General features: G+C 37.8%; 1 protein-coding gene across 2 annotated transcripts; it reads right to left on the minus strand.

Moving 5' to 3' along the window:
- Nucleotides 1-11016: 11016 nt before the first annotated feature.
- On the minus strand, nucleotides 11017-40305 carry LOC126691621 (adenine DNA glycosylase). 2 transcript variants are annotated; one of them, XM_050386668.1, is made up of 7 exons: nucleotides 39707-40305; nucleotides 39430-39489; nucleotides 36333-36452; nucleotides 36140-36267; nucleotides 19730-20322; nucleotides 18856-18962; nucleotides 11017-11323 (listed from the first exon to the last, which is right to left on the minus strand). In XM_050386668.1, the coding sequence occupies exons 1-7, from the start codon at nucleotides 40208-40210 to the stop codon at nucleotides 11231-11233; spliced, it is 1605 nt and encodes a 534-aa protein (XP_050242625.1). In that variant the 5' UTR covers nucleotides 40211-40305; the 3' UTR covers nucleotides 11017-11230. The 2 variants fall into 2 exon arrangements, with proteins under 2 accessions (XP_050242625.1, XP_050242634.1); XM_050386677.1 differs by having other exon boundaries at nucleotides 36170-36267; nucleotides 39707-40304.
- Nucleotides 40306-52090: the final 11785 nt, after the last annotated feature.

The raw sequence follows: 52090 nt of genomic DNA on the forward strand, positions 1-52090 counted from the left end.
CTCTAACTGTGGGTAGGCTTCCTAAGGCTAAAGAGATAGATAAGTAGGTCACTCATAACTTGGTGGGCTATGATTCCAACCGATGGTCTAAGTAGACCCCATAGTGGATTGGAAGCAAACCTTTAACATACTCAAAACCCATTATATGCGATGGCACCGATTGTGAGTTGGTGGGATGAGCTCCGGAAGATTTAGGCCCAAATGGAGCCTTCCATCTTCCCACTCATCACCAATCGAGGTTAAGGGACAAAAGAAACCAAGTGATGTGTGTGCAAAAAAGCATTGAAATAGTTTTTATCAAAGTTAAGGAATAAGACACATAGGAATTAAACTCACTATCCCTAGTGGAGTTGCCACTGTGGACACAACGGAAAGTGTGTTAGAGTCGCCACCTAGTTTTTGCAATGGTCTAGGAGCTATATATATAGCGCCCTCTCGAGGAAGGACCATTGATCTTACTACCAGAGATATGGGTTTGGAGTATAGGTACGTTCTTGGAAAGGTGTTAGGCACCCAAAACTACCCCAACCCTAAGGTTGGCCTCCCATCATTATGTCTTATGTCTTAACCTTGATAAATTCATGTTCAACACTTATATTCTAACTCACACACACACTAGCATACATTTAAGCATACAGCATGGCATCATTTATCTCAAAACATATACATATCCATCCATAAAGCATAAGGAACCCTACCACACACATATACAAACGCTAGCATTCATCTAGCACATGAAAACCCTATCATATCATACATCTAAAACGAGGCAGCAACTTAATCATGGCAGCAAGGTATCATGGCAATCATAAAATTATTTAAAGCATGTAATTGGAATTAAAAGACATAAAACAAATATTCAAACAATATACATCATCAAATGCATGTTCATACCAATGCATGACTTACCTTTACTTACCTTTCAACAACACAACACCTATGGCATCATGTATGAGCATGTGAATGCATGTACATGTTATCAAAACAAGGAAAATAATAAACAAACCCTAACTCTAACATGTGATAGCAAATCAAGTAAATAAACATTTGAAGCATAGGCATTAGAAGCATGGGAGCATGGAAAAGAAACTAAACAAACAAACATATGAAAGTAGAAGCCAAAAGAAAGGAAAAAAAATTAGGGTTTCTAGGCAGCGATTTGCGCACGCAAGAATAAGCCTGTGTGCGCAAGCAAGATTATGTGTACGCAAGTTCTTGCCCAGAAAACCTAAAAACAAAAAATAGGGCAGAACCTCAAAACTAGAATTCTAACAACCTAAGATGCATTTTAAACATACAAACCTAAACTAAAAAACCATAAAACATATTATTCAAACAAAATAAAGCAAATAGAAAGATTTAAAAGTAAAAAATGAAAGAAAGGAAAAAGAAAAGTTTAGACTAGATATCTCACACAAAAGCTTTCCAAGTTTGATTTTGACCATTCCCCTCAATCAAATCTATTCACAAACCAATAAGAAAGTGATTAGCAACGTTAAACTAAAAGGATTGGGTGCAAAAAAGGTCTCAATCAAACAAAATTGATTTGAGAGTGTTTTGTGAAAAACTCCCATTTGATTCACTATTTTCTAGTGAATCTTGTATTTTTTTCCGTGGAATTTCTGTGTGTTTTGAAAATGTACCATGTAAGGCTTTATATAGTGGGAAAAAATGGGGTTTGGAACAGCTCCCAGACGATGTGGGATTTGTTCTAAACCTCAGCCATTATTGTAGAAAACTTGCATTTTTTATGAAACCCTAGCTGCGTACGCATGCTTTGATCCACGTACGCAGGCTACTGCTCACATACATGGGCCGAGGGCCACTTTAGTCATTTTATTTCCAAAAATAGATTTTTGCTCATTTAAAATATTATATTTTCCATTTAACACTCCTTAAGTCAATTTGATATTTGATTGGGCTCTAAACTAGCCTTGGGTCTTTATAGTTCAGGCATCATTGGGGAATGGGGGCCCGAGTCGTAAGGGGTACAAAATGCGATGTCTACACTATCAATCAAGCATTTTATCTTATAACTTGGCTTTTAAATTAACTTTCTTAGAATTAAATAGTTACTAAGCATATATCACTCATGCTAAATTAATTTAACCTTACATTACTAGGGTAAGTTAGCTTAACTTAAGGTATTAAATGGTGTGGGGTATCACATAGGCTAACATTTTCTACACTTAATATTTAAATAGAACTGAAACTACAAAATGAGACCACCACATTAGGCTAACATTTTCTACAATTAATATTTAAAGTGCACTGAAGCTACAAAATGAGACCACCAAACAAATTTAGAGTTGCCACACATATAATGGCAATGTCATTCCCCCCCCCCCCCCCCCCCCAAAAAAAAAAAAAAAAAACTCTCCTAGAAGTTCGTTTTTCATCCTTAAGCTTTTAGAAAATTGTTTTCTGTCCTTAAACTTTGCAAACCATTCTACTCTAGGACCTTCTGTCAAAGTCCATCAGTTTATCTCCTACATGGCTTAACAAGATGCTAACATGGTATCTAACTTGGACCAAACCACCTTATTTTAAAATTATGAACATATGGCACTGTTGATTAAAAAATTTGGTGAGACTAAATTACCCCACTCCTAAACCCAATCATGCCGCGTTAACTCAAAATCCCCCCCCCCCCCCCCCAAAAAAAAAACATTTTCATTTTTTTTTGAAGAAAAATAATAAACTCTTTATAGCTTTCCTGTATGGAATGAGCAATATTGCTTGTCATCCCTATTGTTGGTAACATACAATTTTTTGGATGGCATAGTCCTTTAAAGGAATCTTTTGTGATCCATCATCTAAATATTAATATTCTCCTGTGCAGCTTACGATAATTTGATGGTGAGAAACAGAATGTTAAGGGATAAGTAGTGATAAGGGTATTTTTGGCCTATGAAAATTTCTTTGGCACTTTGACCCGTTGGGATAAAACACTTCACTTAGGGTCCAGCGAGTTGATGGCTCACCTAATATCCATGAAACGTAAAGACCCATCAGGATGAATATCTCATGTAATCCCCTTAGGACCCAACGGTACAAGTAAAAGACCCTTCCTGGGACCCGTCGACCTCCCTTAGACTCGTCGGATAGCAGGCATTTGAGCCCGACAGTGGCTCTATTTGAGCCCAGCGTGTGAGCCTGATGGGAGCTCAATTGGACCCCTCTCAGATGATTTGCATATTGACGGTTGAGTACACTAGGTCCCACAAACTTTCACATGTTCTCAACTCATGTATCCCTATATGGAAATAACTTGCACACCACGTCCAAACACCCTACTACACGTTCGTATCTTCCCCATATGGGAAGAGAAGCCCTAAGATCTCGGTGCCTTAACTCCAAATCTTCTCTACAAGGAAAGCTCCTTCATTCAAGGGATCTTGGTCAGCTTTACACTACTATATAAGAACCAAGCCTCATCTTCCTTAAGACAGGTGAAATTTCCTAAATCTTACACTATTGAGTTCTTGGAGATTCTTCTATCACTAACTTAACTTTTGGAGGGTCTTTGGCCGGCACCCCACCGGTGCTCTCTGTTGGTTCTTTGTCTCTTATTCTTTAGATGCCATAATTGGAGCATATGTGGACGATCAGCTCACTGATGATTTTGTACATCATCAAGTAGATTGCTGCTGAAACTATATTTAGAATCTGGTTATCAACTTTGTTAGATCCATGTTCTATTGTCCGATGAAGCTGCAAGTAAATGGCTGTAATATACTCTATACTTTATTGTCATGTTTCTTTATATTCAAGTTTTAATGCTGTAGTTTTAGCTGATTTTAGCTGTTCTTGCTTAATAAAAGTTATAGGCTTATAGCTTTTTTCTTTAAAAAAAGAAAAAGAAAAAGAAAAAAGTTTTATTGCTTTCGTGTTCTGCTCTATAGGTTGGAGATTGCATAATTAATTACTTATCTAACTACAAAATAGCTATAAGTCAATGAGTTCTAACTCATGACATATAATCATTACATGAAAAATACGGTGGAATGTAAAGTTGTGGGCTTTGTGACTTGTTACCACTAGAAAGTGGAAACTCAATGTTAGAATAAGTATTATAAGGAATACAAAAAATTGTAATGAAATAAGTAATAATTATTCTTGTAAGGGTGGCATTTTGGTTCTTGAGCCCAAAGGATAGAAGGATTTAGGCCCAAAGAGCCCAACATAATAAATTTGTAGAGTATGGGCTTAAAAGCTAGGTTTCAATGGATCATGTAACATGCATAGTGGGTTAAAGATATTAAGAAAGCAAAGAAAGACAAGTTCTAAGTAAGGAAATCCTTTCTCGGCGAAGTCCAAGGAGAATGATTCTTGAATATATTTCTTTTAGACTTGGATACAATTTTAGTTTTTGTTGCTATAGTGTGTTCTCCACAAATTTTCCGATCCCCTCTTCTTGGAGGGTCTCTTACATTATATAGCTCCCTTTAGATGATCATGACCCTCCATTTGTTGATCGTTCAGGCCACCTTCCCAAGCCCCTTGTGAGTTAGGGCAGTTAAGGCAGCACTATTCGGAGGTATTCTCCACATAAATGCAGCTAGGAGGTTTGGTGGGATGCATTAAATGTGGTGGCAGCCACCATCCCTTCAATCATGTCAGGGCTATCCCCCTCCCCGAAACTCTTTCTCTACAGTATGACCTCCTTTAGTAACGTACCACTGACGTGGCCTTACTGTTCAAGTGTGTGACTTCCTTGGCATGATAATGGCCCCCTTGGCCATGGGTATGACACGTGGCATAAATACCTTAATTAAATTCTTGTACCCCACAATTCTTATGCATCTATTTGGTTATAGCACATGAATAGAACAATAAATTTGTATTTCATAGAACAATAAATTCTTAGATGCCTTTTATTTTTAAAGTATGTAGCAAAACATCTCTCTTTCTAAAGTATCTAGTAAAATAGCTCTATTTTAGAACTCAATTTTAATAAAATCGAGTTGTGTAAAACTCAATATCCTAAAAATCGAGTTCTATGTGTATTTCAAAAACATTTAAGTGGCAAAATACACATAGAACTCAAAATTGCTAATGTCAAGTTGCACTTGAAACTCAATTTTGTTAAAATTGAGTTTCAAAAACAAGGAAATTTTGCTAGATACTTTGGAAAGATGAGTGTTTTGCTATATACTTCAAAAAGAAAGGATATTTTGCCTTGATTTGAGAATAGAATATGATGTCTAGCTTAACATTCAGTTATTTATAAATTAAAAATTTGTATAATTGGTTTTTTTAAAATAAATTTATATTCAATATCATTGTCCTTTATTAAAAATTGCTAAATGTTAAAAAAATTAAACATGGAAAAAAAACTGACAATATTTCTCACAAATATTAAATTCTAATAAATGTCAAATTCACTTTTTTGAATAAAATGATATATAAAATAAATTTGATTTGATATATATATGTGTGTATTAAATTTCATACCATAATAGTCTTAGAACATTAGTATCAATTGTGCTAAATTTTTAGCATTTTAACACACCAAACATCTAAAAACAACCAATATCAAAAGAGCCAAATCTCAAAAAAAAAAAAAAAAAAAAAGCAAAGCACAGAGCTATAATAATATTTTAAAAATAAGACGATATGACATAAGTGCTAAAAACAATTTTTTTTTTTATCTCTCTCTCTCTCCATAGGCTTTCAATGGCGGTGTTTATCTTGAGTTGCAATTGCTCTCACCCCTCTCTAGCCATGGGTTTTTAGTGATAGTGCTTGTTTGTTCATTTAGACCCCTTAAACAGATTGTTTATCATAATTTATTAACCAAGTGATTACTTAGATTAATTTTTAGATCTAGGTTAAATACAAATAAATCATATCATGCAACGATGCGGAAAAGTAAATAACACCACGATATGATAACCCAAGAAAACCAATGAAACGAACTATTTCAAGGTAAAAACCTGGAGATGATTTAACCTAATTATCCTCAAGGTAAAACAAATCCACTATAAGAGAATTGAAATTTTTACAATCAGATTTAACCCTAAATCTATTGCTATCTCATGTAGTAACTTACTGACACGACCACGTACAAGTTCCGAATCTAGAGACTCCTTTTCATCTTGGATTTATAGCAACACAAGCCGCCATGCTTGTGACTTTGAGATCCTACTCAAAGGTTTCAGATCACCTTTAGTAATGATCTTGATGCAGCAACTATGTTCTACCAAATGCTTGATTGTAGTTTTTGCTCCGGTAGATTCTTGTATAGTTAGAAGGTACAAAACCTCTCAGATCTCATAAAGAGTAACACATAAGTCTTCTTCCACTCACCAAACATGGCTAGGGTTTTTCCTTTTATATGTGGAGAAGTTTAGATGAAACCCTAAATGTTTTCGCGGGCTTGGGCCTGTTTAAAAATCTGCAGAAAAATTGTGCCTGCGATTCTCGATCGATCGAGCCTAATTCTCGATCAGTCGAGCAAGGAAGAATCACACTCCCTTTTTCTGAACTCAGCTGGACTTGAACCTTGAAACACCCACATTTAAGCATTGCCTAAAACCTAGTCTAGACATGTTTTGTTCTCGATTTGCCAACACAATACAAATTTGATTCTAAATATTCAAATCTAAATCTTTAAAACCTAACAATGTCCAGTCTTGAGTTTCGGTTAGTTTTGGGTATGAGTTTATTTGGTTGTAGTTGTTGGTGGTTGTAGTTTTGGTTGGTTTTGGGTGTTTCGATGGGTGATGATTTTTTCAGATTAGTTTCAGGTGTTATGTTGGTTGTAGTTTTAGTGCTGATGTTGTTTTTAGTTTTTGATGTTTTTATTTTTAAATTAAAGGTTAGATTTTTTTTAAAAGTTATTTTAATGGGTGATGTGTTAAAATAAGATATGTGATGCAAGGTGTATTAAAAAGTGGTATGTTAAAATAGTTATAGCAGTTTTTCCTTCTTTGTTTTTTTGGAGAAAGCTTATCATAGTTTTTCCTTGTATCAAAATGACATTTTTTTAGTACAACTGATGCAAATGTTGTTATACATTGGTTTTTGTGGAATTTTTAGTCTTTGTTTTTTTGAGTTATTACGAGATTTAATGAATAACTATCACACACTTTTTGTAAAGAATCATCATCTATAAATACTATATAATTGAAGCCTGTCGACTTTTTGTTGACCTTTTAAGGGTGTGCCACCTCCACTTTGCAGCCTCCAAAATTTTACACCTCATTTTAATTTTTTTTTTTTTTTTTTTTTTACAACTTAATAGAATAATTGAATAACCCATCCCGACAAAGACCATGACTTCTATTTCACAACCCTTACCCAACCCGTGGAAGACTCTCTTCAACTATACAATTAAAGAGCTAAACACAGAGATGATCTCCTTAGGTTCAGTAGTCCTTGCTTCACTAGTAATAACATTGTTTGCATCTGTTTTCTTCGGTTCTTTTCACAGTGTGTCGTTCATAGCTTTAGCAGAAGGTTTTTTTTTTTTTTTTTTTAAAGAGTTGTCCAAGGTTTTCCGTGGTTTTAGTAGGGTTCAAGGTCGAGAAAGTAATAAGTATCAAACTCTCTCAGGTTTTCGTTGATAGATTAACTTCAAAGTATAATGGGTACGACCTGGATACAGTTGCGACACGGTCATGACACACTAGTACATCCCAGACACGGCAATATTGCAGATTTCGATGGATTTTGGTGCTATACTCATTTTAGACCGGTACAAAATAAATTAGGTTTTTTTTTTTTTTAATTTGTGGTTCTTACCGTAGGACATCGCCACTTTCACCTTTCTTTTCAACTCATCGGAGACTCAGACTCTTACAGAATACATATTCTCGCCGGATTGAGCTTCTCTTATTCGTGTGTAACAAAACTAAAAAGACTTTGGTTTTAACTTTTGCAACAAAGTGAGGTGTTTTGTATGTTTGAAATGGTTCTTTAAATTTGGATTGTTTTTTCCAATAAGTCAGATGATGGGCTATGTGCCTCATCAATTTGTTGACATGTTTGCTTGGTATTAATTGTGTTAGGTGACCACCGCATACCTTTGGTGCAATGGTCACTCCACAAGTATAAGTATTTGTGGGGTGTGAGGGGCAATGATCAGGGTTCAAGTCTCCGAGAGACAGCTTCACGCATATATACGCTTAGATTAAACTATAGTAGAATTTCTATCTTGTATAAAATAAATAAAAATTGTGTTAGTTGAACATCTTTTGAGTTTTGGCCGTTTATATGTACTCTTCTCTTATGTGCTTTTATATATATATATATATATTGATTAGAATATTAGTAATAATAATATTCAAAGAAAAAATGAATATTGGTAGTGATATAGAACCATGGTATTGGACCAAATTAATTGGGTTATAATATAATTAAACTTTAAATGGGAAATATGGGTTCTAACTTTAACAAAATTATAAGTTTACGAATAAAAAAATGAAGTATATATTTGTATATATTAAATTTAATGGTAAATTACAAAGTTGGTCCCTATTCTTTACACTATATCTCAATTTGGTCTCTAACCTTTCAAATGTGTCAATTTGGTTCCCAACTTTTTCAGTGTTATATCAATTTAGTCCCTACTGTTATCTATTGGATGGAAAAAGCTAACGTGTCAAATGAAACAATAAAAAATTATTTTTCATGACATATCATCTCCCAATTGTACCACCATATCAGGTATTTAAAAAAAAAATTTAAATTAAAACTTAGACACATACACAACAAAATTCATAAAATCATTTACTCATCTTCATCTCCATCTTTTCTCCCCCTCACTCTCGTTAGCCACCACCGGAAAACATATTCCTTGCCACAACAGAGCAAACACCCATAGCCCAAAAAATAAAAAACTCTCTCTTGAACCACCACCACCACAACACCTCCATCGTTGCTTAGATCATTCTCGACACCGTCGCTAAGCTCAATCACGAAACCTTCGCTTTCCTCAGCCTTGGAGTGTGAATCAGAGCTCTGCCCAACAAATGGGTCTTCCTCAACCCATGTGAATGAAATATGGGTTTGACATTGGATTTAAGTGATTGATATGGTTGTGTTTGGGTGTTTTTGGAGTGGTTGTGTTTGGGTTTTATTGTCTTTGGTGGTGTCATTGTGGTGGTTTAATCGAGTTTTTTTTTTGGTTCGACTAAATGGTGGTTGGCTGGGTATTTGGTGGTGCTGTCGTGACATGATGTGGGATTCTTGGAGGTTTTGGGTCTTTGTTGGTGGTACAACACAGAGAGAGAGAGAGAGAGAGAATTAAATAAGCTTATCAGAATTGGTTCTTCTTTTAATATTCTTCTTGGTTGGTTTTCTAAATGCTTATGAGAATTGGCCATTTTTCCTAGTTAATTGGAGTCCCAATTATGAGATTGAAGTGGATTTATGGAGTAGGTGCACCTGTGAATTCTCTAGCTATAGGACGTGCTGTTAATCTAGTACAAGAAGATTACGCTCCTTTCTTAAAAACAATGAAGGAAGAGGCTACTCTTAGCATGGTTGTTGTTGGGGTAGTAAGGTTCCTTGTCAGGAGAAAGATCTTCCACCACCAGAGAGAGAGAGAGAGAGATGAGTTAATGATTTTAGGGATTTTGGTGATGACATCTCTAGATTTTAAATTTAGTTTTTTAACCCCCAAAAAAACAAAAACAAATTGACATGGAGGTATAATTAGCAAATGATGTGGCATGGAAAATAATTTTTTATTGTTTTGTTTGACATATCAACTTTTTCTATCGAAGAGATAACGGTAGAAACTAAATTGACACAACCCTGAAAAGGTTGGAGACTAAATTGACACAATTGAAATGTTAAGGACTAAATTGAGATATGGTATAAAGGATAAAGACCAACTTTGTAATTTATTCTAAATTTAAAAATATACCTAAATATAAATATTAATTAATTAATTGTCGTACCCCTAATGAGTCATACCGTTATTTTTCAAAAATTGTTGTACTCCCGTGTCCCAATCCGTGTCGTACTCGTATCCGTGTGGGTATTTGTGCAACTAAGAAGCTAATTGATTGACAAATTTTTGATGACTTAAATTAGCGTATAATTTCATGATTTTAGAGCATGATTTGTCCTCTACATAAAACATGAACTCAATGATTGACTTCCTGCATTTCTTGGTTGAACCTAAAGTCAAATAAAACTTACTCCTTCAGAGAGAGAGAGAGAGAGAGAGAGAGAGAGAGAGAGAGAGAGAGAGAGAGAGAGAGAGAGAGAGAGAGAGAGAGAGAGAGAGAGTTTCAAGTTGAGTAAGTTATGCTTAGAACATATAACACTAAGTTATGCTTGAATTATTTGCAGAGCCTCCACTCTATCCAATTTGGGCATGTTTGGAGTGGACAAATTTGATGCATTCTTCCTTTAGATTAGGTTGGTGATTGATAATAATGACTAGGCTCTTTTGTTTTGTTCTTTCCCTTATAAAATGTGTGAAGTAGTATTTGAATAGCAAAATATGACAAAATCCTGAGTTTTGTGGTCAAAGAAGGGTAGTTAACGTGTTACCTAATAGTTTGGGTTTACAATAGATCAATTGGTATAATTTGGTGTTATACTCAATACAAATTTGGTGAAAAATTAAGTAGCTTGAAGAGCCTAATAAAGGAAATAGATTCTTGAAAAGTATTGTATAAAGCTTGAAGATGTAAGCAAAATTGTATATTTATTTTGTTTACTAATTCTTTTGTAGTACAATTTTGTAGTACTATGACAAAATTGTTTACTAATTCTCATTTTTAAGGATCTTATGTGTACAATTTTGGAAAGTTCTTTATAGGGAAATTTTAAATTATAGCTTTTATCTTATTTTGGAGCCAGTTCATTTTTTAAATAATAGAAATTAGAAAAATATTTAGACATGTACATGTTAATAAATAGTCTAAAAGTTTTCTGTGTATCGCACGGATTGGCGACTAGCTTTATATATATATATATATATATATATATATATATATATATATGTATAAAAATTATTTCCTATAATAAAAACGCAATCAAATAAAAACACTAAATGATAAAGGAATAGTAACTTCATTCCTCAACCTGCATATCCTATTTTGAAATGAAAAAATATAAAGAGGACATACAAAAGCTAGAAGGACCAGCTGTCACAGAATCTGCAGCGTTGCATGGCCAATGCGCACATTTTTGGAAGATAAATGCAAAAACAACAATCTTAAAAGTTTTTCTTGAGTTAATGCAAAAGGCTCAGTTCAGGGATTTATTATTTTTTCCGAGTTGTTCTACTTCTCTTTTTTGATGGGGTAAAACTAAAGGACAACTTTTCCTGCTTAAGTTTCTGAACCATAGTGTATACCTGCATTGAGATAAAGATTTAAGAGCAACTAATTGAAAATGCAAATATGAATGACATATTATGAGTTCACCAATCCAAATACGAATAAAAAGAAAAGAAAATGCCTTCCTAAGAATTAAATCCATTACTCACCTCCTAATTAAAAACGCATAATTTTGAACTGAAGCTCCAATTTTGCAACTAATGGGTTTAAAATTCACATAATTTGCTTTGTTTCATTCTAACTAAAGCTTATTAGAATACAAAACTCAAAATTCATTCATAAAAGTAGATCTGACACCTTTACATATCAGCCATAATGCATCTACTAGCCTCATCACACACGTTTCGCGAGTGCAATGAGGCTTTTTTTTTTAGTGTCATAATTTTTCATTCATTCTAATTTGAGATTTGCACATTTTCTCATTAATATTATGTATTTAGAACAACTAATATAACCAAGAGTGTCATGAGGCTCTTCAAAAAATGAACAAATATTACACGTTTATTTTGTAGCCAAAAAAAAAAAAAAAACTTGTAAATTTATGTTTTATATATAATTTTTATTTTGAGAATCTATTTTTTTTTTTTTTTTTTTTTTGATAAGTAAGAGAATTATATTAAAACCTCAGGGAAACAAAAGGACAAACAGAGAATACAGAGGAGGAAACAAAAGAAAAGAAAAGTAGAAAACAAGAAAACAAGCAAAGCCAACAAAGAACTAATTACAAAGAAGAGAACTAAGAAACATAGGGATAGAATCACTAGAGGTGAGTCCCCAAGCCCTAGACCAATCAAAAAGCGAGCTACTAAAGTAAGCGAGCAGTTGGTCATCAGTCTTGTCCCTGTCCTCAAAAGTACGCCAGTTTCGCTCCCTCCAAATGCACCACATTAGGCACAACGGAGCTAGATTCCAAACTCTAGAAGAGTGCTTTCCGAGCCAGTTCCACCAGCCGAAAAGCGTATCTGCAATCGATTTTGGCAAGACCCAAGAAATCCCAAAAGATCTATACACCAGGCTCCACAACTGAAAAGCTTTTCCACAATGAAGAAGCAAGTGATTCGCCGTCTCCCCATTACTACGGCACAAAATACACCAATCAACAAAATCGAAGCCTCTACACCGCAGAATGTCCCCTGTAAGAATCTTTTCCCAAGCTGCAGACCATACAAAGAAGGAGACGTGCGTAGGAGCCTTAACCTTCCAAACACCTTTCCAAGGAAAGATAATAGGCAAGGGACATCGAAGCTTATCATAGAACGATCGAACATCAAAAACCCCCTTCTTTGACAGATTCCAAATCATACGGTCTCTTTGCTCAGAAAGAGGTAAATTAGAATCCAGGGAATGAAGGAAATCATCCACAACACCCGACTCCCAATCATTCGGATTTCTAAGAAGGAGAACCTTCCAACTTCTCCGGGCCTCGATTCCCAGACGCTCGAGAGACGAGGCTACAGAAGCCTCCTTATTAACAGCAATCCCATACACTACCGGGAAGGATAGATGGAGAGGTAAGTCCCCACACCAATGATCCGTCCAAAACTTCACCCTATCCCCCACCCCTACCTCGAATCGGATGTGTTTGGAAAACACCTCCCAACCTTTCCGGATACTTCTCCATAAACCACTCCCATGAACACCCCTGCCTAACTTGGACGACCAACCCCCCCACTCTTCCCCAAACTTCAAAGCTATAACCCTCCGCCAAAGACGAGTCTCCTCAACCCCAAACCGCCATAGCCATTTTCCTAGTAACGCTTTATTAAACGTAGTTAACTTCCTAATACCCAAACCACCGTTAACCTTAGGAGCACACACCTTATCCCACCCCACCAAATGAATCTTCGAATCCCCCCACAAAAAGTCCCTCTGAATCTTCTCAATCTTATTAGCCACATGCGAGGGAATGGTAAAAAGGGATAAAAAGTAAGTAGGAAGGCTAGAAAGCGTACTCTTAAGCAGCGTCAACCTACCACCTTTAGATAAATACAACTTCTTCCATCCGGCCAATTTCCTCTGAAATTTCTCCAAGATAGGATTCCATATAGAAGGGGACTTATGGGAAGCCCCCAGCGGCATACCAAGATAGGTCATAGGCAAAGACCCAATCCGACAACCCAGAATCTCTGCCAAGGCATGAACGTTATTAACCTCCCCTATAGGAACCAACTCGCTCTTCGAGACATTAACCTTCAAACCAGTCACAGCCTGGAAACAAAGGAGAAGCATCCGCACATGAAGGATCTGCTCCACATCCGCATCACAGAATAGAATAGTATCGTCCGCAAACAAAAGATGCGAGACACATTCCCCTACACCCCGACTACCAACAGCTTGGAAACCTTTGATCAAGCCAGCACCTTCTACTCTTTTCAACATCCTACTCAAAACCTCCATCATAACCAAAAACAGCATTGGAGATAGCGGGTCCCCTTGTGTTAGACCCCTCGTGCTCCCAAAAAAATCAGCTGGCGACCCATTAATCAAAATAGAAAACTGGACAGTAGAGATACAAGTGCGAATCCATCTACACCATCTTTCCCCAAAGCCCATTCTCTTCAAAAGATCTAGAAGAGCCTCCCAATTCACATGATCGTAAGCTTTCTCAATGTCAAGCTTACAAATAACCCCCGGAATCCTGCTCTTAACACGACTATCAACACACTCATTAGCAATAAGAACTGAGTCAAGAATCTATCTACCTCCCACAAAACTATTTTGAGACTCAGAGATCAGTTGATCTAATACCTGTTTCAACCTATTTGCCAAAACCTTCGACAAAATCTTGTACAAGCTCCCCACCAAGCTGATAGGCCTGAAGTCTCGAATATTAGAAGCATCATTTTTCTTAGGAATAAGAGCTATAAAGGTCGCATTCAGAGATTTCTCAAACTTACTATGATGATAGAACTCCTCAAAAACTGCTAGAACATCTCTTTCCACCACTCTCCAGCAGTGGTGGAAAAAAGCCATAGAGAAACCATCTGGACCAGGAGCTTTATCTCCCCCCAACTCATTAAGAGCTAGAAGAATCTCCTCCTTCTCGAACCTCCTTTCAAGCCAACCCCTCTCCGACCCATCTATCTGATCAAACTCCAGACCTTCCACAAAGGGCCTCCACTCTTCTGACTCCTGGTACAAATTTTTATAAAAATGCACAACCTGAGCAGCCATCTCAGATTCCTCCTCATAGATCACCCCATCCACCTCCAAGAAACTCAGGTGATTAAACCTTCTCCGGGAATTAGCCATCTTATGGAAGAATTTAGTGTTGTTATCTCCTTCCTTAATCCAAAGCATCCTGGATTTCTGTCTCCAAGAGATTTCTTCCAAGGAGAGAAGATTCTCGACTTCAGATCTTGCCACCGCTCTCTCACAAGACTCTGCATCAGAGAGACCAAACTCCCCTTCCTTGGCATCTAAAGAATACAAAGTCTCTAATAATTGAGACTTTTTGCGACCAACATGACCAAACTCCAAACGATTCCACCGAACGATGTCCTCTTTCAAGGCCTTCAATTTTTTGGCAAAAACAAAACTAGGAGTGCCAGAGAAAGAATGACGATTCCACCAAGACTCAACTCTATCAATAAAGCCTTCCGTCTTGAGCCACATATTCTCAAACCTAAACAGACTTTTCCCCCTCGCTATTCCCCCCACCTCCACAAGAATAGGGAAATGGTTAGAAACAAGGCGAGGTAAAATCCGTTGGATCACATCCGGATAATGCTCCTCCCACTCCTGAGACACCAAAACTCTGTCTATCCTAGACATCGAAGGCCGAACTGACCCTCTAGACCAGGTATAACTCCCACCCTCCAAAGGCAAATCAATCAAATTAAGGTCCTCGACGAACTCCGAAAAAAGTTCCATTGCCGGAGTGAGACGTGAATTACCTAAACGTTCACTAGGGAAGCGGACAATATTGAAATCCCCAATACAACACCAAGGGACATTCCAATATTGCTGAACACCAACCAACTCATCCCACATCAATCCCCTCGCATTGTTATCAATAGGGCCATAAACCCCCGAACAAGCCCAACTGAAACCGTCTCCCACCCCTTGCCACCGAACAGACACAGAGAAAGAACCCACCAAAACTTCCGACCTTTCTAAAACCCTCTTATCCCACATCAGCAGAATCCCACCGGCTGTTTGGACGGCATCCAAAGCCACCCAATCCACAAAGGGGCAGCTCCACAAATTCCCCACCATCTGTCTGTCCATACCAGTAAGTTTAGTTTCTTGAAAGCAAATTACATCACACTTCCAATCCCGCAGTAAATTTTTAACAATAGAACGTTTCCGACGGTCATTCAGACCCCTAACATTCCAAGAGAGAATTTTTAAATTCATAAACAACAGAAAACCCAACTGAATATTAGCTCAACAGCCAACACACTACCTGCTGTCATAATTAACCGAAGATTGCAGGTTCCTCAACTCTCTCTTCCCTTTATCCTTAAAGATAACAACTTTTCTAGAGAGAGTAACATTCCTATTCACCGCTTTAGCAGTCTCCGTCTCCTTCTCAATTTTTTGTAACAATGCGATGCAAAGCTTCTCATGACGGTTCAAAGGCAACCCCACCAGTTTACTGAAACCAGGGAGTCTATTCTTCACCCATCTAGACGTATCTAATATATTTTCACACCCCACTGCCTCATTACCACAATTCAGTTCAGCTGACAAGTGTATCCCAGAGGGAGTAATTGACATCAGAGGGACAGGTGAGCTATCCTCTCCACCCAAACCCTTATCTGAAAGATTCCAACCTTCGTCCACTAAAACACTCGCCCCAGGGACAGCACACAAAGTCTTTGTGGGTAACTCCACTAACCTGGGTTGCTCAGGTTCAAGGGCAGCAAATGGCGTGAGGCTGACCAAGCCACCAACATCCCTTTCTTGATCCCCCAAAACCACAAGCCCAGCCCTCAAAAAACTCAGAAACAAACCAGAAAGGAAATACTCAACCAAAGGCCTCGAAATCGCCATTTCTGCCTTACCCGGAGACACCGTGAGCTCACCGGAGTTAGATCCAACGGAGGAGAGCTCGTCGGACCTTCCCGGAGAGAACGGCGACTCGTCGGACCTTCCCGGTGAGAACGGCGGCTCGTCGGAGCTGGTTCCGGCGTCGCCGGCCTTACCCAGATCCAACGAGAGCTCGTCGGAGCTGGTTCCGGCGTCGCCGGCCTTACCCAGATCCAACGAGAGCTCGTCGGAGCTTCCGGCGAGAGAAGAACCGACGGCCTCCGGTGGCGACGGTGGCTCGCCAGAGCTGCAGCCGACGACGAGCTCGCCAGAGCTACTGGCGAGAGAGGAACCATCCACCAAGAAATTATCGCGCCAGGCCGGAACTCTAATCTTAGAAACATCCATCAGCAGGGCCTGGGCTGAGCCTCCACCACCAGCCAAAGAGCCCTCACCCACTTCAAAAGTGCTTGGGCCAGAAAACACAGGTTTAATGAAACCCACACCTGGGTCAGCCAGCTCTGGGCTTGTTCCAAGGCCCAAATATGGCTTAACAGCAGCCCGTTTGAAGCCCTTGGGAACCCATTTAAGAGAGTTAGAAACATCCGTGACACTCTCCCTTCCAACTGCCCGAGGAAGAAGTCTGCTCTTCGTACCACCCCCTCTCTTTCTCTCCCAGAAAACCCGCCTCCTACCTATAACCTATCACATCAACTTCCACGACAAGACTTCTCCTTGACCAGCCAGCACTCTTCTTCCTTCTGTCAAAAACTTTTGAATTCAAACTACTGCTAGGTACACTGATCCTAGGGTCTGCCAAAGTTTGCTCACCGCCTTCTGCCTCCTCAAGAATGCAGCTCTCCCTCCTAACCCCTCCCACCCCTTCCATCTTATCAGATAACTTCACCGGAAAATCCCCTACCTTTGCACCTGTGATTCTCAGAATCTCCCCCATCTTCTTCACTCCTTTATGTGGTATCTTCCCCTTGACTGAGACACCTGGTTGCATAGGCTTCTCTCTATCCTCTACTCTTCCATGAAAGCCTTGTACAACTTCAGCAAAAGTTCTAGAATGAGCCTCCAGGTTGAACCTCCACACATGAGGAATGAATTTGGGACCACTCTCTCCCACTGCATAATGAGAAGGATTCAACACTTTTCTAAGTTCAAGGCCAAAAGCCCTCCAGCCATATCTCTCTTTACCTTCCGGTATGATAACCGACCTCCTAGACCCACCTGTTTTGAGCTCAGTCAACAGCAAGAACTGGCCAAAGGAGTTGGAACTCCATTGGAGAGTAAAAGCTGTGTCTCCTTCTCTAAAAGTAAAGAACTGTTTGGGGCTCACCCCAACAACAATGTGTTCTATGTTTAACATCAACCAATGTGCTGCGTTCTTGCCCAAGAAAACTGATCTCATAAAGAATTTGCCTCTCTCAAAAATCTGTAGCTTAAAATAACGACCCCCTTCCTCTAACACTAACTGAAAATATTTGGACTCAAGGAAGAAACTACGGACCCCCCCCCCCCATGTGTACAACACAGTGAAAGCTTTCTTTGAGAATCTAATTTATAAATAGATAAAGCAATTTAAAAATTAACAGGAGAGTGGCTTTATTTGTTAGGCAATGTTTTAGTGGGAGTGAGAGCTGTATTTTTACCAGATTGTTTTTTAGTTTTATCTTTACTTAAATATAGGAATGTAGAGACATTTTTGAACCAAAAAAATAAAGATCTCGAACAGAGGAATCCCCTTAAATAGTAGTATAGATGTTGGTGGCTTCTGCCATTCCAACCAACATATCATCTGCTTCATAGATTATCATATTGGTTTGATAAAGTTCCCATTGCAGCATTATCAATCTTGCAAACTAGAGAGATGTTTCACCAGACTCTTTTACCCTTTTTCCCCCTTTTTTTTAAATTTTTTATTCAATTTTTATTTTAGCATTTTAGCTACTTCCAAAGTTCTTAAGGTGTAGAACCATTTTCTAACCTATTGGAAATTGAAATGGATACTCAAGATAATAGAAAAAAAAAACAGTAAGCAAGAATTTTAGATCCAACTCCTTACATTGATTGAGCTAGAATCACAACCAAATCCTGTCATCTCCACAACTAATCATACTGACTGAAGTATCTTAAACTTTCTACCATATCTGACATCAGCAAATCAATTTGCCTACATCTATTTCAGATACTGAATGCGTATTTTCACAGGGAGAGGCTAAAATCCCGGAGTGAGAGTAGGGTTTTTTTTTTTTTTTTTTTTTTTTCATTGTTTTGGGTGGGAGGGTTGTGAGAGGAAACGTTAAGGGTAGCAGAAATGATTGATTCATTACTTTTACATTAGCATATTATTAGCAATGAATTTATAGAAGGAAACAAGGGGGAAAAGATGGATTTTTTTTTTGCACATCCAAAATGGCCTAAATGGTAAATTTCAAAAAGGAAGTGGGTTAGCAAAAACTATGCATGTTTAGACACATAATTAGCACTATTTTTACATCCTATAGCAATCACTTTATAATTAGACATCGTCTTATCATGGAAACTTGAGGTGCAAGATTAAGACTACCTTTCTCACAGAAGATGTCAATCCCATGCTCGAAAGGGCCTCGCCATCCACATACTTCCAAGTCATAGTTTCTTTGTCTTGTATCCCAGACAAGTGATTCCCCCCACCTTCATGCCAAGAGAAAGCAATCATGGATCATGCATTGCAAAGTCATGAATGTGCGGAGAAAGCTCAAAGAGCCCCCACTTCACTAATGGAATAAAAATAAAAAAAGTCTGACAAGTACACCCTTGACAATAAAAAGATATGCAGCTAAATTTAATGATATTTCCATTAAAGCAATATACTGCGTTACAATTTGTATCATTTTCTAAATATAAGCAAGGTATAAATTTCACTTTGGCCCACCAACAAAAGTAAGATCTTCAAAATAAAACAATGGAGACAGAATAAAACCTCAGCAATGCATGGAAATGTCAGGAAAAGTATAGTGAAAAAATGAGCTTTCCAGGTCTCTAATTCAGTGTGCAAAAGGCCCAAGTGTCCAGGAGCCGAGCATATCCAAAGTCCAAGCACACCAAAATTCCAAATGATTTCATTCCAATTTATATGCTTCTAAACACAAGGCAAAATTTTGATTTTTGCTACTCATATCAGGTTTAGATGAAACCATGGTTTTGTGCATTCCAATTGACATGATAAAATTTACCTTAATTATGATAATATGGTTTTATAAATCACCTATAATAATTTTATAATAAATATGATACTATCCATCATTAAGTGCCAATAATTCTGACTACTTGAATTTATTGCAAATAATGCTTCATATTTAAGAGTATAACTTGATACCCAAAGAACAGCAACATTCAAATCTATTTATTTCATAAAAGCACACCCCTGTTACAAAATCTAAGAGAGAGCAAGCACAAACCTTTTAGATGTAATACCAACAGTTCCACATATATTTTTAGACGAATGTGAGAGAAAATATGGACAAACTCTCCAACATTTTTCCTGAAAGCTATGTCGCAGGTCTGTTTGGTATCAAGTCCGAAATTGTTTTTCAAAAAGTGATCAATTACTTCTCTCCTAGTGGCCAAATCAGCTTCTCCATCCAGCAAGACAGACGGGAATTCCCAGAGGCCAGCAAGCAAACCATCATCAGGCCTTTTTACAAGAAGAAATCTATTGTTAGTTTGTCTTCCCTCTAATTTTTCCAGACCTCCCAGTACCTCTCTACTGTCAATTTGGCTTCCTTCTGATGCTCTCTGACCTCCCAGTAACTCCACAACACATACAGCAGAAAAATCTTGTCTCTGTTTGACCCTTACCCCCTTAAGTGGGAAATCTGTAACCAATACCAAGCTATCATGTCTAAAGATTGAGAGTGCACGACAGTGTCCAGATGCAGGACATGAAGAGCAGCTTGGGTTCAGTGAAGTGCATACAGTTGCACCAAGCTCCATGAGGGCCTGATTGAAGTCTCCAGGTCGGGTGGGATCAACTAGCTGAGCTGCTAGTTTCCTATCACCACACCACATAAAACCAGAAAAAGATTAAAACATCAAACACGGACATGCATTAAATACACAAACTTCAGGAAAGACAAGCAAATTATCATCCTGTCATCACTTTGATCAAATCACAAAGGCTGCCATAAATGTGCTTAGTATGATCCGTGAATATATATTATCAGATAAGCAGTGCATTTTCACACAATTTCCATAGTTCAAAAAAACAATAATGAAAAACAAAAACAAACAAAAGAAAAGAAAAGAAAGAGGTCCAAGAATATCAACTTTATTGAAGAGAGGAATCACAAAAATTCTTGTGATCTTAGGCGCATGCCACTTGAATGCTTTAAACCCATGGGATTTACTCAAGTACGGTCTTACAATAAAATAAAATAAAAAAATGTTTAAAGTTATTTTTGCAATTTTTGAAATATGTGAGGTACTTTTGTAATATAGGACTTCTATAAAGGATAGATGCATTGTCAGCAACTTGTCATCATGTTGTTATTTAGCCTCCAAGTGCTTCACCATGAAGCAATCAGCTAGCTTACTTAGTTCTTGTAACATTTCATTTTGGAAATGAACTTGTAGTTGAATCCTGGGTAGCCTTTAATATTTCTGTGGGGTTACATGCTATACGCCCCTTTGTGATCAAATGCAGCAAGACACTTACTACTTGGATCAAGATGACGATTATTCTCATGCCCTGTTAGCTACCCTAAATCCTTGTACAATTGCCCTACCTTGTAGCTTAGTGGCATAGTCTACCCTCCTTTATTAGAAGAACCAAGGTTGGAATCCCCCTTCCCCCACTGTTGTAACTATCAGAGAGAGAGAGAATCAATCTTTTAGCATCAATAAGTAGCTTTCTCCTAAACTAGGAAGTAAAGATATTCCCACATATCTTATTGAAAACAAATAGCAAATATTACGATTAAAGAGAAAAAATTACCTGAAGTTCGGATTCTAGAAAATCAAGGATAATGCCTAGAATTATCCCTTTTATTCCTTCTCCATCAATGCTAAGAATGGTGATTAGGTCTTCATATTCTTGAGTATTAATTTGAAAGAGTGGTTTTGTATGATCCATTAAGACAATGTAACGAAAATCAAGGTATCAAAGGTTGTGTATATGAGTATCGATTGTAAAGTGTGTAACTACATGCTTGATGGTAACCCTATATATAGTAGCCTTTTGGTCAAAACAAAATCCTAGTCGTAGTTGGTAATAATTGTAAGTTCTAGTAAGTAATAAATATAAATATGCCTATGACAATATACAACCGGTTACAATGCTTGTTGTAATATTGTCACATGCATATCAAAATTACATCAACATGTATTGTTGTCATATTAAAATCTAAATATATATATATATATATATATATATATTAAGCTAAGAAAAAGAGAGAGTGAAGATGCTATAATTTTAAATATCTCCTATCTTAAAATCTAATCAGAAAGATTTTCCTACTTTGACAAAATTAGATAAAAAATCCCTATTTGAATTTATAGCATCACTTTCTCTTTTCTTTAACTTAATATTCAACATTTTTTTCCCTTTTTCTTTTTCAGATATGCATATGACAACATTACAACCAAATGTAATATTAATATGTGACAATATTACAACAAGCATTGCAACAAGTTGTAATATTGTCATAGGCATATCTAGACTTACAATTATTACCAACTAAGACTTTGTTTTGACCAAAATGCTACTATATATAGGATTACCATCAAGCATGTACTTGCACCAAGTATATTTTACAGTCATACACACACAGCCTTTGAAACCTATATTTTCGTTGCATTGTCTTAATGGATTAGAAAAAACTACTTTTTCAAATTCATCCTCAAGAATATGGATACCTAATCACCATTCTTAGCATTGATGGAGGAGGAATTAGAGGGATATTACAAACTTCAGGTAATTTATGTCTCTTTTAATCATATAATAGTTTAACTAATCAACCTTGAAATTTTAAGACTAAGGCTAGAATCCAAACTTCCAAGTAATTTATGTCTCTTTTAATGATATAATAGTTTAACAAATAGCAAATAGTACTTTCTTGTACATTCAAATTTTACTAACAAATAACTTATAATAGGTATTGTAGAGACTCAAAAAATAAATGTCCAAGCCCACTTAGATTAGTAGTACACAAGCCCAAACAATAGAATTTTTAAGAGAGTGGGTAACTAACTCAAGTGCAATACAAGGTTAAGTCCAAGTCTAGGACCGAAGAATCCTAAGTAGTAGATAAGCGCAAATGGAAAATCAATTAAGGATAATATTCTCCTCAGGTGGATCCGAGGATCAACTTCTTGTGTATAAATTTAGTTCTGGTTCTTTACAAGTAATCTTGAATTCTCCTCATTGTATTCTTGTTACTTAGAAATTGTTCATCCCCTTTTTCTGGGGGGTTACCTTCCTTTTATAGTCCTTTCCCTTACATCCTAGCCCTCCACCTGTATGTCACAGGGCATTTCTTTGAATACTTGTCCCATCAGAACCCTTTGGGAGGTGGTAGAAGGACTTGGTAGCTGTGAAGTTACTGTTCAGGAGTCATTTCCACGTTAATGCAACTGATAAGGCTGGTGCTAAGCATTCAATGTAGAGGTGGGAGGTGTCTCCTTCAGGAAACTTCCTCCCAACAACCTTGTTTCAGTTGTTGTCTCTTCTCCTATCCTTGGGCTTCTAAGGGGTATCAGTTGTCCTGATTCTCTTGCTCTCCTTGGGTAGGCGGAATCCTCGAAGTTTGCTTACCTGTCTTGGTCTAGTTTGGGCAAATTAATCCTTGGCTGGGATTCCTCGGTCCTCGGACCCCCCACAATATCCCCCTAAAACCTTGCTCTCAGGAGACACTTTGAGGGGGAGGTTTTAGTAGTATTGGGAGAGCTGGTATGTGCTAAACGCATTCCCACATGGGGACATCGTTTCACTTGTCTTGTGAATGCTCTTGATGCTTCAGTATCCATGTCGCTACAGTTATTGCATCAAGTAGCTGTTTGTCCCCCTATGTTCTACGTTGCGATGCTAATCCAACGGCCCAAATATCTTGGGATTAATGAGAGGGAAATTTGCCATTCATTTCCCATCCCTATATAAAAGGGGAGTGGGAGTAATTTTTCCCATTTACACACTCTCTACAATTTTCCTTCGAAGCAGTAGTTCGAGGAGATCTTCTTTCAGCACTCGTAAGTGCCTTTAGCCTCTCACCCATTTATAAAAGAAACTCCTTTATAAAAGAAACTCCTTTTCTTTCTTCCCTTCTTATTTTGCCTGATAGGAATACATGGGTAGGTTTGCTAAGTTAGTTGATACTCCCAAGGGCATGGCCGCTTTTAGGGCAAAGTATAGAATCCCTAAAAACGTAGAACTTCAACACTATAAGCTAGGAGAGTGGCTTGTGAATAAACCACCTGAGTCCGTAGTTATTCCCATGATTGCCTTTATTGAAGGCGAAATGGAGATTTCCATGGGTAGAGTGACTAGGGACTTCCTTATTAACTTTAGGCTTTCCCCTATCCAGTGCTCTCCTAGCCTTTTTAAGGTCCTCGGTAGTGTAGATATGCTAAACTGAAAAATGGGGATCAACCTCACATGACGTGAATTAGGTTTACAATTGTCAAAAGGGAAAAGAAACAAGTTACTATTTTAGGTGTAGAGTTCCCGTTGTTAGATTGATTTCCTGTATTTCCGATTCCATAAAGGGTATGGATGAAGACTTCCTCATCGTTTCGAGTGAATGACACGATGATTTGCATTGCCCTACCCAAGATGAGGAACCCAGTGGGGTGCTTGAGGACTTAGAATAACTTAGAGTACCCTCTCTCCTCATTTCACATTGCTCCAAATCGCAACTTGGTGAACTTTGCAAATCTTAACAGGATTTTACAATCCAAGATCTTTCTCCATCAAGATAGGCAACTTCGGGCGGTTCACGTGATCCTTGGGTTTAAGCCCATCTCCAAACGCTTCTAACCCCCCAAACACGTGATTAAAGCCAAAGATCCAAGGCTCGCACAAATTGACATAGCCGTCCCTGGATTTTTTACTGAACCTCTTCCTCCTGGTCCTCAAGACACTGGGCTACTTGCTCAACTTGTTGCCAAGCTTCTCTACTCACACGAGCAGCCAACCCCTTCCAACTAGGAACGGGAAGAACCAACCTCCGAGCCCACCCAAGCTGATATAGAGGACTTTGAGGTATTCTACCGGGCTGATTTCGAGGACACCCCCGAGCCCAGTCATCGTCCTTGTGTCATTGCTCAGGTCAGCACCAGCTAAGAAGCCGCTGATATTCCTTAAGCCATGGTGCTTAAGGAGAAGACGCCCGATCTTCTGGCGCTACTTACTGCCCATGTGGGGGGGAATGCTCCCGTGGTACTGGTTATATCTCGGCCATCTACTCTTGCCCCACCTCATCCTTCTGCCTCGAAGGTGGCTAAAAAGAAGAGGAAACGAGGAAAGCCATTCGGGAAGGATGGCTCTGAGGAAGGGGAGATACCCCCGACTACCCAACAACCACGCTCCAAGGAGCCTAGGATTATGAGGGCACAACAGAAGAAAGGCCCTTTTGAAGGGGCCAAGAAAAGCGCTAAAAGGGAACAACGCACCAAGGCCACCATTTGGAACCCGGCCTTCGTGCTTAGCACAAGTGACCCTCTTACATTTGAGACCACTTTGACGGATGCCCAAAAGGGCCGGTTCGAGTTAGTGTTCGAGTGCCTTGAACAGGCCATGCTCCTTCCCCGAGATATGCAGGAGCTAAAGGACATGAGGAAACGTGAAGTGTTCGTCTCCCTAAAGAGGGACCTTGCCAAGATTTGCTCACTACACTAGAATTCCCATATGATTTATTCATATCCATTGTATTAAGTCTTCAACATGTGTATTTTTTTACAGGCTGTACAAGCATCCTTTGTGACCGAGGAATGGGTCGACCACAATCTCTCAAAGTCCTAAGAAGTAGAAAATAAACTGGCAAATTCAGATAGGGCCTTGGCCGAGGTACAGAAAAAGTATAAAGACTCTCTCTTCCACCTAACCAAGGTAGAGAGGGGCCGCAAGAGCGCTAAAGCTGCCTTAGGGGGGGCAGAAAAGCAAGCCGAAGAGATGCGGGTTTCTCTGAAGAAAACTAAAACGCAGCTAGCTTCAGCCAAAAAGCAGATCAAGCTTCAAGTGAAAGAGCTTGGTAATAAAGATGCTGAGAGGGAGAAGGCGGAGCAAGCCACTTATGATGCGATCATGGCCAAAACTGCCCAGAGCTTAACCGCCCAACTTAGAGATGTTGTTCGGACCTTCTACCTTGGGGTATGGGGTGAAGCCCTTAATGCTGTTGGAGTTGGTGCTAATTCTGACCTCAGGGGGCCCAGCAAAGTTTACTACCCCTTGCCCTTCGCATCACTCCCAGTTCTGCTCTTCCCATGCCAAATCCAAATTCTGCCTCCTCGGCGCCTAAGTCCTCGAAACTTCCAACTTCTAAATCTTCTACTAAGAAGGAGAAGCAGGTTCCAACCTCAATGAACTGGAATCAGAAGAGGTTAAAGAAGTTGAACAACTGAAGAAGAAGAGCAAAGAAAAAGAGAAAGAAGCAGCAAAATAGCTCCGTTAGGTTGATACATAGGCAGATTTTTGTAACGGGCTAGGCGCAGTAGTTGTTCTTTTCTTCTTTTTCTTTTGTTCTGCCCTATCTGTAAACATTTTTCCGAGCTTGAATGAATAGATCCAAGTTTTATAACATTCTTGTTTTGTTTAAGTACTTACTTTTTACTTTAAGCTTTTTCTTAACACTCTCCTGACCAAAATGTATGACCCAAAGCATGTTAAGTCACCACAAACCTGATTTAAATCTGACAGTATGATTTGAGAAATTGAACATAACTATGGTTATGTTTCTGGATTGAGCCATATTCACATAAAAGTTAATTTACCCGTGGCATGTGATCCAAGGAGTCAAATATGGCTGAGGTCGTGTTTAACACTTAGACAATTTCACATAAGAGTTAATTTACCCAAGGTTTGTAACTTGAGGAGTCGAATATGGCCGAGGTTCTGTTTAACACGCCAATTTCACACGAGTTAATTTACCCAAGGCCTGTGACCCGAGAAGTCGAACATGGCCGAAGTTTTGTTTAACACGCCAATTTCACACGAGTTAATTTATCCAAGGCCTATGACCCAAGAAGTCGAACATGGCTGAGGTTTTGTTTAACACTTAGCCAATTTCACACAATAGTTAATTTACCCAAAGCCTGTGACACGAGGAGTCAAACATGGCCGAGGTTCTATTGAACACTTAGCCAATTTCACATAAGACAAGATGTAATGAATAACTTAGGAAAATCAGGCACTAAATAACAAGCATAGAATTGGATGGGATCCAAAGTGTTATTAATGATAATATCTACACAAATATTTTACATTCTAAAGACATGGAACAACATTATCGTCCAAATCTTCTAGGTAATAAGCCCCAATCCCAGCTACTGATGTGATACGATATGGACCCTCCTAATTTGGTCCCAATTTACCCCATGATGGGTTCTTGGCAGTTCCTACTACTTTTCTTAAGACCAGATCGCCAAGAGCCAACAGCCTTGCCTTAACTCCTTTGTTGTATCCTTGCCTGAGCTTCTGTTGATAATGTGTCATTTGGACCAAGGTCACTTCCCTTCTTTCGTCAACTAAATCTAGATTCGCCGAGAGCAAACTTTCGTTTTCTTCAATACTGAATTGGCTAGTCCTCAATGTCGAGAACCTTGTCTCAAGAGAGATGACCACTTCAGATCCATAGGTCATTGAGAATGGAGTTTCCCCAGTTGATCTTCAGGGTGTAGTATGGTATGTCCATAGTATGTGTGGCAACTCATCCATCCATTTCTCTTTCGCTTCATCTAGTCTCTTCTTTAATCCATTAACTATGACTTTATTGACAACTTCGGCTTGTTCATTCCTCTGCGGGTAGGCTGAAGTGGAATATCTGTTTTTAATACCCAGCTCTCCACAATATTTTTTAAAAGCCTTGCTATCAAATTGGAGTCCGTTGTCCAAGATCAATGTATGAGGAATTCCAAATTTGGTGACAATATTCTTCCAAATGAACTTTTTTGCATCTACGTCCCTAATGTTAGACAGTGGTTCAGCTTCGACCCACTTTGTGAACTAGTCGGTCCCGACGAGAAGCCATCTTCGGTTCCCTGCTGCTCCTAGGAATGGTCCAACTATGTCTAATCCCCACTAAGCAAATGGCCAAGGATTGGAGAATGGATTCAAGACTCCTCTAGGTTAGTAGATATTTGGAGCGTATCTCTGACATTGGGATAACATAGTCTTGAGCAGCCCTTTGCAAGCTAGGCCACCAATACCCTTGGGTGAGAGCTCTATGTAATAAGGACCTCCCCCTAGTATGACTACCACAAATTCCCTCATGCACTCCTCCAATAAGGGCTCCACAATCTCAAGATGGACACATAGTAAATATAGTCCCGAATAGGAGCATTTATACAGCTTCTGCTCCACGAAAAGCCAATATTGCAAAGCTTTTCTTCAAATCTTCTCGGCCTCACCTTTGTCTTTGGGAAGTATCCCATCCCTTAAGAACGAAACTAATGAGTCCATCCAACTCAGACCGACTTGTATGCTATGTATTCCAATCGGGGTTTGGTCACTATGTCCAGGAACCAACAGATCCTCAACGATTATAACTCGAGGGAGGCCTGATCCCGAAGAGGTGGCAAACATAGCCAACAAATCAGCGTGAGAGTTCTGGCTTCTTGGGATCTGCTTTATGTAGAAAGCTTCAAAGTTGGACTGAGCTTGCCTAACCTTGATAAGATATCCTTGCATTCGTTGGTCCCTGGCCTCAAATTCTCCATTGATTTGCCCAACCACTAGTCTTGAGTCCGAAAAGACATTTATGGCCTTTCCTCCTAGCCTGCTAACCATCGCCATCCCAGCCAATAGGGCTTCATACTCTGCTTCATTATTTGTAGCTAGAAAACCTAACCTTAAAGATTTTTCCACAGTTATCTTCTCGAGGGATACTAGGACAACTCCCACATCAGATCCTTTTTGATTAGCTGCATCGTCAATATAAACTTCCTAAACTGGAGGACATGGTGTAGAGACTACAGAGATCTCAGGACTCGGCATCTCGCCTTCCTCGGCACCCTTGGTAAACTCAGCAACAAGGTCTGCCAACACTTGTCCCTTTATAGTAGTACGGGGTATATATTTAATATCAAAAGCCCCAAGCATTGTCCCCCACTTGGCAATCCTTCTTGTGTAGTCAGATTTCTGAAGTAGCGCCTACAGAAGGAGTTAGGTGAGAACCACAACGTTATGTGCTCGGAAGTAATTAGGAAGTTTCCTTGTTGCATGTATGATGACCAAAATTGCCTTCTCCAAGGGTAAGTAATGAGTTTTTGCTTCTTGTAAGGATTTGCTAACATAGTACACAAGCCTCTACACCCCAACATCTATTATGACTAGGACCAGGCTTACTACATGATCAGTGACTGTTATATAAGCATACAAAGCCTCCTTCTCGGGTCGGGAGAGAATAGGAGGGTGTGATAAATACCACTTCAACTCATCAAAAGCGACAATACATTCCTTGGTCCACTCAAAGTTTTTCCACTTGTGGAGGAGCTAGAAGAATGGCTGACATCAGTCTGCCGACCGAGAGATGAACCTATTCAGGGCGGCCGTTATTCCTGTCAACTTTTGCACTTTCTTTGGGATTCCAAGGTGGGTGCAAGTCATTAATGGCTTTGATTTTATTGGGATTAACCTCTATTTCTCGATGAGTGATCATGTAACCCAAAAACTTGCCCAAACTGACACCAAAGGAGCATTTAGAAGCATTAAGACGCAACTTGGGCTTCCTGAGAACTGAGAGCACACTTCCCAAGTCATTCAGATGCTCTGAACTTTACTCTTTACAACCATGTCGTCAATATATGCCTCAACATTCTGCCCAATTTGAGACTTAAAACATCCGAGTCACCATCCTTTTATACGTAGATCCAGCATTTTTTAGGCCAAAAGGCATCACACGATAGTGATAATTCCCAATGGGGGTTAAGAAAGCTTCCTTCTCTTGGAAGGCATCTAGAAAACTCATTTGAGAATGTCCAACCGTCGCATCCACTAGCTGATCAATCTGAGGAATGAGGAAAGGGTCCTTTGGACATGCTTTGTTCAAATCCGTGAAATCAACACATACTCACCACTTCCCGTTCTTTTTCACTACCACAATATTAGCTAGCCATTCGAGGTAAAAATCTTCCTTGATTGCCCCTGATTGCTTGAGCTTATTCACCTCTTCCTTTACCGCCTCGGCATGCTCCTTTAAAGAGCACTAATATGATTGCCTTTTTGGTACAGCCATAGGATTTACATTCAAATGATGGCATATAAAGTCTAGGTCAATTCCTAGTACCTCATAAGCACTCCACGCAAAAACATCTATGTTATTCTTCAAAAAACCTATACGTTCCTCCTTTTCAATGGGGGGTAGTTGAGCCCCCACCTGAAAATACCTATCCCCATCTAATCCGATCACCACTTTTTTAACTCCTCACAAAGCAAACCCTGCAATTCAGTCTCGAGTTCGCCCTCGAGGTTAGCTTATTGCTACGAGGCCTCTTCTAATGTAGAAGAAGCCTTATCCAATGATTGTTGTCTGATTGCAGCCACTAGGCACTGTCTAGCCATTGTATGACTTCCGACAAGCTCTCCAACTCACCCCACGGTGGGATATTTGACTTTCGAATGCAGGGTAGATGACACCGCTCCCATGGCATGAAACCAGGGCCTTGCTAAAATAGCCGTATAGAGAGAATAAACTTCAACCACAATAAAGTTCACTTGCACCACTACATTCCCTGCTTGCACTGGTAACTTAATCATCCTTCTGGGAATCACGGTTCTCACATCAAACCCAACCAAAGAGAGTCATACTTGCTTAAATCCTCAGGCTTGAGTCTGGGTACATAATTTCAGCTCCACTTTCTTGGTCTACTAGGACTCTCTTTACATCATACCCCCAACACAAAGGGTCACAACCAGGGCATCATCATGGGGTTGAAAAGTCCTAACTTTATCTTCCTCCGAGAAGCCTAAAGTCAGCAATGTTTCAAGCCTAACCCTCTTAGATTCTCGGACTTGCTCCTTAAGCACTGGTTTCGAAGCTACAAACATAATGCCTAAACATGAACCAGCATCGCGGCTAGGAGTGGCAAAAATCACATTGATTGTTCCCAAGGATGGCCGAGTAGCAATTTCCCTTTGGTACCCTGCTCCAGTTTGACTTGCTTGCCCTGAAAGCTGGTGTATGAACTGCTTCAGTTTCCCATCTTTCACCAATTGGTCCAGATGATCACGCAAGGTTCTACAGTCTTTAGTTGTGTGTCCTCTATCTTGATGATACTGGTAGTAAAGATTTTGATTTCGTTTGGATGGGTCTCCTTCCATCTTATTGGGCCACTTGAAATAAGGTTCGTTCTTTATCTTCTCGAGGATCTAATACATCGGCTCCTTAAATACCGAGTTGACTACTTGGGCATTAGCCCTTGATGATTGGTTAGCAAACTCTCCTGGGTCGACTGTGATTATTCCCTTCAGGCTGAGGATCTCTCCTTTCAGGGGGGAAGATTTTGGTTTTTCCCTTTCCTTGGGTTTGATCCTCTTCGACCCACTTATGCTTATCAATACGGTCCATAAGCTAACGCATACTTTAGGCAGGTTTCATAGTCAAGGACTTTCTCAAATCGTGTTCTATTGGGAGCTCAACCTTGCAAGTCCTTATGGCCACATCTTTGAAATCCCCGTCAATTTCATTAAATGTTTCCCGATACCTGTCAGAGTAGGTTTGAGCATCTCCCCTTCTCTCATCACCATGGACAACAAAGAGTCCAAAGGTCTGGGAACCCTGATGCACGTCACGAATCTCGCTCCGAAAGCCCTAGTCAGCTCTTCATAAAGCTTATTGATCCCTTTTCCAACCTGTCAAACCATCTCTTGGCAATAGGCTCGAGGCTAGAAGGAAAAACCTTACACATAAGGGCCTCATTCCTCAAGTGAATGACCATCCTTTGGTTAAAGTGACTCATGTTCCACGGGGTCAATTCTTCCATTGTAAATAGTAAAAGTAGGTTGAGTAAAACTATGGGGAAGCTTGGCCCTATCAATTCTTCGCGTGATGGGTGACTTAGAGATTTGGCGTAGAGTTTTACTCATTGCATCGTTTCCCATGCTCCTAGGAAATGAGCTCTCACCTCGCCTTTTACTATGTTTCTCCACCCTATCTAAGTGTGAAGATGTAGAGAAAGACTCACTAGGGGGAGTCCTTAACTTCGGTCTATAGTTACAGTCTCCCTCATCTTCAGATCCTGAGCTTGATGGGGGTGCTTGATCTCCCCTAACATGCGCCCTATGGTGAAGTTTTTTATGCAAATGATCAATCTCCAACTTGAGATTTCGGGTCTCTTGCTCATGGGACACGACTTCCAGTTCTTGATTGGCTCCTATTAGTATGTTTTGTATGTTGTAATTCCACCCTAACGCTTAAGGGTTCGATTATGCTCTCGATCTCTCCTCCGCTCTAGATTGACAAAGTGATCCACACGCTGCAAGCCAACAGATTCCTCTTTATCCTATCTGGAGTTAGCCATAGCTTGGATGAAGAAGATTGTAGATGGTTTCCCATAGACGGCGCCAATTGTAGAGACTCTAAAAATAAAGGCCCAAGCCCACTTAGATTAGTGGTACCTTATCCCTCAAATCAAACCGAAACAATAGAATTTTTAAAAGAGTGGGTAACTAACTCAAGTGCAATACAAGGTTAAGTCCAAGTCTAGGACTGAAGAATCCTACATAGTAGATAAGCGCAAATGGAAAATCAATTAAGGATAATATTCTCCTTGGGTGGATCCGAGGATCAACTTCTTGTGTATAAATTTAGTTCTAGTTCTTTACAAGGTAATATTGAATTCTCCTCATTGTTCTCTTGTTACTTAGAAATTGTCCATCCCCTTTTTCTAGGGGGTTACCTTCCTTTTATAGTCCCTTCCCTTGCATCCCAGCCCTCCACTTGTACGTCCCAGGGCATTTCTTTAGATACTTCTCACATCAAGACCCTTCTAGAGGTGGTAGGAGTTGCTAGCTGTGAAGTTACTGTTCAAGGGTCATTTCCACATTAATATAGTTAATAAGGTTGGTGTTGGGCATTCAATGCGAAGGTGGGAGGAGTCTCCTTCAAGAAACTTCCTCCCACCAACCTTGTTTCAACTACTGTCTCTTCTCCTATCCTTGGGCTTCTAAGGGGTATTAGTTGTTCTAATTCTCTTACTCTCCTTGGATAGGCGGAATCCTCGGAGTTTGCTTACCCATCTTGGTCTGGTTTGGGCAAATTAATCCTCGGCCGGGATTCCTCAGTCGTCGGAACCCCATAGGTATTTTACAACCACACAATGTTCTTGATGCAATTCTCCACTTCATCACCCTACTCTTATCATATGATTCACATCATATTCAAACTCTCCATATTTTTGAATTATTGATCCAACATATCGAAAACTTTCGCTCTTTGGTATCTCTAGACCATCAAGTCTTAAAGCCCCTTCATATTTATTTCTACTTTTACTAAATTTGCATTCCATGTGCTCCATTTTAGTCCTACTTAAATGAAAGCCTATATTGTAAATAATCCTGCCAAATTTCTAACAGTCAAATTTCTAACAATCGAAAAAATGATGCAAGTGCATAATGCATATGGTATTAATCGTCATGTTCACGATGATGAATAGAATGTACTAGAAACAAATTCAAACAAATCAAACATAGATAGAATGCACGAAATCAAAAATGGAAATACATTGTGTAAAACCCCAAGTACAAAACCACCCAAACAATGTCCCAACTAACAAAAACTTCAAAAAATCCGCAGATTTCTCAACGTCCTCAAAAGTGCGGGTATTTCGTTCTCTCCAAATTAGCCACATCAAACAAGCTGGAACCATATTCCAGACCGAAAAAGAGTGTAACCCCAAATAATTCTCCCATGCAAAAAGAAGAGAAACAACCGTCCTTGGCATCACCCACTACAAACCAAACATCAAAAATAGTTCACTCCATAAGGCGTGTGCGAACTTGCAATGAAGTAAAAGATGATCCACTATTTCTCCATCGCAACGGCACAAGCTACACCAATTAACCAAAGACAAGTTCCTTTTTACAAGGTTGTCAATAGTAAGAATACTTTCTCGAGTTGCAGTCCATAAAAAGAAAGACACTCTTTTAGGTACCTTATTACTCCAAATACATTTCCACGGGAAAGGAAAGGTAGGAGGAGCAGATAATGAATTATAGAAAGAGAGCACATCAAAAACACCATTTGGGGTTAACTTCCAAAACAAACTATCAGTCCCCTCACCCCTAGGCATTTTGGAATAAATAAGCTTGTAAAAAACAAACACTCTCTCCTCCTCCCAATCATCAAGAGCCCTATGGAATTGAATATCCCAACTCTTACTACCATCATCTAGTGAAATACTAATCAACTCAGAAATCCAAGCTTCTTTACCTATAGCACAAGAGAAAAGATAAGGGTAAAGATCCTTTAAGGGAATGTGCCCACACCAAAGATCATACCAGAATTGAATACGAAAACCCTCTTCCGCCACATAAAACACATGACCAAAGAAATTCTCAGCACCTTTCCTAATATTCTTCCACATTCCACATCCCTAAGCACCTCTACTAACTCTGGTGCACCAACCTTCACTAGACTCTCCATACTTGGTAGCTATAACCTGACGCAATAAATGATTGGTTTCACTTCCAAAACGCCATAGCCATTTTCCAAACAGGGCTTGATTAAACAACCCAAACCTCCTGTTTCAATTGGCCAACACACCTTATTCCAAGCAATAAGTGGATATTTGAAAGCTTCCTCAGAACTCCCCCACAGGAAATTTCTTTGGATTCTTTCTAATCTATCCACCACAGCTGGAGGGATAGTAAACAAGGATAAAAAAAAGGTGGAAAGGCTTGAAAAGATACTTTTCAATAAAGTTAATCTACCCCCTTTCGACAAATATAAACGTTTCCAATCAGAAAACTTCTTCTCCATTTTTTCTATAATAGGATTCCAAATTGATGGATCCTTAAAATGAGCTCCACGACACATACCCAAGTAAATCATGGGCAGCCTACCAGCATTGCAACCTAAGACACTAGCCAAAGTATCCAAACTCCCTACCACCCCCACTGGAACAATCTCACTCTTACCAATATTAACTTTCAAGCCTGTGATAGCCTCAAAGAATATCATCACCATCCAAATATATAAAAGTTGTTCCCTAGTTGCATTACAAAAAAGGATAGCGTCATCAGCGAAAAGAAGATGAGAAATATGCAAATCTCCTTGTGAACGGGAATTCGCTTGAAAACCCCTAAAAAAGCCTCCCTATTTTGTTCTTTTCAACAGCATAATCAAAACTTCCATCACCAATAGGAAAAAGAGTCCCCTTGGCGAAGGCCCCAAGTACTACCAAAAAAACCCACTAGATAGCCATTAACAAGAACTAAAAATCGACTGTAGAAACACAAAACTTCATCCACCTCCCTCACTTCTCTCCAAAACCCATCATCTCCATGAGATAAAACAAAGCATCCCAATTCACATGATCATAAGCCTTCTCAATATCCAACTTAACAATCACACCTGGAATACCACTCTTCATTCTACTATCCAGACATTCATTAGCAATGAGAATGTAATCAAGAATCTGTCTCCCCCCACCAAGAGTTCTGAGAATTAGATATAAGTTTATCCAAAACACAACAAAGCATATGTGCCAACACTTCTGATAGTAGCTTGTACAAACTACCCACAAGGCTAATAGGACGAAAGTCCTTAATGTTAATAGCATTGGTCTTCTTAGGAATCAGACATAAGAAAGTGGCATTAAGGGATTTTTCAAAGATGCAAGTTCTATGAAAATCCCCAAAAAAAAGCCATAACATCTTCTTCTACCACACTCCAACACTTTTGGAAAAAAACCCATAGTAAAACCATCTAGCCCAAGTGCCTTATCACCTTCAACCTCCTTTAAAACTGCAAGAATCTCCTCCTTATCAAACTCCCTCTCTAAAGATAGTCTCTCAGATTCATCCAAGCAAGCAAATTCCAAGCCATCAATAGTAGGTCTCTAAGATTCAGGCTCTTGATATAGATTCTTATAAAATTCTACCACCTGAGCCTGAACTTCCCTGTCATCCATAAAGCACACCTTCAACCTCCACTCCCCTAATTTGATTGGTTCACCTGTGTGAGTTAGCCAACCTATGGAAAAACCGAGAATTATTATCCCCCTCTTTTATGAACAAGACCTTGGATTTTTGCCTCCAAGAAATTTCCTCCAAAGAAGCTAAATGCTCTATATCAGCTCTGATCACAGTTCTTCTAGATCTATCTACTAGAGACAAAACTTGCAGCTTTTCTCTCATATCAAGCTCCAACAACTAAGTCAAAAGACATTTCATCCTAAAAGCCACATCCCCAAACACATGCTTATTCCAATGCTTCAAATCACCTTTCAAAGCCTTCAGTTTACAAGCTAAAACATAACTTGCTGAAAGTTTAATCAAATTGTTGTAGAGACAAACTAATAATATGTTTGTTTCTTAAACAATAGAAAACAATAAGTCCAATGACAAAATATTATAGATTGGACAAATGAAAAACGTAAGTAAAATAGTATCTAAAACAATTACAATAAATCTAGTTCCATAATAAAATATAAAAACTAACAGAAAAGTTGTTGGAGTCATGACAGCCCACCATAATTTCTTGACAGTAACGGAGTCTTTTGGATTTGCAGAAATAGCCCTTAGTCTAGCAATCACCCGTATCACATTCCCATCAACCACAGGTACCACCTGATATAGTATTCCTTGAAAAATGCTTCATGTTGATTAAACAAAATATTCCAGAAGCTACTCACCTCCTTAAATGCTATTGAAGCAATAGCTCCAGCAGTATAGTCTCCAATTCCTTGAATCTTTTTCAGTGCAGAAACTGTTTTAGGAAATCCACTTCCTTTTGCAACAATCATCCTAGCTCCCTAACAACAAAAACAAAATGGACGGAGCGCATTAGGACACAGTTTACTATCAAGATAAGTATGTGACTCTCTTCTTCCTCTTCTTCTTTTTTTATCCTTTTGAGATATAGGAGACTTCAACTTTCTTGTCAGTGAGATGAAATACAGAACCTTTCATTGACATTTTCAAGTGTCCAAAGGCCTTCACCACAAAACCTAAATTCTTAAGGAGAACATGAGTATTGTGTCAGCCCACTGGGAAGGTATTCCAGTCACTTTGTGATGTCTAAGAGACACAATGTACTAGATAACAGAAGATAGTCAAAGGCACCATATGTCATTCAATTCATATCAGTTGAGAGATGAATCTGATTAGTTATCTACTGATTTTGGCACCTGCCTTATTTGAGTTGCAAGTTTTGCAAGTGGCTAGGAAAAAGAGCTCAGGAACTAAATTCAGGGGGAAAAGTTGAGGTTTTGAAGATCTAAAGTAACAGGACTTAGGCGAAAACAGCAACATGATGCTTCTAGGGTTGTGACTTAGGACAAGGGAGAACAAAGAAAAATTACATTTAAAATTTCTAGGTCAGATCTTGGCAGTGATAGGACAGCTGAATTTTGAGGAATTAGTGTTTGGTTTTTTTTTTGGTAGGAAAGAGGTTGGAAAATAATAAGGATTATAGAGTTTCCAATGGAGGGAAGGAATAGTAGGATTTGAGGATGAAACAAAGGAGAAATCCAAAATTTATGTTGCTATTCCAGTGATGTGAACAGTATCAGGCTGTTTCAGAGTTATGTGGGGCTATTTGATGGATGGAAGGGTTCTTTTAGTTTTAGGCATCTAGACTTCCTAAGTATCACACCTGGGGACACCTCAAAGAAGGATGTGCATCACACAAACTGTAACAAGCTTCATAGCTTCTCTAGAAATCTGAAATTTTATTATTCTCTTCAATAGAAACTAGAAAGTATTAAACCCTTCAAACAGAAGACTAATACCTATTCCTAGTGGATATAGGACTTTATTTAAACTCCTAATAAGACTTGGAGTTGTACTCCTTGGGCTTTATTACTAAACCCAAACTAAATAACTAAACTTAAATAGAACCCAAATATGAACTAATGGACCATTGGTATAGCCCATGTACAGAAATTAGAAAATTACAAAACGGCCCCCACCACTTAAAAATAAATAAAACAGAGGTTGACCCACTGCCTGCATCAGGTTGTTTGTTATTTGATTGCAAACTTTAGGGCAAATATCATTTTGAAGTTTTAAAATTGCAAGATTTCTGTGGAAGTAGTCCATTTTAGGGGTTTTAAGATGGTTGGGGTTAGGGTTTTGTGGTGGAAAAATCTAGGTAAAAGTAGGGACTTTGGATTTCAAGAGGATTAGAAAAGGATTTGGCCTCAAATTATGGTGAGAAAGAGAAAAAATCAGAGCCTGCTCTGGTGCTGTGAACAGCATTCTTGGACTATTGGGGTGCTGATTGATGGGAGAAGGGTTTAGGGATTTTATAACTGGAGTAAAACGGCATCCACAAGCACGGTGGCATGAGGAGTGTCCAAATAAGCCTACATCACAATCCAATTAGTTTCATAAGTCCAACCAAGTTGATTTTCAAGCTCAGTAAATAAGGCCATTATTTTGAATGAATTTTGCCACCATTTCAGAAGATATTTGAAGAATAATAGGTTATTTTGTCCAAGAAGTCAAATAGCATTTAATTGGGGTTTCTAGGGAATATTCAGCTTTTATGTTTTAGTTCTCTTGAGTAGACAAGTCTTTTATTATGTATCTAGTTTCCATGAGTCAAGATTTTGAAAATGTAATGTTATTAATCGCTATTTTCATTCTCCTATGCGTAGAGAGCTGTTCTAAAATATTATGTAAGCCATTTGGCTGAAATAAATAAATCAAAGTGTGTATTTGAGTTTATATAGCTTTTGGCTCTCAAAAAAAGAAGAAGAGTTTATATAGCTTTGTGCTTTAGAATATTGATTTCTTCTAAATTAACTCTTATTCCTTGGGTGGATTCCTTTGGGTGGCGAGTTTGGTTTCTGTATCTCTTTGGGTGGTGATAATTTGTATCACATTGAGTTGTGAGCCAATTCAGTTATGTATCCTTAGCTAAATTCCTTTAGATGGTGATATCTCTATCCCTTTGGGTTTGCTTTAGTAGTGAGTTTATCTATCCTTCTAATTCTTGAGTGATTTCTTATTCCATATAACCCAGAAAATATAAAAATATATACATCCAACCTTCCCTCATTCATCATATCGGATAAGTTTGATTTGCTCCATACTTTTCCGGTACCAAAGGGGGTCACCTATCCCCGCATTTGTTTGTTATTGCGCTGAAGTTCTCTCTCAATTAATGTAGCTGGCTGTCCAAGGTAATTCAAATTTCACCCAAAGTGTTTAAGTATAAAGCTAACACAATTATGTTTTGCTGATGACTTGATGGTGTTTAGTGCAACTGATAAGTCTTCTTTTCAGCTTGTAAATGATCTTCTCACAAAGTTCCAAAAGCTATCTAGTCTAGCTACAAATCCTAAAAAGAGTGAGATTTTCTGTGCCAATGTCACTCCTATGTTGAAAGCTCAAATTTTAAGTACCATACAATTTAAGGAAGGGAAGCTTCCAATGAAGTACCTAATTATGTTTCGCTGATGACTTGATGGAGTTTCTCTCTCTCATTGCAAATTGAATTCTATTGATTGTAGACCTCTAGTGGCGAAAGTATCTGGTAGGATCAACTTTCAGGGAGCCAAGAGACTGCCATTTGCTGGTAGAATTCGGCTTATATCATATGTATTTTATAGCATACAGGTGTATTAAGAGTCTTTGTTTTAGTTAAGAAGGCAATCATAGTCATAGCTATTGAACAGAAATTCAGCAAATCCCATTAGAATAGTATTGATAGTGTAGTTTATAATATTATATGCATATATAAAAACAATATTGATAGGAAAATGATAGATAAGATGAGTGCACCTCAAGCAAAAAACGTGCTCGGCGGTAGTATCCCAAACCAGCCCACATTTCATTGACCTCCTGCAAACCAAAACAAATGAACCAACATTTAACTCTTAAAACTTAAAAGAGTTCACATCACGTTTTCCCTAAGAATCAACAAAACAAAACAGCCACGAGTCTCATAGCTAAACTAACACCTCATGTTTGTTTCCAACAGGGTTCAAATCCCCCCACATTATAACAATTGAATTAGACCAAACAAACAAAACCCAAATTACTAATTATTAATAATAACCTCAAGAGAAGCTAGAGATAGGTGTTGAAGGGTGGGCCATTTCTCCATCCAACGGTTGTAGTATTGAATGACAGTCTGAACTCTTGTTTGCTGAAGCATTACTTCCGAAACCCAAACCCCATAAGCCCTTTTTGTCTCTTCTTCTTCTGATTCTGCTGTATTTGTATACCGCCATGGGAGGTCCCTCTTGTTCTGGTCATACCACTCCAACAAAGATTCTCTAATCTTCTGTGTTTCGTCTCCGCTGAAACCCCACTTAACAATATCTTCTATATCTTCTTCTTCTTCTTTTGCTTTTTGTTTCTGTGTTGGTGTCTTTGCTTGTAGCCTGACTGAACGTCGTGGCCTTTCAACAACTACTTTACCATTATTAGTCTTCTTTTGTTTCTGCTTCTTGTTTCCTTCCATGGTTGAGAAGCAAAGGCAAAACCCACTTTCCTTTGAAGCTGAAGCGCTAGGACTAGGAGAAGGAGAGGCAACCTTAGCAAATTCAAATCGACGCATTAAAGACCAACTTCTCGGCGAAGGAGGACACCACAATGCGGGCCAAGGTGGACTGAGCCCCTCGAATTGTTAAAGCCCACACCCCGCAACAATTCCTCATTTTCTTTATCTATGAGTATATAAAACCGAAATCCCACAATTTACCATGTCAGTGCAATATTAAAAAAAAAAAAACATAAAAGCAAAAAAAAAAACTTTTCTAAGACTAAAAAAAGACCGGCATTATTATTAAAAAAAAAAAAAAAAAAAAAATCACTCTCCCCCTTAAACGCAAACATAGTAACACAAACTCATCAAACTCTCAGCAAAATTTGCTAAATAGACTAATTTTAGAAAATATTTCGGTGAATAATATGCGCGTCAAAGTATTTAGTTAGTTAGACTAATAAACTCGAGTTCCAGCCCAAAAATCCCAACATAAATCTAACATGGAATTAAAAAAAATAAAAATAAAATAAAACCACATGGAACTCGAGCTTAACAAACTTGAGTTCCATGTGTTTTTGGGCTAGAACTTGAGTTCTAAAATCAGTCTAACTAACCAAATACTTTGATGCGCATACTATTCACCGAAATATTTCCTAAAATTAGTCTATTTAGCAAATTTTGTCTCAAACTCCCTCTCTTCTTCTTCACGCAATCCCATCTCCTTCTTCAAACACACAATTTCCTCCATGCCTCTCTCTACATACACATTACCCTACCTCCAATCTTTTTCCCTTCTCTTCCTTCATTCCAAGCCTTCTTTTGTCGTTCAAACCAATATCCTTTGTAAAAGAAAGGCCAGCCCATCACCATGAATCAATACCCTTCGTTCAAAATCCATATCCTCTCCAGGTGAGTTTTTATTTCTTAATTATATTATTCTATTTAATAATATATGTTTGCAATCCAATTTGGCTATCTTATTTGATTATTCTCTTTTTTATTTTATTTTATATATAGATGATCTTCCTTTTATTCAAAACATACAAAGTCTTTCATATGTTATTCAAAATCCAATTTGTTTGACAAATTCACCAGCTTTCTTGCTTTTTCTCTCTGTAATTCTCTCTCATGTTTTTGCTGGTATAATGGTTGAGAGAATGATATAAGAATTGGTATCCTTTGTGAAAATAGGCCAACCCTAAGTGTTTGACAAAATGTCCCAAAGAAATTAGAATCAATGAAAATTAAAGGTTTGGTAAAAATTTTATGTCTGTTTTGTTAAAATCCTCCCCATCACCCTAAGTGTTTGATAGAATTTCTTAATGAAATTAAAATCTTTTTTTTTTCCTACCATGTTGTAACAATGAAATTCATTCTCATTTAAAGTTGCTGCAAAATATGTTTGTATGGCATTGTTATCGTTTTGTTGGAATTAGAGATAAATCAGACTTCATCTATTTGTTTTTTCCATACTCTATTCCTATTTATGGAGGACTTTTGGATTGAACTTTCAGCTTTAGCTCATGATTTTTTGTAGCAATCATTAAATGTTTCTTCTCTACATAGCTGTTTAAATTGGGTGTTGTTTGGTTTTTTTTATAGCCCAATTTAATAGGTGTGTCTCTTTTCTTATCTTTGGGTTGCTACTGACGGCTATAATAAATTTTCGGATATGGATATGTGACTTTTTGTTAGAATAATACACCTATTGGTATTTGATGCAAGTTTCCTAAAGTTTATGTTGGTTGAAACTTGGATTCTTATTGTTGTTAATTGTTCTGCTGACAGGGAGCATTTTGATTTTCTTAGTAGGATTGCAAAAATATGTCTTTAACTTAATGGAATTCCCTATGGGATGTAATGATAGTGTTGGGTAGTTAGGGAAACACCACTTTTGAAATTTAAAAATCTTTAAGCAATATTTAAATAAAAGAAAAAAGGGCTTTAAGCCATGGGTTTTTTTTCCCAGCAAGTAGTGGTTATTATAGTTTATGATGGAAGCCATGAGATCAAGCTAGCTTGAGTTACTCAAAACAAGTTCATAAAACACTCTTAAATTTGATCAAGAGTGTATGTCAACTGTTTACAAAGTGAAACAACTACTATTGATAATGGTTTCAATATATTTTTCCATAGTTTGTCAACAAATTAATATTGAGAGATTTTATATTGCCATGGAGACCTATTGACAAAAGATGTTAACAACAAAAATTTGTGTTAAATATTATTCAGGTTTTGTTATTTTGGGTTTTTTTTTTTATTTACTTATTTCAGTTATTGGTTTTAATTAAGGTTGAATGATGAGAAAAGCAGAGCATGATAGAAGACATCTACAACACCAAGAAGCAAAAAAGGTGGAGGTATAATTGAAAGGGTTTTTTGGTGTTGGTTTGATAGTCTTCCTCAAATGTGTGGGACTCTTTGATGTTGAGCATGCTTAGATTGGAGGATTTTGTGTTGATAAAGGAATTTGGGTTAGGGTACGGTGGCAAACCTATGTGTTTTAGTTTTAGTTTTTTTTTTAATGGTTTTGGCTTTGTTTCTTAGATTTAGATGGTTTATCCTTGATCACTGTTAAATTCTGTAGTTGAAGCTTGAATGTTGTAGTGTAGTCATTTGACAAATGCAAATTAATTGTTGTTTAATTTTGTTGCTTTAAATTTAAAGGTGTTAAAATTTGTTGAATAAGTTATAATGATCATTGCAATAGAATAAATGCTTTCTAAATCTAAATCAAACGACTATAAGATTGTGCTATATGTTAACTTGGGATTTTCATTTGAATAAAGCAAATTGATTTATAAAGCAAGCAGTGTTATGGTCAAGGGTGAAAGCTTTAAATTTAAATATTGTCTTAGCTTTTGGACCCTTTGGGCATATTTTGATATGATTAGGCAAGGTCACTATGCAAAATCCATTATGCCATTCAGAGTACAAAATATTTACATTTCTTACTCTATGAAAATTGAGTGCAATTGATTTATGCTTGGTAAAAAAAATGTCTGTTCTATGAAAGTCCTCTATTGTTGTTCGGATTATTTTTTGTTTCTTTTCATGCCAACATGGTCTGTGCTATGACTGATGGAATTGAAAGAATTTAGTTGAATTCAAGGCGACAACCCTCCTAAACATTATTAGACAAGAAGAGAATAGTTTTTTATGGAATAATATTTGTTGCCTCTTATTGCTTGAGCCATAGCTTAAATACAACTATGACAAATTCATTTAAAGCTATTAAAGCTGTGTGTTTGAGACTTATTAAATTATGTTACAAGGTGAATATTTTATATCAATATCTATTTGTTAGCATGTGTTTGAAAATTTTAGGATAAATGAGTTAGTGAAGTATAATTTGTTATTTTTTGCTTTCCAAATTACAAGTAGTGATTTGTCCTATTAAATTGGTACCGTTTTCTTCTTCTTTATAATAAATAAATTGAAAAATTTGTTCTTCCATTGGACCTTTAAAGCTTTCAATTTGAAACTTTTGTTGTGAAAAATAACTGGCAGTGATGTTTGTGGCAGATTCGAATTCAGGATTGAGGTCAATCTCAATGCCATGGTTAGTTTTCTATATCTTATGTACTTTGCATATAGTTTATTGTTTATGATGCTTTGTTTACTCACCTATTGAGAGTAATGTTCATGTTACAGACACATCTAAGAATTTGGAAGCCCATTTTGAAGAATGCTAGCACTGTAGTAGAGAAGTTCTCCATGGAAGTCACACAAGATCTGTCTATCTGTACTTCCTCAAATAGCAACATAATTAGGTAGGATTTCTTACGATTTATGTGTCATCATAGTTGCTAGGTTGAAAGTATTCAATGATATATGCAAATAGCTAATTGTTGATTAGTAAGCCTACAAGTTGCGTGGGAACTTATTTGGAAATACATGGTAATGGTGGAAGCATCTTTTAGATAGAGATTATGGGAAAATTTTGCTAATAATAGATAATTTTTCTGGGCGGTGATTGTTTAATGCAAATTGTTGAGATGGGTTTTAGGGCCAAGAAAGTTGTGAGTTATGGACACAAACATGAGTTATGTAGGGTTACATGTATTGGTAGAATTGGTTGCGTGTTTAAGTTTGGAACAGGGGTGTATCAAAGTGTTTACTAATTGAATTTGAGACTCTAACATTAACTTGGCATTTGTTTAGAGAAATTAAACAACTACATGGAAGATTACGTGTTTTGTATGTTTGCTTTTGTTTACTGTGTGTCTTAATATGGATGTTGGTGGGATAATAAATTTGTGCAATCCTACTAAGGAAGAAGCAAAGGTAACCATGAGATTTCAAAGGATGATTGGAGATGATAATTTAAATGGAAGTGTTAGCTAGATGACATGAGTAACAATTCCTATTAAGAAAAGTATTTAGTAGTTCTATTGATTTTATTATAGTCACTATTTTTAATGATTTTTTTTTTGGTTAAATAATGCAACAAGTAAACCGTATATCAATGATATGTTATCAATGACTAAGTTTGGTTATATAGATAGCAAAAAATTGTAAAAGAGTCATGAAGGTTGGTACTAAAGACATATTGAAACAAAGGAAAATTGAAAAGCTACATACTAATGCAAGTTGGTACTAAAGACATATAGAAACAAAGGAAAATTGAAAATCTACATACTGATGCTTTTGTAATTACTCATTTGAAATTCAAATCAGTTTCAAAAATATAGTTTGTGGTTTAGAGCATTTTCTGTTTTCACTAATTGTGTTTTGTTTCCCTGCACCTATTTTTATAATTTGGTTTGTGCTGTCTATCATTCAAGTTTTCGGTATTTGTGGAGTTCTCTGTTTTTTGCCAGCTTTGAAACAAAATTTAGCCAAATCAGGATCCACACCACTAGCATTATTGTTAGTCACTTTAAGTTCAATGGTGTATTAAAGTACACACATTTGAAACTTTTGATTAGATAAGTAAAAGAACATAAATGCTACTTATAACAAAGCACACAATTTTTACTTTAAACTCTTGGTAGAAGGTATCGCTTCTTTTTTTTTTTTTTTTTTTCCTTTTGTTATAGTAATCAAAAGAGCCTACAAGTCAGCTATTTCAAATAGAAGAAAAACTAAATAAATCATCTTCCAAAAATGGTCCTTCTCACAATTTCTTCGACTGCTTACCTATACTTTCTCACAGCTGATTATGAATATACATATTAATTGTTATTTGCTTTGTTAAATTTTATTACTTCTTTAAATCTACACAATAGCACCAAATTAACATATTTCATTATTCACATCATGAACATGACATATATTGTTTTGGCAAAAAAAGAAAAAGAGATCTGCATGCAAATTGTTGATTTCAACAGAGTTAAATTCTAATATGTGACTATTAGAATTTATAATTTATTTATATTGCTATAACTACATACTTATAATTTTTTATAACTCACATATTTTAGATTTTTTAATAATTATTTTTTATTATTTGTAATCTCTTTATTCTTATGGCCTACAACTCTTTTTTTTGTTCATATTTCTATTTGTATCATTCTTTTCATAAGGAACAAGTAAGTTCCTTTCTGAATAGTATATGTTGTTATAGCAATCATCCTAACTATATGAAGTTTAAACTTAGCCTCATTGATTTTATAAATTTAATTGCGTAAATGTATATAATATATTTTGTTAATTTTGTTGATAGATTTATAAAGCATGAAATTACTGAGAATAATATCCCTTTAATATGTAGTTGAATTTAAATAGATTAGGCATTTTTATTTTATTTTATTCATTTTCTAATCATATATGTAATTTTCTTAAACTATTCCGTGCATCGCATAGGTTAGTGACTAGTTATTATTATTTTTTTTTCCTCATTTCTTTTATTATTATTTTTGTTTTAGTAAACAGTAATACTTATTAGAACATACATGAAAATAGTAATATTAGTATTTGACCTAACTTTTATAGTTGTAGACTGGGGTTATAAACAGTGGACACTAGACACACACAACTAATGTGGGATAAACATCCATTTTTTTTTTAGTAAACAATAATACTTATTAGAATACACACAAAAATAGTAATACTAGTTTTTTTAATCGAGTTTATAATATATTACATAACCAGAGTGCAACTACAAAAAGGCCTAACCTTTGTAGTTGTAGACTGGGGTTATAAACAGCAGGCACTAGACACACACAACCAATGTGGGATAAACACAATTAATTATAATGCCTTATTTCATTTGTACTACATTTTACATGGAATTTTTCATTTTTGGAACATCCTCCCTTTAAATTTTAATAATTCTATAGACACAATTAATTATACACCTCATTTTTTGACTTGTGCCACTATTAGTATTAGACAATTTTCGCCTTATGTGACACCACTTACATTGCCAACTCATACACCAAAAAATTGTGAAATTGGATGTGGCGGACTATAAATTTTAACCAATATATCATTTAATTTTAAAGGGCTACATCACAACCTAAAATTATAATATATTTCACATATATACACGAGGTTAGAAGAATTGCATAATTATGTCAAGTAAGAATGATGGTAGATATCTGTAGGGAGATGGTTTGTAAAAGCCTAAATAACAAATTTACAAGGCCCAAATAATATTGGGCCATTGGTAAGAACAAGCCCAACACGTAATCTCTAGATGAAAGCCTCTATAAAAGGCATATACCTCGGACTACGGATTAAAAAGGTGCATCATTATGAGTCCGATGGTAAATCACCTGTGGTGAAATACCTCTACCGAACTAATAGTGTCAATTTAAGTTTCGAGCCTTAGAGGAATAATCTCGGAATAAATGGGGATTATTCGAGGACACTTTCTAAAACTTCCATACAAATCTTCAATAATATGTTGGACAAACTTATATTTAATGCAAGATAATTGATCAGGATAAGACAAGAAGCTCTAAAAGTCTCTATTCATCATAACATTGAAAAAAGCCCAATAGGACAGAAGGCTATCCAGTTGAATAAGGACAGCTTATGCTGGAGAAGAAAAAGGAGCAAATACAATAGAGAATAAAGATCATTTTACATAAGCAAGAACATAAACTAACTTCGGGTTTGTTTTGTGTTTCCACATTGTCAAATTTTCAAATGTACCTCATTTCTTTCCCATACCATTCTTTTCCTTTCCTGGATCCTAAAGAGAAAAGATTGCTCAAAGGAAACAGTCTAAGTTACCATCACATCGTGATCCCATTATCACTAGGTCTCGTGCTAGAGAGATGTCTACTAGCTTTTGAAGTAAGTGTTGTCGGGTTCATATAGATGAAAGAACAGGTGGCAGAAATGATGCGCATGATGCAACAGCTGGTTGTAGGAAGGAACCGAGAATCATTTGGTCCAACTCTAAAGGGCTCCAAACATCCTTGCTCTAAGTGTGTACATGCAACAAACAAAGAAAGCAGCTAGCAGACAAGCAAAGGAGATAACAAAGTGGTAAAGAGAGCATGCAAAAAGACATTAGAAAAGAGAGCCAAACAGGGGCAAACAAACATGTTAAGCACACGAAGGGGAAGCAAACATGTTATCAAACAAAATGGAGTATCCTAGGAGGACAAATGTAAGTTTGGATCAGGTGTCCACAGTTCCATTAGAGTGGAGTTGTAGACACCGTATTTTGTTCGCCCTTGATTTGCGTGCTGAACCCCGAAAATTCTAAAAAATATAATCTTTTCTCCACAGGGCCGCAAAAACATCTAGAATGACGTGGCCCAACCAATTTGGGCATCAAAGCACTCGAAGTGCCATTTCAAGTCAAATGACCAAAATGCCCCTAGTCAACCCTGGGTTGATCGAAAGTCAAAGTAGGTCAAAATCATCCCAAAATAATATTTTTCATGTTTCTACATCAAACCCAAGCTACTGGGTGATATTCGTTGACTTTGACCAAGTTTGACCTGAGGTTAACTCCTAAGACATCAGAAACCCTAATTTTGATCTAACCATCAGAACAGGTTGGGACTAGTACCATTGCAAAGATTTTCAAATTCCCTTTCCAATGACGTTTCATGGGTCGAGATCGAAGTTAAAATGGTTGAGATATCCATAAAACCATGCAAAGCTCGTCAACATGCTTCCCGAGGCCATAACTTTTTATCTGACCGTCGGATTTTCAATTTCATTAGTGTTATGGAAACTAGACATCCAACGCTTTCCAGGGAAACCAAGATCAGTGCAATCTAAATCCAGAAAGACCTTCAAATACATGTTAGAACTAGGACCAAGAAAAAATTGAAACTGCTGATGTCAGCAGGGTGGCAGGCAACCCTACGAGGTGCACTAGAAGCTGAAAGATCATTTTTCCAATATAAATGCCCCCAGACCCCTCATATTGCCAAAAAAAAAAAAGAAGGATTTTGGGTAGTTTCTAGGCAAATTATCTTTCTCCTCTCTCTAATTTCTCTTTCAAACACATCCAAACACCATCAAAACCTTTAATTCTTCTCTTTTCACAATCATTTCAAGGTAGTGTTCTGGCACCCAATCTTCCTCTCCTTGGTTCCATACCTTGGATTTGAGGTTTAGGGGTTTGGATGTAGCTTTTTTAGTTAAAATCCACACCCTTTTCCTTTTATAGCTTTTTCTTGCTCAATAATATGTTTTATTACTTTTACTAGCATGTTAATGTTTCCTATCATGTCTTTATGCTTTTTCTTAGCATATTTCCTTGCTTATGCCATGATTTATCACTTTGATGTTGTTGGCCTAGCCTTCTTGGGCTAGGATATGTCTAAATTTAATGTTTGTGCTTAGATCCACATGATTTTAGGCTCCTCGCCATGTTTATTCTTAGATCTACATGCCTATGTGTTCTTTGCCATGTTTATGCTTAAATCTATATATTTATGTTTAGATTTACGTCCCTATGCTTAGATCTATGTGTTTATGTGCTTCGTGCCATGCTTGTGTGCTTAGATCTATGTTGATTGCTATGTCATGTGCTTCTATAGCCCTTTTGTCCCTTGATATTTCTCTTTCTTGTGGTTTGGCCCTTATTGGTGGGGTGTAGATTTAGATCTTGTAGTCTAGGCCTATATCCACACACCTAGGCCTATATCAAAGGGTTTGGATCATTTCCTTTATGCATGTCTATATTTGCTTGCTTGCTTCTATGCTTTGTGTCAATGTTTGCATTTCTAGATCTAGACTTTACCATGCTTTATGCCCTTTGTGGGCTTGTGCTTGTCGGTTCTTAGGGGCCACTTGCTTGTGTGGTTGCATTCGTCCCTCCTAAGGCTTGTTTGGATGAAACCACTTGTGAGATACACCTATGTGGTGTTGGTGCACTTAATACACACCTTTCTCGGCTCCGTGCGATGTTGATATGCTTGCCTTGCTTGCTTTGGGCCACCTGTTTGGCTTTCTTTTCTTCTTTTACATCTTTGCACACTTGCCTACATGTTCATGCATGAGTTTGTGTGTCGTCTATACTCCAATCCAATGAAACTATGGACACTGGATCCAAACCTACATTTTTCCTCCTAGGACACCCTCATTTTGTTTAATAACATGTTTGTTTGCCCCCTTTATATGCTTTGCATGATTTGTTTGCCCCTGTTTGGCTCTTTTTGTTGGTGTGTTCTTGGCATGCTCTCTCCTTTTCCCTTGTTTCTTCCTTTGCTTGTCTGTTGGCTTATTCCTTTTGTCTTTGCATGTACACACATGGAGCATGGATACTTGGAGCAAGGGTGGGACCTCCTAGGAGTAAGCAAAAAGGGCAAGGATGCAAGCAAGATGCAAGCTCACCAAAGAGCAATGTTTAGTAGATTAGGGGGCCTAGCCCTTCTAGAGCGGTTTTCTCTTTCTCTCTCTTTAAGCTTCTTTTCTAAAGCATGTATTAGGATTCCCCCTCTCCTTGTACCCTTTTACTTTTCCTGTTTCTCACTTGAGCCGCGTTCCCTAGGTATGGCAATGTCTATTTTACTTCCTGTACCTTGCTAGGCTATTCCCTTGGAATGTTGGCAATGTCTGTTTACTTTCTTGCTTTGTGTGATAGCATTATGCATGATGTGTGTGTGTGTGTGTGTGTGTGTGTGTGTGTGTGTGTGTATGCCTGCACATGTGTGGGTGATTGTGCAATTTTTTCTCTTTTTCAGTCTATCCTAACCTGGTTCAGCTTGGAATGATGCCAGAATGAATTTTTATTTTTTCTATTTTCTTTTAAATTTTTTTGGGAATGCTCTAGCCTAGTTCGAGTAGAAATGATACCGAAATGAAATTTTTTTTTTTCTCTTTTTCGGTATAATGGACTCTTGTGGAGTGACCCTTTCTAGTCATGAGAGCTCTTGACCTTGTAGTGTGGGTATGTGCTCAAGGCAATTGTCATAGTTGCATATTTAGTTATATTGTGTGCATGATCATCGCGGTGTGATTGCCTTGATCCATGTCACCAAGTGACATCGATTTCCTCGTGTATGCGACACGCATCAAAATGCTTGACGCTTTGAAGGGCTTCGACTCGTCACAGTATGAGCATGTCAATGTGCGCATTATACATTTATACATAGACGCGAAACCCTATTAGTGTGCCATAGCGCACCAAACGCAAAACTATGCCGGATTTTCGCCATGAAAATAGGGCATCACCATTGTCGTATTCTTATGTCGAAAGCTTGGTGAGAATAGCGTTATCTATGCTATAATGCATTTGAGGCGAAGCGCTAGCGGATTTCCACCTTAAAAATAAGGCAAAATGCTGCCAGATTTTCACCATGGAAATTTGGCAACGATTCTAAACACACTTGTGAAGCATTGATCGAGACCACACCCATTCCGAAACCAAACCTCAAAGCCCAATACGTTTAAAGCCCCGAAAGCTAATGCCAATAGCTTGTTTTCAATTGCCAATGTCCAACAATTAAGGTTTTACCAAAACAAATGATTGTCCTTGGACAGGTGTTATAGGGGGCCTAACACTTTCCCCACACGTAACAAGACTTCTAAACTCAAGAACCAAGATTTTTTTCCCATATAGGAGGCCTAACACTTTCCTGATATTGTCTCTCTCACTCCAGACTTCTGGTCGAGGAGGAGTGCTTGATCGCCATGATTTGCATATAACACGAAAGGTTGCATATATGTAATCCCTTTTTATTTTCTTGATTTTCTTGATCTTCGGTAGAATATCTAACAATGTGTTTGGCCATGTGTAATTCCACTCCCGCCGATTTCTTCCTTCTTTACGTAAAGGCTTGTGAGAGTGCTTTTTTCTTCAGCACACTGGCCCAAGGATCCTGGGCCAAATAATTGTAGTTTGGTGGACTAAGCTTGGTTCACCACAGCTAAAGGGCTGCTTAAGAACCAAGTGGCACACAGGGCATGTTTCCTACAATACACATAAACTAGGAAAACGAGAATATTTGTATTGAACAACAATGAAAACAGCAAAGGAGTGCAAAGTAATAAGGAAATACACAAAACAATTGTTAGGGATCCTCAAATTAATAAGAAATACTTCATTAGTTTTTCTTAATTATGGTTCCAATGCGCTCACTAAGACATGATACGAGGTTCAAATAAGCTCAAAAATTACAGACTTTGATGGCTATCCAAGCCTCTAAGACTTGTAAAATTTGAACCCTTTTGAATCCAAGTATGTGCTATAGTGGCTGTTTATGGGATACCGGGAGATATTTCATTGTTTTCCCTTGAATTTGATAGAGTTCTCTTAATGGTTTCTTGTCGAGATTTTTTATTGCTCGCTCAAAAATTCCTCCCTTTTGCCGGCTGCTTTCCCCCCTTTTTATAGTGTCATTCTAGGGTCCCAAGAAACTATTGATTCCCCTGTTTTGCTCCCTGGGTACCAGAGCCCTTTTTGTGCTCATCACCCAAAAGGTTGAGCCTTTCCCTGTTTCTCATATTTTCCTCCTTTTGGTGCTGTTTCTTTGAAAGCCCATGGCTGACTTTCCATTCCAGAGTGCACTTGTTCCTAATTTCACGTTCCTC

Source organism: Quercus robur, chromosome 1, assembly GCF_932294415.1.
Source record: "Quercus robur chromosome 1, dhQueRobu3.1, whole genome shotgun sequence".
NCBI classification, from domain to species: domain Eukaryota; kingdom Viridiplantae; phylum Streptophyta; class Magnoliopsida; order Fagales; family Fagaceae; genus Quercus; species Quercus robur.

Bases quoted from the DNA above. Each gene is read 5' to 3' on its own strand.
- LOC126691621 (XM_050386668.1), bottom strand. From the start codon at position 40,210: ATGCGTCGATTTGAATTTGCTAAGGTTGCCTCTCCTTCTCCTAGTCCT. The intron at 36,453-39,429 runs GTGCACTCATCT...TTTTGTTGTTAG, and splicing joins GAGCACGTTTTTTGCTTGAG to GGAGCTAGGATGATTGTTGC. The intron at 36,268-36,332 runs GTGAGTAGCTTC...ATACTATATCAG, and splicing joins CTTCAATAGCATTTAAGGAG to GTGGTACCTGTGGTTGATGG.